The sequence below is a fragment of the Nelumbo nucifera genome, chromosome 6 (assembly GCF_055504915.1).
Source record: "Nelumbo nucifera cultivar China Antique chromosome 6, China Antique-T2T, whole genome shotgun sequence".
In the NCBI taxonomy this organism is placed as follows: Eukaryota; Viridiplantae; Streptophyta; class Magnoliopsida; order Proteales; family Nelumbonaceae; genus Nelumbo; species Nelumbo nucifera.
The window spans coordinates 5,340,991-5,397,656 of NC_142654.1; the positions used below are offsets into that span (position 1 = coordinate 5,340,991).

Sequence of the window (56,666 nt, forward strand, 5' to 3'; positions counted from 1 at the left end):
AGGTTGAAACGATTAAGCTTCAAGTTCTACAATTCAAGTGGGATTTCACAGAGAAAATATTGCTCGAGAGATCAAGGTAATTGAGTACCGGTGATGTCCCAAGTTCCTCTGAAATTTCACCGGCTAGTCTATTATTGGAGAGGTTCAGACGTTCAGTCGATTGAGCTTCTTCATTGGCCGGATTCCTAATGGAAGCTACTTGGGAGCTGGTTATTGTGAAGATCAAGTGTGGTGAGTTCAGTAAGATGCACCAGTCTTGCAGGTAGCGGGTTGTTCAGCTGGTTATCACCAGCATAAAACTCAACGAGATTATTCAACGATTCAACTTCTTCCGGGATGCTCCCTGTAAATTGGTTATTTGAAATAAGTAGGACCGAAAGATTAGAGGCGCTGGAGATTGTCTTAGGGATCCCACCAAAAAACGAGTTTTGCAGCCAGAGCAAAAACCCAAAAGCGTTCTATTTTTATTTCTATAGCTGGCGGGAGAATTATGCTTTGAATCTGGAGGGAGAGCAAGGACTTGATTATGATTCTTTATTGTGGTCTCCCCAAAGCGGTTATACAATAACTTATATAGAGGTAAAATAGGTATTTTGAAAAAAATTATCATCAGTTTAACGTTTTGGGTATGGGTCATTGACGGAAGGGATGTTTTTGTTAATTTTTTATTTTTTGAAAATAGGAGGATTTTGCTAAAGTTAAACTATATTAGAGATTTTTATTATTAACAGAAACTTCAGGAAAGGTTTTTATATTTTACCCAAAAATTAAAGAAAAAGTAAAAAATGAAAATCCTGATGGCTGATGCTGAAGCCCTCCCAAAAGTAAAAACTTGTGAGTGAGGATAAATTTTTACTTTTGTTTTACTTGCTTTTTTGAAGCAGCTCCCTCAATGCTGATGGCTGATGCTGAAGCCCTCCCAAAACGGGCTCAAAGTATTAAAGCACTATTTGCACTGCACCGATCAGATTAAAAATTTCAGAAAATGTTTTTTTTATTTGAAAATTCAAAAAAAATTCTTGAGAGCAGCAGAGTTGAGAATACGAAAAGCTGAGACTGGATATGCTCCTCACACCTGGCGTCTCACATGCATATCCTACCTTAAATTAGGAATATCTCCGGCACTTATTAATGAATATTCACGAGAAATATTTCCAATGCACTGTGGATGTGCCTGTGAGGCGTGCATCAGGCCATCACATACGGGACTCTGCCGTGCAGGTGGAATCTGCAGGCTAAAGCCCGTACAGCATCCCTTCCCCCCTACCGAGACCAGATTTGCTCCTGACATCTGACGCTTCACTAGCGCCTCACAGACACATCCTACCATGCATTGGAAACATCTTCCGTAATATTCACGGGAGATGTTCCCCATGCATGGTGGATGTGGATGTGAGGAGCAGATCCCGTCACCTCCTTACCCTACCTACCCGTTCACGCCTCACGGAACTGTCTAATGATACAAACGATTGAGATTTGAGATTCTTCGATTTGCTATTAATGGAACTTTCTTAGTTGGGATGTAGTCAGCTAAATGGACGGTTCTGATATTCCGGATCTTCGAAATATTTGAAGGGTGGGGAGCGCGTGTCTTCCTCCCATATTCGTGGCAGTTATATAACCAAGTGAAAGGAAATCGAAAGAGAGAGATTTTCAGGGCGTTCGTTCAGAGGTTCACTCTACACGTTCACTTTTCAGAGCTTCACCTGTGAACTGCAACCTACGAGACCAGAATAAGGCGACACTCTTCTTCAATTTTTCTCCTCTGCAGACGAACGATCCCATGGCCTTTCTTCCAAAAGCAGCGCGTCTTGCCCTAATTTCATCCCAAAGGGCCGCGTCGATCCACACAACGCTTCCGGCGTTGTCGTCGACGCCGGCAACCTCGTCCACGTCACCCGCACCTTATGCCCGCCCCCCACCACCTTCGCCGGCCGGTCTGTCCAAGGCCGCGGAGTACGTGATTTCGAAGGTGGACGATCTGATGAATTGGGCACGCCGTGGATCCATCTGGCCCATGACCTTCGGTCTTGCTTGCTGCGCCGTCGAGATGATGCACACCGGTGCGGCCCGTTACGACTTGGATCGCTTTGGTATAATCTTCAGACCTAGTCCGAGGCAGTCGGATTGCATGATCGTAGCTGGGACCTTGACCAATAAGATGGCTCCCGCTCTTCGCAAGTACGCCGCAATCTCCCTCTCCCTCTCTTCCTCTCTCTTCTTCTCGCCCTGTATTATTGCTCTCTACTTGCTGATTCTGTTATCCGTTCGTTCAATAGCGTTTGTTATTAATGGCGGATAGAGATTACAGTTTGGTTTGCATCACTGGGATATGGGATCTAATGATCTAATCTAGGGTTTTTTTTTTTCATATTATAGATGTCTAAAGGATTAAGTTGACAATATTCGATAACTCTAAGAGTGAATATAACTATGTAATGATTTTAAAATAACATGTGTTTCTAACGCAGATTGTCGTCTTACCATTTTCCCTCAACTTTTTTTTTTTGTGTAAAACTTAGGGTTTGAGTAAACTTTCTTTTAATGTTGTAAAGGTCTGGCTTTGGTTTTCTTTCTTGTTACTGTTATTTTGTTGTTTTTAATTTTTGTGCTGGTGGATTTTTTCCTCCTTTCCTTTTAGGAGTCGGGGTTGGGTGGGGAGAGGGGGCGAAGGAGGCGAGGGGAAGGGAACCATGATCAAATTCTACTACTCCAATGTAGGCATTATATATTTTCTTTAACGCTTATATATGCAGCTGGAGAAAATCTCAGGAAAACATTAGAGGGAGTTATTTGAAATTTTATTTACTTTTTGATCATTAACAATTATCAAAGGGGTTTATTAGTAGAGAAAAAAGCTGATGAAAACCCCACCTCCAAATAAAATTCAAATTTGGTACAATGTAAAGCTACATCTTACAATACTAGATCACCTAGAAAGCACTAAAGTTGAAAAGAAACACTAAACTCGTGTCTCAACCTGTGGGCCTGGTGGCCCAAAAATTTAGCTTCATTTTTCTAATACATTTATGAAACATGATTTCTTTTACACAATGAAATTGATGGAACTAACTTTATGGGTTAAATTCATTGGGAGGGAGAGGCATAAGTAATTAGTAACCCTCCATATTCTTCCTAGGTCATGAGAGAATGCTATAATATTCTCCATGACGCCAAATATCTATAAATTCAAAATGCATGAAGAAAGGTTTCTAAACAAATGCAGTAAAATTGCAAATGCAAGTGAGCAGGTGGATATATTCAGAAACAATAGTTGGATTTTTTAGAGGCATTGTAGAATTTAAAAATTCATAATGTTGATTATAGATAGGACATTTATCAAAAAAATGTTGATTATAGATAAGATTTTTATAGCAAATGAATGTGGTGGAGATGAGGAGATTGGGTAATCAAGGTTTTGTCCACAAATTGGATCTTGAGAAGGCCTATGACTTGGTGGATTGGAGTTTCTTATTAAAGGTGTTAAGGAAGTGTGGGTTTGGGGATAATGGTGCAAATGGATTAATGGTTGCCTCACTTCTTGTCATTACTCAAACTTAGTCAATGGGGCAGTTAAGGACTTCTTCCCAGCTTGTAGGAGCCTAAGACAAGGTGATCCACTTTCCCCCTTTCTATTTACACTTGTTGTTGATGTGCTTAGTAGAATTATATCAAACGTGGATAGGGATGTCAATAAATTGTTGGAGAATAGGAAGAAAGAGTGTTCTGGTGACCCACCTTTAGTTTGTAGATGAAATTATAACAATTTGTGAAGGCTGTGATTTGAGGAAGGTGAGGAATCTTAAGAATGTAATAAATTATTTGGAAGTGCCTCAAATCTGAACATTAATTTCGAGAAGAGTTGTGAGGTTGGAATTTACTTGGTTGATCAAGAATTGGAGTTTATTGCGTTGTGCTTAGAGTGTTCCATCTCGTCTTGGACCTTGACCTATCGCGTCTATTTTTTTTTTTTTTTTTTGATGAATCCAAAGGAGAGTCAGTTTTGGAATCTAGTTGTGGAAGAGTTTGAAAAAAAGGTTGGTGGCTTGGAAAAAGAACTATATTTCCTTTGAGGGCAGAGTGAATTTGATCAGGGCCACACTTGCCAATGTGCCAATTTACTTTTTGTCGGTCATTAGGATTCCTTCTAGGGAAGCTAAGAAGATAGAAAAGCTGATGAGGGACTTTTTGTGGGAGTCGGGGCAAAGGAAGAAGGATCATTTGATTAGGTGGAAGGTGGTTAGTTGAAGTAAGGAAGAAAGGGGTTTGGGGATAGGGAATATTGCTCATAAGAATGAAGCTCTTCTAGGGAAATGGTTGTGGAGATGGCCTTTAGAGAGGGAGAGGTTGTGGCATGAGGTGGTGGCTAGTATTCATGGATATTGTGAAAACAATTGGGGTGTTGGGGTATCTCAATGGGATACACTTGCAATACCTTGGAAGCAATACATGGTATCTCCCCAAAGCCCAAATTTCTCAAGTTTGTAAGGTAAATAATGATGTTCTCTTTTGGGAAGACACTTGAGTGGCCAATCAACCTCTCAAAGACCTATTTCCCTCTCTTTTATCTATTTTCCTTTATAAAAAAAGGAGCCCATTTCTAATTTTCTTTTCTCCTCTATTACTCTTTTGTCTTTAAACTAGGATTTTGGTTTCTGTAGATGGTTGAGGAATGATGAGTCTACTTGTGTTTTTGAGCTTTTACTTTCACTTGACTCTATTTCTCTGGATCCTCTCAAACCTAACAAAAGGATTTGAACCTTGACCCTAAAAGGTTCCTTTACTTGCGCTTCTTTTCTTCAAAGCCCTTTGCTTCATAATTTTGTTCCTTGGGTGTTCCCAATCAAAGAAGTTTGGTCTAGGCTCATTCCCCCTAAAATAGATGTATTTTGTTGGGAAGTTTACTATGGTAAGATTAATACTTTGGACAACCTGTAACAGAAGAGACTTTTTTGTGTTTATCCCCAAATTGGTCTACTCTTTGCAAAGCATAGAATAAGGACTATTACCATTTTTTATTTCTTTTTGAAGGGCTACACAACCGGGGGTAGCCCATCCCCCAACCCATAACCCCCCAATCCAGGTGCAAGCAGGATTTGATCTCAAGTCTCTGCTACAATCAGTAGGAAACCTTACTAACTAGCTAGTTGGCACCTTGCAAGGATTATTACCATTTATTTGATATCTTGTTACTTTGTTGTAGATTTTAGTTGGTTTTTGTTTTGTTTGGTTGTAGGTGGATATTTTTTTTGATGAATAATATTAAGTTTATTGATTTAGAAGCAACTTTAGAGTGAGTTCATACATCATCCCAACGAGAGGCACGAGCTGCAGCCCCTCCTTGAATCTTACAAGTAAACTAGGAAAGAAAAACAAGAATCACAACTGAGCCCAAAATTATTCTTCCCTATTTACCCCTTGCTTAGCTAACACATCTGACAAAGTATTTGATAATCTCCCCACCCACTGTACAGTGACCAACATATTCCTTGTCAGCCAACTAAATTTCTTCATTTCATTCTTGTATCGCCACATAGCCTCTTCAGAATTTTTCAACCAACCCACCACCACTTTGGAATCCCCCTCGATTATTAGGTGTTGTACCCCCAGCTGGTTTGCAAATTGCACCCCTTGTACAACAACTAAAAGTTCTGCCCTGATGGAGTTCCCAATTCCCAAGGGACCTGAGTAGAGCAACAAAATCTCTCCCTTCTCATTTCTCAAAGCACCCCCCACTCCGGATAATCCTAGATTACCCATGCTGCTTCCATCAAAGTTCAACTTTATTGAGCCTTCGGGTGGAGGAGACCAACTTGTAATTGATTTGTCCTTTAAAGATGAGCACCTTGCTACTGCTGACCAATTTCTCCAAAGGTCATTAAAGGAGAATTGATGGAAGATTTCCAAGGTCTTCAGCCAATGTATTGCCTTATTTAACACACAGTCTTTCAAATCTTGGCTGTTCCTTTCCTTGTCTTGAAAAATTCTGAGATTCCTTTCTTCCCAAAGAGTCCAAGTCAAAGCAGCACGGGCACATCTCCACATAATTCTCCCTATTTTTGTAGGCCAATAAAAGGTAGAATGGTTGAAGAGCATGTGAACTTTTGCTGGTAGACTCCAACTACCCCCAAACAACGAAAGTAGCCAAGCCCAAAGGTCTGCAGAAAAGGGACAAGATACTAGTAGATGGTAACAATCCTCACCGTGAGTTCTACAGAGGATACACCAATTAGGAGAAATACAGAGAAAAGGTCTTCTCTTTTGTAGATTGTCTAAAGTGTTTACTTTCCCATGGAATACTTCCCAACAAAAAGCCATAATTTTTGGGGGGACTGGCCTACACCAAATTTCTTTTGACGGAAAGGGTTGTAGAAAGTTGAGAGATGGACTTGAAGAAAGAAGCACAAGAGAAGGTTCCAATGGGTCTAGGAGTCCAAACTCTCTTATCTGACTTGGAGGGATCCAAACAAACCTGATTAAGACTACCAAGCAAAATAGAAAGAGACTCAATTTCAGCATCCCTAAGTCCTCTACGGAACCCAAAATCCCAAGTAGGATCTAAGGGTGTCCCCAAAGGTGAAACAAATTTTGAGACCACCTCTTTTTTGTACAAAGAAATAGAAAAAAGCGAAGGGAACAAGTCCTTTAACGGTGAGTCTCCTACCCAAATATCCTCCCAAAAAAGAAAAGAGTTGCCAGAACAAACTTCATACTTGATTAAATTGAAGAATTGAGGAAGGGTGTTGTGAATAGCCTTCCACGGTGCTGCTAGGTTAGCTTGCCTCGATACACCAGCATCCCATCCGTTCTCTGACCTCCCATGAATGCTTCCCACCACCTCATGCCACAATCTCTCTCTTTCCAAAGGCCATCTCCACAACCATTTCCCTAACAGAGCTTGATTCTTTCTAATTACCCTCTCAATTCCCAAGCCCCCCTCTTCTTTACTTCTGCACACAATTTCCCAATTAACCAAGTGATCATTTTTTTCTTGTCCCGGCTCCCATAAGAAGTCTCTCATCAACTTCTCTAGTTTCCTAGCTTCCCTAACTGGTATCCTAAAGACAGACAAATAATAGGTAGGTAAGTTATCCAAGGTAGCTCTTATTAGGGTAATTCTCCCTCCTAAAGAGATATAGTTCCTCTTCCATGAGGCTAATCTCTTCTCAAACTTTTCTATCACTGGGGTCCAAAATCTACTCTCCCTAGGATTTGCCCTAAAGGAAGCCCTAAATATGACATAGGCCAAGCAGAGGTGGAACACTCAAGACACTCCGCAATAGCCTCGACCTCCCCTACCTCCAAATTTATACCCGCTATGCAGCTCTTTTTCAGATTTATTCTCAAATTAGAGACACTTTCAAATCCCTTTATTCTCAAATTAGGTCATCTGCAAATTGAAGGTGGGTGACGGGGACTTGGTGTCTCCCTATTCTCCAACCCCTAATGGCATCTTCGCTGTCAACCTTAGTAATGATCCTACTAATCACATTAGCTACTAAGGTAAAAAGGAAGGGTGAAAGTGGATCCCCTTGCTTGACACCCCTGCAAGCTGGAAAAAAGTCTCTCACCGTACCATTTACCAGAATAGAGTAGTGACAAGTACTGATACACCCAAAGATCCAACTACACCACTTGTCCCCAAGTCCACAGTTTTGCATAACCTCCAATAGAAACTTCCAGTCCACCAAATCATAGGCCTTTTCAAGATCCAATTTACAAATGAATCCTCTCTTACTAGACCTTTTCATTTCCTCCACACACTCATTCGCAATTAAGATATGATCTGTTATTTGTCGCCCTTGAATGAAAGCCCCCTGGGTGTCACTAATGATTGTAGGGAGGACTATTTTGATCCTCAACGAGAGCACTTTAGCCAGAATTTTATAGATGCTTGTCACTAGACTAATAGGCCTATAATCTTTTGGGTGGTTGGCATCATTCTTCTTAGGTATCAAGGCCAAAAAGGTGGCATTAATTCCAGGGCTTATAGTGTGATTGTCTGCAAATTCCTTAAAGACTTCAGCTAGATCCTCTTTCAACACCTCCCAACAGTCTTGATAAAAACCCATTGTAAAGCCATCTGGACCCGGAGCCTTGGATCTATCCATTAGAAAGACAACTTTCTTAATCTCTTCTTCCTCGAAATCCCTTTCCAGCCACCTTGCCACTCCTTCATCAATTCTTGGCCAATCCACCCTTTCCATGACTGTCCTCTCTCTCAAAGGCCTTCTATAAATCGATTTGAAGTGGTCCACAAATTTTCTGGCTATGTCATCCTGGTTGGTAAACACCTCCTCTCCTATCTCTAGCTTGGTCACAAAATTCTTTCTTCGTCTCCCATTTGCCAAATCATGGAAGAATCTAGTGTTCCCATCGCCTTCCTTAATCCACTTGTGTCTAGATTTTTGTCTCCAATTGATTTCTTCCCACAATAACACCTCTTCCAAATCCTTTTTTAATTGTCTCCTTAACACTCTGTCCTCCTCAATTCTACCAAACTGATCTCTATTCCACTCTTTTATTTTGGCTCTCAACCTATTTAATTTCTTGTGAAACTTGATCCCCTTCCATCTTACCCCCCTCTCCTCCTCACCCCACCACTCCTTCACTTTTTTCACAAAATCTGGATGGGTAAGCCACATATTTTCAAATCTAAAAGGTTTGGGTCCTATAAGAAAAGACTCAGTACCTATTTGGATAGGACAGTGATCGGAGGTGACCCTGGGTAACGCCCTAGCAACCAAGTTTTCCAAACTATTCTCCCAGGCAAGGTTAAATAAGAATCTATCCAACTTCGAGCACAAAGGGGTTTCTTGAAAGTTGGACCAAGTGTAACTGGCTTGCGGCAGAGGTATTTCCTTCAGATCACAATCTTCAATAAAACCATTAAATTTCCTCATGCTTGTTGAGATTACCTGTTGGGGATTACTGGTTTCATCAAAGAATCTAATGATGTTAAAATCCCCGCCCAGGCACCAAGGACCATCCCATAGCCCCTTGATTGCATATAGTTCCTCCCACATCTCATTCCTCTCTCTATAGGAATTAGGGCCATAAACATTGGTTAAAACCCATACACACCCATTCTCTACATTCTTGCACTTAATGGAAATTGAGAATCTGCCTATGAATTCTTCCACTACTTCCTCCACATCCTCCCTCCACAGTGTTACAATCCCCCCCCCCCCGAGGCTCCCCAAGAAGGAAACGAGCTCCAACCTAAACCTCTAGCCCTCCAGAAACTCCTCACCCATCTCCCATCTAATTCCATCAATTTGGATTCTTGTAACAACACAATATCAGGTTTTTCCTTTCGGAGTAGGTCTTTGATCACCCTTCTCTTCCTTGCACTCCCTAACCCTCTTACATTCCAGCTAATAATTTTCATCGAGACAAAGTAGCAAAAGAACCCAAGAAGAGGCCATATTCTCCTTATTTTAGGCCCTTCCTCCTATCCCCTCTACCACTGAATTCTAAATCCCCCTCAATGTCTTAAATTAGCCTTTCCACTTCAGATCTTTTTTTCTTATTTGTTCCTCTCCCCCCCCCTTCCTAATACAACAATCATCCTCTTTCTTTTCTCCATCCTTCCCAGCCAATGTCTGAGGAAGAATTTTACCCTGCTCACACTTATTTTGGCTACATCATCTTTCTCTGAGTCCTTCCTTTTTATTTTGTTCCTCCATCATTGTACAGATCAACTCCCAAATTCTGTCTGCCTCCCCCTTACTACTTCCTTCCAACACCCTCTCTCCTCCTTCCACTATCACCCTCTCTCTTGCATCAGAACCTTCAGGATGGGAAGCTGGGATATCTGTTACAGGCAGAGCAAACAAGTCAGTACCTAAAACAGAATTGACACCCATACCTGATAGAACGGGGGTAGGACTAGAATCACTAGAAATGACTTGTTGATAGGCGGCAACTGGTTTTAAAGCCTTTCCCCTTTTTGGACAAGGTTGTGAAGTAGACATGGTGAAAGAATCACTTCCTGACGACCTACCCACTTGGAAGACCTTTCTCTGTGTTTCCGACACTGGAATACCCGCATCCATCCTCACAGCCGATTCTTGTCCCTCTCCACCACCATCCTGTAGTTCATTAGACTTGGGGTCAGCTCCCTCGAAGATAGACGCTTAATTTCGTCTATCAGCTCGTCCCTCCTCCCAATCACGTGCTTACTTAAAGTACCCCTCGGCCCATCTATCTTGTAATGGGCCTTGGGCTGAAGCCTATGGGAGCCCACCTTTACAGCCTTTATTTGAGATGCCTTCTCCGGCCCATCATCAAGTGGATCCACTCGATTGGGCCCTTCTTTTCGTCCCACGTGACCACTTAAGAGGTCACGCCCCCCTAATTTAATGGTCGAACCAGCAACCTTCCCTGTCTGAGGTTGCTTGTTCCGCCCTCTCCTTTTCGAACCTAGTGAATTTTTGTTTGTTTCCCCTACCACCACCTGCGCAAAGGATCTACCATTTGTCATAATTTTTTCTTGCTTTCTCTAGGTTTGACCTTCCAACTGCCCCAAAACTTTTTGGCTTCCCAGAATTTGTTGGCCCCTTTTAGTGAAACATCCCTTCCCATTTGAATTAACCACTCTCACAAGTCCACATAGTGCTTCTTCTTCCTCCTCCCCTCCTACCATACGAGCCTCCTTCCACAGCACTGCTTCAATGGAGGAAGCTAACCACACAGAGACAAAGCTCCCCTCTGTTCGTACCTCTACCTTTCATGGAATGTCTTCTGGCTTCACATCACTTAGCAGGATTGCTACTGAGTAAATGATCCGAACTCAGCCTGAACATTGATAGCTGATATTTCCAAATCATTCTCTAATGGATCTAGGATGGCTTTACAGTTATCGAAGGGGGTTACTATGAAGACACTCTTCAGCTTCAACCTGGTTGCCAATAAGTCAGCTACCCTCCAATCATTAACCTTTTCCTTGGCTTGTATCACAAGCTTATTATCCCACTCCTCTCTCTCTAGACCTCCCACCATTCTGCAATGGCCTTTTGTTTTTGCCATGACCACTGGCCCTTGTTCTACCCTGCTGTTGCTGAGATATACCTTCTCCTCCCTTATGGAGGCTTTTTTCTCATTTGCTACTCTTTGAGCTAAGAACTCTTTGAGCAACCAGTCAACTTCCCCCCAACCTTGGTTCTGTTTTCCTGCTGGTAGACACACCAGTTGCCTTTGTCCCTTACCAAAGAATTCAGCCAAAGCTATGAAGAACCCCTTTCTATTCCTCTTACAGTCAACAACATATCTTCTCCCTTCTAATGTACTAAAATCCTGCCAGTTTATCTGCTTACCTTTTGAACAGGCTCCAGCTATGAACTCTTTTAGCCACTCGATCACTTCTAATCCTTCCAGCAATATTGTCCCCTTTTTCGCTTCCCTTACCTTCAGGCTTACCTTCCCCTTAATTCTCATATCTTCAAACAGGAGATTTTTTGCTTCTATCTTCAAGGATCTCCTCCACTGACCTGCCTGCACGAACTCCATTCCAGTCAATTGACAGTTCTACCAAGAGATGGAGTCAGCACCTTAAGTTTGGAGTCAGCCACATTTTCTTGTTGTAAGCTATGTTCTCAACTCCATGGCATTGTAGGTGGATATTCAACATTAGATAGTACTTCTAGTTGGGATGATCAAGCTTTTGGCTAATGATTCCAACTGCAAGTGCTATCCAATGTTAAATAACCATCCTTCTTTTGCTATGCAAAACCAAAAACCGTATATTTTCCTCTCATAGTAGAATCAATAGATTTTTGGACTTGTCTCTAGGCATACAACACTAAAATTAAAAAAATGTAGATTTTGTTAGTGGTAAGTACTTTTATGTAGATATGCCTATCAGTTTTTTCCCCATATTGCCAAGATGTACTCCTTAATATGTATAGGTTTCTGGTTTCCATGTCTATGCAACATTGCTTAACCATTATTAAAGGCACTTCTTGCAATTGGTGGGCCCCATTTTCTTGACTGTCACATCCTACAGTCTCTCAAACCCTAGGTGTTGGTGTGCTTCATTTATTGCTTGAGCATGCTTAGTAGGGAAAATATGTTGCACTGAAGAATTGAGATTCTTTTAGATATCATATCTGAGGGGAGCCTTGCACAACAGTTGGGCTGCTCCATTGCGACCTGGGTGACCAAGGTTCAACCCTTGTAAACAGCCTCTCTGTATGTGCAGGGGTAAGGCTGTGTACATTTGTCCCTTCCGAAACCCCACATTGGTGGAAGCCTGGTGCACTGGACTGCCCTTTTTTAGATGTCATCTCTTGTTCTCCATCATTTTGGCTAGCACCTGTTACTACCACAATTCTTAAAAGATGTGGCACTCTTCAATGCCTTAAAATAGACACAGATTAATGAGAGTTTCTTCATTTCAATTTTGTGGCTTTGTGCAAATCAATGTAGCAGGTGTGATTGGGTATGGCTAACACAAAGCCATGTTTTGACACAGACCATGCTTTTGCTTTAGATGGGCTTAGATTTTTAGGTTGTGCTTGTGTTTTGGTTGGAAAACGAAATCTCTCCCTAGATTGGCACTTTTGTCTGCTTAAAACGTAGACATATGATAACATTTGTTTTTCTTTGTTTCAAAATTAGAGATTATGACCCTCATTGAAAAAAAGGTTTGTTGCTTAGGATATGTTAGCATAAGAGTTTACTTTGGGTATATCAACACCTATGCTTGCTTGACCTAGCCCAAGTTTTTGCTCCAGCTTTGGGTATGTTAGCATTAAGAGTTTACTTTAGGTTGTTTGTTGAGCTTAGGTTTCAAAAAAAACTAAACCTCTTGGAAAGCAAAAATTTCCCCTCACAGTTTGATGTGGGATAAGGTAATAAAATTCTGCTTTGTGAAATCTATGGATGGGGGAAACCCCACTTAAAGACCAATTTCTTGATCTCTTTGCACTATCTAACCTCAAGGGGGAAGCTATATCCATGTTGGGAACACCGTGTCCAAATGGTGTGATTGTGTGAAATGGAACTTGGGCTTCAGAAGGGGACTAAGGGAAAATGAGTGTGAGTCTTTAATCCTATTGTTGGACCCTCCAGGGAAAATTCATTTGCATCCTTCGCTGAAAGATTCTAGAATCTGGGTAGGCTCTCCAGACAGTCTCTTTTCTCGCTCTTCTTTCCTAAGAGTACTTGCTTCCCCCAACCCCCTAGGTGGGGATTTCCCTGTGAAAGAAATTTGGTGCAAGCCTATTCCCCCAAAGATTCAAGTCTTTTGTTGGGAAATATTCCTTGGTAAGGTAAACACTTGCAATATGCTGCAGAGAAGAAGGCCATACATTTTCCTTTCTCCTCATGTGTGGTAATGAAAGTGGTGAGACCTCATCTCATTTATTGATATCTTGTTCTTTTGTGCTTCGGATTTGGGAATTCTTTTTACTCTCTGTCTATAGGTGGGTTCCCCCTCAAGATGTGTGGCAACAATTTGTTGGGTAATATGGGAAGAGAGGAATAACAAGATTTTCTTGGAAAAAGGCAGAACAATAGAGGAAGGGATTGATAGCATCAAGGTGAAAGTAGCTCATTGGGTAAAACCCTTGGATAGCTTTTAAGTCTTCTCAGTCATAGACATTCTAAGAACCTGGTCTGAAGTAGCATAGTCATCAAGAGTAAGTGATAAAGTAAGGCTGGAGTGGAAACCAGCAAAAGGCAATAAAGTGAAACTGAGTTTTGATGGGAGCTCCTTTGGAAATCCAGGCATTTCAGGAGTAGTAGGACTAATAAGAAATTCTGAAAGGAGGATATTGGGTATGTTCTCAGGATCGATTGGCACTGGAAACTCACTGAAGGCTGAACTTTTGGCATTACTACAAGGGTTAAAGTTAGCCAAACAGTTAAGATGTAGACATGCAGAGGTGGAAGGGGACTCAAAAGTAGTAATTTTCTGGGCAGTAAACAGCAGCCATACCCCGTGGACGTTTAAACATGTGAATAGGGAAGTGGAAAAGATTGCATAGGAGGTTGGGGCTGAATTTAAATGGGACCAAAGAAGTGCAAATGGGCTAGTTGATGTTTTAGCAAAACAGGATTGAGACAACAACTATTTTGGGCTGCATTGTAATGAGGGATAGAAATCATAGAATAGAGTGATTAAAGGGATCAACAATCCCATCACCAAGTTGTATAAACTGTTTACAATCTGAAATTTAATAAAATACATGTTTACTAATAAAAAAAAACTAAACCTCTTCCTACATTAGGATGGTATTGTTTTTTTTTTTTGATAGATAATAGGAAAGTATTGTATTAATGAAAAGGAGGGCGAGGAGAAGGAAAAACCTAGTGTCCAAGTTGGAAGTGGATGGAATAGTCTTTGATACCCAAGAGAGGATAGCCAATTGTTTTGTTGACCACTTCAAATCCATTTTGAGGAGACCCCTAAGACCTAGGGTGGAGTTGGAAGGCATTACCTGGCAGAGACTTCCAGAAGAGAGTAGAAGTTGGCTGGAAAGGAATTTTGAGGAGGAAGAAATCAAAAAAGTCGTTTTTTCAATGGACAAGTCAAAAGCACCAGGACCAGATGGGTTTACAATGCTTTCTTCCAAGACTGTTGGGACGTAGTCAGAGAATTTTTAATTGAGGTCTTTAAGGAATTTGAGGATAATCCAGTGATGAGTTGTGGAATTAATGCTACTTTTTTAGCCTTAATTCCCAAGAAGAAAGAGGCCAAGCATCCAAAGGATTTTAGACCTATTAGTTTGGTGACTAGTGTTTACAAGATTGTGGCTAAGGTCTTATCTTTGAGGTTAAAAAAGGTGCTTCCTTGTCTTATCAGCCAAGCACAATGAGCTTTTGTTCAGGGGAAACAAATTATAGATCAGATTCTAATAGCAAATGAATATGTGGAGGAGATCGGGGTGTCAAGGTTTTGTTTGTAAACTTGATATTGAAAAGGCATATATGATTTGATGGATTGGGGATAAATGGTGCAAATGGATAAATGGTTGTCTGTCCAATTGCCATTATTCCATCATAGTTAACGGGACAGTTAATGATTTTTTCCTAGCTAGTAGGGGTCTGAGACAAGGTGATCCCATGTCACCGTTCCTTTTCACTTTAGTCGCCGATGCTTTTAGTAGACTCCTCTTAGAAGTAGATAGAGTCGGGTCTCTAAGAGGGTGTTAGAGATAGAGTTGCAGTAACCCATCTCCAATTTGCAGAAGACATAATAATCTTTTGTGAAGGTTGTAATTTGATGGAGGTAAGGAATCTGAAGGATTTAATAATTCACTTTGAGAGGGCCTCAAATTTAAAGGTAAATTTTGAGAAGAATTGTGTTGTGGGAGTTCACTTGAACAGAGAGGAGTTGGAGTCTATGGCAGCCTTGCTAGAATGCACTTGCTCTCAGTGGCCTCTATCCTACTTAGGACTTCCATTAGGTGCAAATCCAAAGGAAAGTAGGTTCTGGAACCCAGTGGTGGAAAGATTCGGAAAAAGATTGGCAGCTTGGAAGAGAAACTATATTTCCAAGGGGGGTAGAGTTACTTTGATTAAAGCAACTTTAGCCAACTTGCCTTTATACTTATGTCATTCTTTAGAATTCCTAAGAGAGAGGCAAAGAGGTTGGAAAAACTAATGAGGGATTTCTTATGGGAACCTGATGAAGAGAAAAAAGATCACTTGATTAGGTGGGAGGTGGTGTGTCGGAGTAAGGAAGGAGGAGGCCTAGGATTAGGGAACATGGTGGGCAAGAATGAGACTCTTTTAGGTAAGTGGCTTTGAAGGTGGCCCCTGGAGAGGGACAGGTTGTGGCATGAAGTAGTGAAAAGTATCCATGGCTGTTCCGAATCAGGTTGGGATGTGGGAGTATCTCAAAGGGCTTTGCTCACAATACCTTGGAAGGCTATCTCTGACATTCTCCTTAAGTTCCTCAGTTTTGTAAGGTATGATGCTTGCTTTGGGAACTCCATTCTTTTTTGGGAAGATACTTGGGTGAGCTCTCAACCCCTAAAAGACCATTTCCCTTCTCTCTATTCCATCTCCCTTTTTAAAAAGAAACCCATTTCTTGGTTCCATCCCCCCCCCTAACCCGGACACAAGGAGTCTGGTCCCTAACCCCGGTTGGCTCATTCACTTGTGCTTCTTCCTTTGAAGCCTTTTGCTCCAATCCCTCCTCTCAAGTCTTCCCCGTTAAAGAGGTTTGGTCAAGACCAATTCCCCCCAAAATAGCAGTGCTCTCTTTGTAAAGTGAAGGGTGAGGACTATAACCATTTGCTGATATCATGCTCCTTTGCTACCAATATTTGGAACTGGGTTGTTTCATTATTTGGGTGCAGGTGGAATTTGCCCTCTGAAGTAAAGTTGCTGCTCACTCCGGCTGCTTTTGGGAGATTGACAAAAAGAGGGAAGCTAATGTGGAAATGTATCAGAGCTTCTACGTTGTGGACTGTATGGGAGGAGAGAAATGCTAGAATATTTCAAGAGCATGAAAGAAGTCTCGCTGAAATCAAGGAATGTATATTGACAAGGACTATTTTATGGTTAAAATCTTCACACTTGATGGCAGATTACTCCTTCGATGTTTTGAGGAGAAATTGGGCTGCAGTGGCTGCTACAGTTTCTACCAAGACCAAATCACAAGCTGAATGGATTCCCCCACCGGATGGTGTGGTAAAATTTAATTTTGATGGAAGCTTCCAAGGCAATCCAGCGCCATCGGGAATTGGTGGGATTCTGAGAGACAAAGACAGCAATATGTTGTCTCTATTTTCAGGACCAGTGGGTGAAGGTGATAAAATAAGGGCAGAGCTACTAGCAGTGGTACAAGGTATACAGATGGCTAGTCAAAGTGGTGTGACAAATCTGCTAGTAGAAGGGGATTCCAAGGTGGTAGTAGGCTGGCTAATTAGGCCAAAAACAGCTTGTTGGGGCTATAGGGATCTGTTAAAGAAAGTTAAATGGATGACAAGGAATATGACTGTCAGGTTTCAGTGGGTTAGAAGATCAGCAAATGCAATGGCTGATTCTCTGGCCAAGCAGGGGGTGTCAAGGGGAGATCTATTTTGGGTTACTTTGTAATTGTCTCAGGCTTGGGCAGTTTTGTTGTATATGGTTCAGTCCTAGGGGGGTAACATCTCGTGCCTCCTCCTAGGCTGATTGTATTTTTGTTATTTGATTTAATAAAATTACTCTCATTTATCAAATAAAAATGAAAAGGAGGGCAAGGAATCCTCAATCATATACAAAAGGGCAGTGCCTTTAATATGCACAGATCATGTACAAAGAGAGCTCAAAAAAAACAAAAGAAAAGAACTTAAAAAATGGACTGCTATTGATCAGAGAAGGAACTGGCAGGCACGTCTACAAAAAGCTTCGAGCACCAAGCCCAACTCACAAGCAGCCTTTCCGCCTTTTCCACCTTTCCTAGAACCACCTCAACTTCAATGGATATAGACTCAAAAGTTCTCTGGTTGCGCTCTTTCCGTACCACCTAGAAAATTGCAAAAGGCAGGCACTAACACAAGAACTGGCCTTTGTTTGAGAAGCAATTTACCCTCCAGCCTAAGATTAGATTGGCCACAGATGCAGGGGAGACCCAAACCACTTGGAACAGCCTGAAGAAATGGCACCGGACTTGGTAGGTGTAGGGCCAGTGGATCAAGAGATGATGGATGGACTCAGAAGCTACTCCACAAGCTGCAAGTGGAATCCAGCTCCATTCCGCATCTCAATAGATATTCAGCAGACTGAGCTTTGTCCTTAACAGCCAGCCAAACAAAGAATTTGATCTTCGAAGGGACCTGAACTTTCCTAAGCTAAAACCATGGAACCTGACCACCTCTGTCAGCAGAAGCTTTGTAGCAACAACTAACTGAGAATTGATCCTCCATCCCGATCGTCCACTGCTTAGCATCCCTGGAGTTAGGATTGGATTGGATAGCACTCAAGCTGCTTAAAGCCCTCCTAAGAGATCCACTTCCCAGTTGTTTAAATTCCTACGTAATCTGGGAGCCCACACCACCTGCCAACTAATCAGTTCATAGAAATCCTTAACAGCAATGCCCCTATTCACAGATAGCAAGAAAAGAGGGTGGAACAATTCTGCCAGAGGAAGATCTGAACACCAAGTATCATTCCAAAAAGATATTCTACTCCCATCCCCCACCTTAAAGGAGACATGTTGCTGAAACAAAGGGAGCCAAGCCATAATTCTTTTCCAAACATTAATGTTGTAGGCCTGTTGTGGGGTAAGAGGTGCCCAGTCAATCAGAGAGATGCCATATTTGCTCGCAATGACCAATCAACACAACTGGTTCATTTCTTCCCCATATTTCCATAGCCATTTACAAAGAAGAGCATCATTCAGCAATTGCAACCTCCTGAAACCCAAACTTCCCAAAGCTTTTGAGGTGCAAACAGAGTCCCACAAAACCAGGTGCAACTTCTTTTCCTCATTAGGGCCATCCCATAGATCCTCAACTTCTCCTAAACACTAGCAACCGAAGCAAGCAAGGAGAAAGAGATAAAAATAGGTTGGCTGACTCAAGAGAACACTCTGAATTAGGACCACCTTCCCTCCTTTAGACAGTAACTTTTGTTTCCACCCAACCAGTTTCCTCTTGCAGCGCACGATAACTGGATCCCAAACAGCAGTAGACCTATAATTCGCACCAAGAGGTAGGCTCAGATAGGTTAAGGGCAACGAGCCTACCCAGCAATCTAAAGTAACAGCCAACTATGCAATTTGAGGGATCTCCCCTATCGGAATGATCTGACTTTTCCACAGATTTATCTTCAAACCTGACGTTGCTTCAAAACAAATCAGTAAACACCTGAGGAACAACAAATCTGAATGAGCAGCACTTGAGAAGATAAGAGTGTCATTCGCTAACTGCAACAATGTAATCGTCGGACCATTAGAGCCTGCTAAAAAACCCTCAATAAAGCCTTCCTCGGCAACCTTGTTCACCAGCCTTCCTAACGGCTCCACTACTAAAGTATAAAGGTAAGGAGATAATGGGTCACCCTGCCAAAGAACCCCTTTCTCCTTTGAAGAAACTTTTCGACGCCCCATTAGTGAGCACTAAAATCCAAGGAGCTGAGATATAGCCAGAAATCCACTTCCTCCACACAACCCCAAACCCCATTCTTGCATAGTCAACAAAATGCCATTGTACATGATTGTAAGTTTTCTCGAGGTCCAGTTTGCAAACCAAACCAGGTTCCCCTTGCCACATGTGAGAGTCAATGCATTCATTTGCAATAAGAGGACCATCCAAGATTTGCTTTCCATCAACAAAGGCTTCCTGAGAAGGAAGGACCAGCTTACCAATCACCTTTTTGAGCCAGTTGACCAGCACCTTAGAAATCACATTGTAGAAACTAGTTGTTAAGCTTAAAGGTCGAAAATCCCTGATGTCAAAGGCGCCCGAGACCTTTGGAATTAGGGAGATAAAAGTTGATCTAGCACGTCGAGAAAGCTTCCCATGAACCTAGAAATCTTTGATTGCCAACATCAGCTCCACCCTAATAATGTCCCAACACCTTTTGTAGAACCCCATTGGAAAACCGTCAGGCCAGGGGCCTTATCCCCTTCAAGATCTTTAACAGCTTGCCAGACCTCATTCTCCTCAAACTCCTTTTCTGGCGACGCCCTATCTGCCAGCCTCTCCTAAAAGGTTTAACTCTACTCCATCCAACGAAGGCCTAATCAAGCTTCCTTCTGATTCTTCTGAATAGAGATATTTATAGAAGTTTAAAATGCCATCAATTACCTCCTGGTCTTCTTCCAAAGATCTTTCCTCCACAGAGATTGTCTTAATTGTGTTTTGTCTTCTTCGACTATTGGCCATTTGGTGAAAGAAGCGTGTGTTTTTATTTATCTCCTTCCTTGAGCCACAGGACCTTGGATTTCTGCCACCAAGACACCTCCTCCATTTGACACAACCTGCCAAACTCATCCCTCGCCAAGTCTCTCTTCTTTCGCTCCTCTTAAAACAAAGTGCTAGAGGCTTCCTTCGCATCCAAATCTGAAATAGTGGCCAACATGGATTCCTTATGCTGGTTCAAGTAACCAAATTCTTCAGCATTCCACACCTTGGTCTTAGCTTTAAGAGCCCTAAGCTTTTGCTCAAAATGAAGGGATTCATCAAAGCCATCCCACCACTCTTTCACCCTGTCAACAAAGCCAGGAACTTCAAAGAACATCAGTTCTAAATGAAAAGGACCAAGCTTTCGACATGCCTCCCCAGATTGTAACAGCAGTGGGACGTGGTCAGAGGTGGGTCTAGGCAAAGCACACTGCACAATGACTGAGAAAGCTTTCTCCCAATCAGAGTTAACAAGAAAACAATCCAGCCTTGACAAAGAGGCATTTGATCGGAAGTTGCTCCAAGAGAAAATGGTACCCTGAAACTAGACCCAACTCAAGTTCAACCCCATCTATAATGAAAATATAGACAACATGGCTGATATTTTACCTTGGCCTCGTATCCAGACCACCATCCAAAACGTCAGTCCACTTATTTTCCTTTCTCAACCATTTCCTCTCTCTCCTCTTTCACATACATTTGCATTTGTATGTATACAATCTGTTTCCTGTGGTCTATGCCTAATGCATGTTGCTTTCTGCTATTCAAAGTAAAGCCCAGCTTGACCAAATCCAAAGATATACTAAATTTGCTTGGGTGACAATCATGGTTTGAATTTGGCTTGGCCTTACCACAGGTGGACCAGGCTTGTCCATGTTGGATAGGCTGGTTTTGGATTTGTCCTAAAACGCAATTCCATTCTGCCTAACTTGTGGATTGGGATTGGAATCATCAATATAGTAGTAATTTGCCAGTTCTCTTTTTGTGCAGTTTTGAAGGCTTTGTATTTAGTGGACCTTTTTTATATGCTTGTTATTAAGTTTATTGCTATGTATCCTTCACTCTATTTTCCTCTTTCTTATTTAAAGATTTTCTGTTGATAAATTCATTTATGGGGGACTTTTTTATGTCATATCCTTGTGGATATTTTGTGGAGATTTTTTGGTTTTCCTATGCTGATTTAATAGGGTTCAGTGTCTGCTGTGGCCAGAATTTGAATCTCAGTCTGCTGACTCTGGCCTCAGCTTTGCTTTTTTTCTTTTATGCTGGAGGCGTTGCCGTGTTGGGCAGATTATGTTGCTTTGAATTTCAACTTTGAAGAACTTGGAATTTAAGAGAAAAAACCATATAGCTTTTGATGTCTGTGAAAGAACGACCTTTTATTTATGTCACTTGCAATTGGAATGACCTAGGGTATAGGGAGAAAAAAGCATTTAATTTGTTTGTGATGATCAAAGCACTGTATGATTTCTTGGTTTTCACTATTTGAAAAAGCCTCCTTTTTCCAGCTCTGATATACTTGTGAGAAAACAAGTCGAAGGTATCATACTTGTCAAAAAAAAAAAACAAGTTGAAGTTATCATATAAGTTGGGGGGTGTTTGACAGCGTGGTTGGTCTGTTTTTGAAAATAAAAACAATTGCCACATCAGCAAAAACAAAAATATATATTGTATATCCAACCATGTGGAACACCTCCTAGTGTGCAAGAAATGATCAACCATTTCTTTTTTTGTTTAAATTGTTTGTGATAATCAAAGCACTATATGATTTCTTGGCTTTCACTATTTGAAGAAGCATCCTTTTCCAGCTCCGAAATACTTGGGGTCAGAAAACAAGTTGAAGGTATCATATTACTTGGGGGGTGCTAGACAACCTGGTTGGTTTTGTTTTTGAAAATAAAAACAACTGCCACATCAGCAAAAACAATTGTTTTCAAAAATAAAAATTATTTTGCTGATGGAAATTGTTTTTGTTTTCAAGAACAAATCCAAACCATGTTGAACACCCTCCCCCCCCCCCCCCTAGAGTGCAAGAAATGATTAAACCATTTTTTGTCTTTCTTTAAAATTAGGGTTTATGACCAAATGCCTGAGCCACGATGGGTCATCTCTATGGGAAGCTGTGCAAATGGTGGTGGTTACTACCACTACTCGTATTCTGTTGTTCGGGGTTGTGACAGAATTGTTCCAGTTGACATCTATGTCCCTGGCTGCCCCCCTACAGCTGAGGCTCTACTCTATGGACTTCTCCAGCTGCAGAAAAAGATTAATAGGCGAAAGGATTTCCTTATTTGGTGGACCAAGTGAGGGCTTGCTACTTGTTGTTGGCTTTTGATCTAGTGTGTCATTTGAACTTACGTTTCTGCAAAGGAATAATAAATTCAGTTCTGGAAGAACCATTAGCTGTGTACTGTTATCCTCTCTTATATTTAAATGCAGTTGAAGGGAGTTTGCTCACATTGCCGTGCATATAAGAGAATCAGAGAAACGATGTTTTTATATATTGTTGAATGACTTACTGTCCTTTTAGTTTTGCTTTTTTTTTTTTTTTTGCTTGTTGTGCTAGTTGATATTGTAAATTATATATTTTATTTATGTAATCACGTCTTATGTTTTGAGAAAAGGTTCAAAGTGCCGATACGTATCGTACTATATCGGTTTTTAGGCTCACTGAACGCTGAACACTGACAGTTGGGGTCTTTTAAGTTTTAACAGGTTTGAACATTATTACGCATCCTAATATATCTATCTATCTGTGAATTATCAAACTGAAAGAGGATTATGGATTGTTGGAAACTCTGTTTTATTCTTTGATAGATTTATTGGAAACTCTCGATGCACGATTTTTTCGTATCAAGATCGTTAACTTTGAACTGTTTGACGTGGAGCCTTTATGTGCATCTCTACTACACTACCCTACCCCTTTGGGTCAAAGATACCTCATACATGCCAAAAGGTACCAATATCATACTATACGGTTTTCTGAAGTAGTTTGTTATAAATGGCATGCCAAGCATCATACCAGTATTGAGTGCATGTCAATGATACCTAAGCAATATATATGTGGTGCTTTTGTTATTACATAATATATTTATGCAATAAAACAAATGATACTAATATAGTTTCCAATGGAGTCGATGTTATATCTATTTTCTCGCAAATGGTCTATTTGAGATGAATGCTATATGATAGTATTGGACAAACAATGAATGATACTAGAAACCAAGGTTCAAAGTATCATACGTATCGTTCCGGGACCTCTCCGATACATCCTTACAGTGGGTGCATCGGAGGTCTGACCAGTTCAGGGGGTAGAGGAGACTTAATTCGGCCCCCTTGAACCGGTTGCGAAAAAAAAAAAAAGGCATGAAAAACTGTATTAATTCGCCTGATACACTCATACCGGCATATCGGGCGTATTGATATTTTGAACCTTGCTAGAAACACATGATGTTTATAAGAATAGTCAATTATATTCATTAAACTAGATAGTACTGATGCCATTGATACTGGCATCATATTTTGGGCATTCTCAAGTGATTTTCTTTTGATGAATTACTTAGTACTGGGATAATGTAAATGCACATTACAATAAAATGGTTTGAGTGCAATAAAACTATGGTACTTACACCATAACCTCCTATCAATCATCCCAGAACCAATTTCATCTCTTTCAAGACTTCAAGTAATAAGACTCGACACCAAATGAAGATTTTTATTTATTATGCAAATAAATAAAATAATGTGAATGAACAAATTTAACTTTTTATGACATGCATCAAAAGTAAGGCAAGGATCTAGTATAAATTTTTAATAGTTTGACAAGTTCAATCCATTTTTTGTGTATGTTCCATGAAATCTCATGTATTGTTTCAAAGTGGTTTTCATAAGATGAAAAAAGTACAAATGGGTTTTGTGGCTAGGTCATGAAATGGTGGTCCTGTATTTGATGAAATTTTACAATTGGATTGTTGTTTTTATGTTATTTGAAGATACATATCTTCTTGTATCTTGATCATATAGAAATGGGTTTTGTAGGTTGAAGGAAGTTCTTGCTTATATAAATTTTCTTATTTGATTTTAGAGTTGATGTTAATACTTCTTTCATTTTCACCTGGTTTTAGCTAAGCCCAGCCCAACCTTAAAAATTAAGACTAAAGCCCGAGCTCGGCCCAAGCCCGAACTATTTAGGCCTGGAAATGTGACCGAACTATGATGAGCAACAACATTGACAATCAGACCCGGGAATGCGACCGGAAGTTGAGGCTTGAGGGGCACTGTTGTCATGTTTTGGATATTTGACAAATAACAACGAAGACAATCAGACCCGGGAATGTGACCGGGATTTGAGGCTTGAGGGGCACTGTGGTCATGTTTTGGATATTTGACAAATAATAAGGGGCAAAATGAACATTTTCACTTTTCCCTTACGTTATATGAATCAAGAGAAAAGACAATGTCCAAATTTTCAAAAAGTTAGAGGTACTTTAAGATATTAATGAGATGAGACGATAGGGGAATACTTATTAATACATCGCACGAAACGTGTACTTCAAGTATTTCATCCATTGTTTAATGTAATGTCTATCAAATTAAAATAGTCCGATATTATTATATTATTATATACTAACATTTGCATCATGACGGTAATTTATATGGTGTTCATATCATCGTTGCCTATTGTACTTGTAATATTATCATTTCGTTACGAAATGATACTAACACAATATCAAGTTGATTTTAAAAGAAAAGGTTTCCATAAATTCAAAATATCAATGATTTATGGTGAATGATACTTTAACATATGTAAAATACTGAAAAAGCCCATGCTATTGCACAATATTGATGCCTGCCTTATTGGAACAAAATATGGGTTTTGGGATTTTACAATTTGTACAGATATAGATAAGGTCCGACGTTAAGCTAAATTCGGTTCTTTCAACCCACATATTGTTGTTGGAAAAGCATATGAATTTATGTATTAGGTGTTGAATTTAATAATATTTGAACTTTTTATGAAAGATAATTGATAATTTACATGTTTTAATCAAATGATTCGAATTTTTTTATGTTCCTTCATGTGATTTTGCTTGTTTAATTTTTATATATAACAGGAATAATAGGAAATTAGATTGCACGTTTTGGACCAACATACCAATCCAACCCACACGACCCTCAAACGCAGGTAGGGTAAGCTTGCATTTACATGTGCAATGATGGTCTAGAAAACCCAATCAATCAATTGTATTGAAGAATAATGACTAATATAGATCGAGCATTATTAACCCAAAAGGCAAAGAGAGCAGAATTTTGTTTAATTGTTAGAATTAGTATTTTTTGAAGTTTTAGTGAGATTTATATGTTTAAGTTTTACCTGAACCATGTACAGAGAAACATGATGCTCGAGTTTGACAATGAAAATTATAAATAAAAAATTATGTACATAAAATATTATACATATAAAAAATAAAAATTATACACAAAAGATTGTAATATAAAAATTATTTCTTCTTATACATATAAATAATTAAAATATTAAATATAATATAAACTAAATTAGGCTTGTAAGTTTTATGAGCAAATCTTCATTGGGTATGAACTCAATTTAATCTATTTGAATCGAGATTTTTATGAACTTAGCCCAAATAATTCATGATAGACTTGATTATTGTACAACCTAATTTTCCCAATCATCTGCTAGCAACTCCCTTTCCCTCCCTACTAAACAAAAATGAATTCTATATTTTTATTTGCCTATGCTCCTGTTCGGGTCATGGCTAAGTTGGCCCTGTGAGACACGTGGCTGCCCAACTATCTCCCTACCATGTCATCCTAATTCAGCCACGTTGATATAGTTCGGCCACGTCATATGGATGAGCATAATTACGGATAAAGAGAAATAAGGAAGACGACTCTATTGGGGAATGAGACTCTATCCTGAATACCTTGGCAGCTAACTTCATCCCAACAACCCCAAAAGTCTAATTCGACTAAGACACGAATCTTCAGTTATAAAAAAGTATTCCATGCTCGAGGTAAGGGACCCAACTTCTGATACCAGTACTACTACTTAGCTTGGACCAGCATCCTTATAGCTCGGCCTGACCATCCATTACCTCTTACTAACTTGAGCGTCGGAGTATTTACCCGGGGATAACTCCTCGAGCCTCTGGCTTCTCCTTTTTTTATCACAGGTCTTGAAGCGCAACCTCATCCTTGTAGCTCAACCCCGCCTTGTCAGCAAGGACTATCTAGTTGCTCTCCTCAATTTATGCACCACCTTAGATTGAATAGCATCAGCTCCATTTGAAAGGAGTACAAATACAAATATTTAAAGTGGAAAACCTTATATTTTTTATGTATTTGTACTCCTTCCAAACTGAGCTATAAGTGCAAATATACATTCATAATAGGCCATGTTTGGAAGAAAATCTTTTGTCCAAGCTTTAAAATTCTTGCGCCAAATGGGCTAGACAATAACCTTATCCCAGTTGGGTTTAACTTTCAATCTTCACTTTAAATCGAAGTAAGAGGTTTAAGTTTTTTCTACAATTTATGTTGTGCATTTTATATGCTAACATCTCTCCTTTTTTTTTTTTTTCTCAATTGTGAACCAAAAAGGATTGACACATGATGGCTCGCTTGGCATGCTCAATTTTCTTTGTTGCCCTAATTATCTCCGTTATCTGATTGGATTAATTGCATGGTGTCTCCACCCACATGGATCTTTGAAAACATTCTTAGGAATGCCACGTTACTATGAAAGTAGTGTAAAATAGTAATTGCCCTTATCTTTTTAACCAAGAAGATAGAAATGGGCATGAATGGGCGAATGGGTGAATGCCATCTCATTTAACTTTTTTTTTATGTTTTTACTGTTATTACACCATCAGAAATCCTAAATCCACTGTAGAGGTAGGGATAGGTGCCGACTTGAAATTGATGCCAATTCATTGAGATCAGATCTACTCCTTACATAGGGCGCCTCACACGCACATCCTACCAAGCATTGGGAACATCTCTCGTAATTGTAAATTATTTTTCACGGGAGATGTTCTCAATGCACGGTGGATGTACATGTGAGGCGCCCAAATGTGAAGAGCAGATCCTGTTCCCAATTCACGGGCGAGTACAAGTGTTACAAATGATTTTCGGACATCTATAATTTAACCCGTTGGTTTCAAACGTGAGAAGAACCAAAGTGTGTGAAGGGACAGATGTCCTTTTTATAATAGTTCACGCCACCGTGTGGGGTACTGGGATTACATCAGATATAATTCAGATGAGATCCCTGACCTGAAGCCGCTGTCCCAATCCCCATACGATTACGACGACGGGCACGGGCAACCTGCATTTCCATGGGGTCGATCTTGCGTTTCCACTCTTGAAGTGATGGAGTATGACCATCTCAACTACCGTAAGTGGGCAGGGAAGAGAGGAGTCCGAATCTGCTCGCGCTCCTTACTCCGATCTCATAGCATGTTTCAACCGTACATCGGGATCATCTTCCGTATTTATTTGTTTTATTAATAGGAGATGTTCCCAATACAGGGTAGGATGTAACTGGTAGATCCCAAATCGGAAGAGAGAGGTCGAGTAGACGGATTCGCAATTATCCCTATAAAACAACAATTCTTTATTTCATTGGTCGTATATATATACGAGAAAAGAAATCCACCATCCCTTTGCACTTCCCCACTGTAAAACTCTCTCCCTTTCGTTTTTAGGGTTTCTCTCTCTCTCTCATCAATTACATCTGCAGGCTCTCCGATGGCAGAAGATCTTCAGTTCGCATCTCGGACGGACAACAAGCGGAAGTACGAAGAAACACCCCCTCCACCTTCATCGGCTCCTCGTCGTTCCACTGGATTCTCCGCTCCGATCGTTTCGCCGTCACCCGATTCAACTCATGCTCATCCTCCTTCCTACAACAGTGTGCCGCCACCCGTTGATGAGATCCAACTCGCCAAGCAGCGAGCCCAGGAGATCGCAGCTCGTCTCTTCAGCAGCGCTGAAGCGAAGCGTCCGCGCGTCGAAAATGGAGGAGGCACAGATGAAACGAATGATAAGGGATTTAGCTCCGGTCCGACAGGTAATACCTCATTTCCCTTCCCCTCCATAGTTTCTCTTTCTTGTTTTGTTTTATTTTTTATTAGGATTGAGTATTTCAACTTTTAAGTTGTGTCCTAGGGGTTTTTGAAAAGTTTAGGGTGATTCTGTTAAACTTTATGTATTGGTAAACGGGCGCCGCATATGATTGTCACATATTTTCCACTTATTCCTAGTTTTCTTTCTTTCCTTATATGTATAGTTCAATTTACTTTGTACTGTTTTCTGCCATGGTTATTTGATTCTTGAGACGGTTTTTATCGTTTTGGAGAAATAAATTCGATTTCCGTGTAGTGTTGCTTTTGGAAATCACGAGGAATGCTGTATTTGGATTTAATTGCCATAAATTTCATTGAATCTTCCATCATGAATGCAGATCTTGGACAGAAGCCTCCTGGTCATCAAATTGTGAATTCCCAAGTTGGCATGGCGCCTCCTTCAGTGATGCCTGTAACGTATGGTTTCCAAGGAACAAGTAAAAAGATTGACATTCCAAATGGGAGGGTTGGTGTTATCATTGGTAAGGGTGGAGAAACAATCAAATACCTTCAGCTTCAGTCAGGAGCAAAGATTCAAGTAACTAGGGATATGGATGCCGATCCTAATTCTCTCACTAGAATTGTAGAACTAATGGGTACTCCAGAGCAAATAAGCAAAGCAGAACAGTTAATCAGTGATGTTCTAGCCGAGGTAATTCAACCTAACTAAGTATAGACATGGTGGATAATGCATGCTTCCAGTTTAGACTTACCAAGTTGGAGTATTTCAATAAGAAGGATATGCAGTGAACAAGTGCCAGCTAAAAATTAGTTCTTTGTCGACTTATTGTCTAGTTTGAGAGTACGCAGTTCCTCACAGAAATATTAATATGAGTTACCTAATGTATGGAAAATGGAAGCTCCTTGTTATTAAGATTGTAATGAGTGTTTAGTTATTTTCTTTTATTCCATTAGTTTCATTTCTTTATTAAATTATGGATGCAGGCTGAAGCAGGGGGTTCTGGCATAGTATCCCGAAGATTTGCAGGGCAACCTGGAGCTGAGCAATTTATAATGAAAGTCCCGAATAACAAGGTTTGCAGTAAAGAAACAATATGCACTTTTATGTTCTTATTAATCGAGTCTGGATTATCTATAATATGCACCTATTCCTCAGGTTGGTTTAATCATTGGTAAAGGAGGTGAGACAATAAAGAATATGCAAGCTAGGACAGGAGCTCGTATTCAGGTGCATAAGTTACTCTTGATGATCGAACTTTTTTTTATCTATGGCTATGCGTTATTAATTTAGCTACCTTCAAGAAGATGAATGGCTGTATTGAGGCTTCATCTTTATTTGCTTGTTATGTTTTTCACAATTCTCCAATTTATATTTTCACTTAACATGCTTGATAGCGTAGTCTATCTATCAAGAAAACATGCTTGATAGTGTAATCCATAGATTTTTTTCTCCCATCTCTTTCCCATGATTCCAAATGATCTGTGTATTGAATTATGTTTATATTATGGTTTTGTTGGACCTCTTGTTACCTCTTCTCCAGCTGATACCATTGCATCTGCCTCCTGGTGATACTTCAACGGAAAGAACTGTACAAATAGACGGCACCAAGGAACAAATTGAATCTGCAAAACAATTGGTCAATGAAGTTGTCAGTGAGGTATGTGTGGGGCCCCAATTTTATTCTGAATTGCATGTAATCAATTTGTTAGTTGTTCTTGTTGCCTAGGTTTTATCTAATTATGCTTATAAAGGAACACTGTGGTCAGATATGAATGGTTGCAGCCAATGGCAAGTGCACTGTTATGCTTTAGATTACATTGCATGATTTTATTTTTCAACTCTATACATTAGATGCCGATGTTTTTTTATCAGCTGGATGTCTATGTTATTTTTTTTATTGATGATGCTTATGTTTTTTAATGTCAGTATAATTGCCTTTGCACTTAACGTTCTATGCATATGTACTTGCTTGATTGCGAATTTTAAATTCTATTCTGTAGTAGTGTGAACAAACATATGTTTTTTGCTTGTAGCAATATTTATGTTAGAGAAAGGGTCATGGAAGTTATACTGCAAATTTGTTGCCCAGATATTAGGGGAATGTTCCTGAGTTTTTTTGCCAGCAATGCCTAATATCTGACATTGATATTGTTAGTTTATTAGGATGGTGGAGTTTTAAAATTTTGGACCGCTACTTCCTCTTTTGTTCTGTTACGCAGGACAAAATGCAACTTTATGGTATATTTATTGACTTATTTATATGTGACAGTTACTGCATTTGTTCACATTGTAACATCTAAAAGTAAATTTGATAATACACTTGTCTATTCAACTTCTTTGGTCACGATTACCTTCTAAACCTTTTCTTATGCTATTATGTTATATTTACATTTTCTTAATATTAATTGCCTGCATATGCAGAACGATAAGGTTGCTATAGTGCAAATAATGCCCATGTTCCCAATGTTCCATACTGATAACCGGTGGTTGTAACTTCTCTATATGCTCTTTGTGCACATATTACTTCCCTACCTTGTAATTTATCAGATTAAGTTGTTTCCTCGACTCCTTGTCTGTAGACTATACAACTGAGAGGGTGTCATGGTGCATGGGTGCCTCCTAAACACATTTATACGTTGGTTGTAGGTACTGATTTTTTTTTTTTTGGTTCTGGTGGTTCTCATTATCTATTATCCCTGAAGGTTCAATGTGCCTTCTGATTTGGAAATCTGTAGTAATTGTTGCTTGGTTGGGGCTTCTGTGGAATTTTCTTTTATAGCGTGTATTTTATTACTCTTTCATGTTCCTTGATTTATTCTCATTCATCCCAAAATCTTGGCAATTCCCTTCTCCTACAATGGCATATCTTGGATTGAAGTTGTATTACTAGTACTATGTTATTATTTATTTATCAACATTTGCTTGATTTCTCTACCTGGCAGGGGATTTCCAATCTTCTGTTTATGGATTAGGTTCATAGATTTAAACATCGTGCTTTTGTAAGATGCGGGTGCTAATGTTTATCTGATTTAACATTTTCTTGTTTTGCAAGAATCTTTAGCTACCCAATAACATTTGTTTCTTGTATCTGATGCTTTATCCAGTAGTACCTTCTGGAACTGTTCTTGGTTTCTGTGGTCCTGCTGGCTTTTGGATATTTATATCCTAACATTCTTCTCTTATACCTTTATGATTTTCTATATCAAATGGGGTTTCTTTTGAGTTTATTGTGTTCTTTTATTTCTTTTATTCTGAGGATGCATGAGGATTGGGAATGTTCTAGGCACAATATTGGTGATACTTGTGTGCATACTACATGGTACCACTGGGGAAGAAATCACTTGGTAACTTGGTATCTTATAGGCAATGTTCACTTTGGATGAAAGAGCTGGGCTTATAGTGCTTATTTTTCTTTGAGATGACACCACCTAGTCCTATCTTGTTGAGTTCCATTTAGGGTCTTGCTAATCAGATCGTCTCTTCTGAGCCATATCCACCTTGTTCTCTTGTAGGTGTAATTATGATTAAATCTTGAGATGTTAACCTGCAATATGAATGATTGAATTGCTAGAATGCATTGTCTTCTTGCATCTGCAGTACCTTTTATAGACATCCTAACTGAAGTGGTTCATGGAGATGTATTGAGATTTGGTCGACAAGTGTTACTCTCATGTGTTGGACATGCCTGGTCTTGGAAGCTTTTGTGATGGAAAGTGATATGTATACTAAGCTGCAGTTGGTGCTTTTTGCTGGATTTATGGAATCTTCAATTCTGCGAAGCAGGTCCCACATTCATGTTGCCATTAAGGTTATTGAATTTTTTCAGACTGTAGTTTTAGTCAGGGTTTTCTGCTGGATTTATGGAATCTTCAATTATGCGAAGCAGGTCTCATGTTCTTGTCTCTATTGGGGTTATTAAATTTTCAAATGCCTTGTGATTTTCCTAGATGTATATGAATCAAGCCTAGTCATTCTTACATGGATCACTGGATGTTCAAGTGAACTGTTAATGGAATAATAGTATTAGGGTATCCAGAATAACTGTATTTCTTATGTGCATTATTTGACTTTGGGAATTATTGTAGGATTAGCTTCTCTTGGTACTACATTATTAATCCTAATTTTTGGAGTTGATAGGGCATGGCCTTGGTATGTGTTTGTTGCTTATAAGTGGTCTTCTGAGGGAGAAGCCCCTAGATTTGCTGTTGGCAATTATGGGAAATGAGACTTCGTTTTCAAGCTTAAGATGATTAGACATCAAGATTATTTACTTGTAGTGTATATGATTAGAATATTTATTGTCAAGGTCTTGTTCTTTCTCGTTAGTTAATTTTGGCATTGTAATAAAGTTGTGGAAGCACAATTTAATTTTTCTTTGTACTTTTAGGTGAATTTGTACGTTCAGCTATGCTGAATTTGAGGAAGGAAATTGGTAACCGAATCCTTTCTGAGCGATAAATTTGATCTTATGGTATATTTTATCTATATAATTCTCTATATCGAGAAACTTGTTTGTTGAATTTGGTTCTGTTTATATCTATCATTTGTAAGTTTTGTTCTGTTGATATCTATTATGTACATCCTTCCCATTTTTCAATACAAATTACTTTTCCTAAAAGTTTTATTCTTACTTCTAAAGACTTTTTAAGATATTTTAATCTGTTTTTTGAATCAAGGGAAACCCATGGCTTAATCTATTTCTTTATTAACACTGATTTTTGGATGTGGGTTGTGGCATTGTTGCTTTCTAGAAGGTTGGGGTGGGATTCTTGCTTTTGGGCGAGTTGTTAGCATTAAATTTTTGTTAATTAATTGCTTATAAAAATGCTTCTCATCCTATTGGTCCAAGCCTGGAAACAAATTTTCATTTATTTTCTTTGGGCTATTGTCTTAGTAGTTATTAATTAATTCTAATGCCTCATTATAACCTTTATTTTGTCTCACATGTTATCATGCTGAGAGATTTCTATTTTCTGCTTCTTATATTATCCATTTCTATTGGTGTTAATGCTAATCCATCATTTGTGTGGCTGGGAGTTGATCTATTTTCCTTGCATTCTGTTGAAACACCACATTATGATGGAAGTCATTTACTCCCATCTCAGTTTGTTTACCTTTTGCTCTGCATGGAACCAAATGCTTTGTTGGCTCCACATTGTCTTGATATCCAATGGTGGGTTTTGGCTTTGTAAAGAGACCCATCCTCTGTATTGGGTTTGAGGGATTTTCAGATGGTACAACCTGTCTGTTGTTTTACATTGAGTTTTTGGCCACATATTGCAATTTTTTTTCTTGGTGGCAAGCCTTTTCTTTGGCAGGCATTCTTCAGATGCAGCTCTTGGTTCAATTCTACTTGTTTGGGAGGTGTGCAGAATTTGGTTGATGATTTGTGACCCTTAGAATTTCCATTTTTTCTTCTAATCTAACACTATCTAACTCAGATCTTGTTATTGTGGCCTTAGAACTGTCATTTTTTCTTCTAATCTAACACTATCTAACTCATATCTTGTTAGTGCTATCTCTTCTCATCTTATTGGTACCACCTCAAGTTGGGCCTGTTTGACTATCCTCAGGTAGAGTATTCACCTTGTTTAGCCTTTCATTTTTTCCTGGAAGGTGGTTAATATTTGTCCCATCTTGTCTCTCTAGATAATCTTGTTATAAAGAAACATTAACTCGCTCACCAAAAGAAAAAAGAAACACCGACTCAGGACTTGTTTAATCTTCTTCTTTGTCTCAAGTAAGATCGGTTCAAAGACACTTGTTCAGTTGAAAACTTTTACCTTGTCAACTTTTCTCGTTATTTAGTTGATGTGTAAACATTTTGCCCCCACATGGTTATTTTTTTACTCTACAACTAAAATGTTACACTAAAAACTGAGGTCTGAAGTCTGTTTTCATATTCTATCATTCTATGTCTATTCTTGCTGCCTCTCTTACAGGATTAATTTTGTGCCAAAACTATGAACCTCCCTATTGTGTGTTTGCTTTATTTCATGTACTATATCTTTGCCTTTGTCATGTCATAGATGTCTGGTTTCAGGTTAACATCTCTGCTTGTGTAGTGGAATATGCTGTCTTACAAGTCAAGATCAAAGTCCTATGATTTTTCTGTTCTATTTCTTGTTCATTTTTATCTATAACTGAAGAATTAGGAACGGTTTTGGGATCTCATATTCAATTGATCAGGTTTTATGTTATACAAGGAGAGAAGCCATAGGCGCTGCTTTGGATGTTGTGGAAGTTACTGATTTAATCATAAACAACCAATCTTAAGTTTATCTGTATCTTATAATACTTCTCTAGGCTAGTGTTATTCTTTTCTGCCATGTGCCTTTTTTTTGTTCGTGTTTTGCTCTTGTTGATAATAATGCATGTAACTTAATGCTAAGGGCAAGGAATTTGAAAAACTTGTTACCTCTTAGCAAGAGATAGCATTGTGTCTCTGCTTTTTTATGTCAAGCACTTTTGTAGCTTTTGCCACTATTCCTTTCGTACCCATTCACTTCATGTAGAGAGAGGATGGGCATCTGCTGGCGTAACCCGAATAGTTCACCACCAGTGCGGTATGTAGGCGTCTTTACCCTCTTAATGCGAATATGCATATGCCTTATATCAATCTTCATTCTAGTTGGCTTTTCGCTAGCTTCATGTTTCTTTATGCTGATTATTAAGGTTTGAATCTGGCTGGTGGTAGTTGCTTTACATATTTCATGTGTTAGTGTTCTCTCTCTGTTGCTTGTATGTGCAAAAAGGTTCTCTTGGTTCATATGCATAAACAATTCTGTGCAGAATCGTGTTAGAAATCCAACAATGGCTGGAGGATATCCTCAGCAAGGCTATCGGCCTCCACGTCCTCCGACGAATTGGGGTCCACCTGGAGCACCACCTATGCAGCAACCTGGCTATGGCTACATGCAGCCTGGAACTTATCCGGGGGCACCACCTCAGTATAACATGTCTCAGCCACCTTATGCTGGCTATCCACCACAGCAAACATCTGGAGGTTATTCTTCTGGATGGGACCAAACACCTGTCCCACCAAGTCAGCAAACCACCCAAGGTGGTGGGTACGACTACTACAACCAACAACCTCCATCACAGCAGCAACAACAAACTCAAGGAGGGCCTTCAAATCCTGCTGATAACTCTAGTTACACTTATGGTCAACCACCAACTTCTGGTTATAATCAGCAAGGTTCTTATGGAGAATCAAATTATGCTCAGCCACCTGCTGGGCAACAAGGCTATCCGCAGGATGGTTATGGTGGTGGTTACCATGCACCAGCACCTCAACCAGGGTATGGGCAGCCGCAATCAAATCCACAGCCAGGATATGACCAGCCACAAAGCTATTCATCAGGACCAACCTATGGAAGTGTGGGTACCACAGCACAAGATGGAACTGCAGCATCTTATGGAGCACAAGGGGGTCCTACCCAAGTTCCTGCAGGACAAGTCCCTCCACCTGTACCACCTCCAGCTGCACCCCAGCAAGGATATACTGGTCAACAGCCAAATAACACACCCCCAAGCTATCCCTCACAGCAGCCGGGTTATGGAATGCCCCCAACTTCACAGCCAGGTTATGGAAACCAACCACAGACTGGCTATGGGCAGTCTACACCGCTTACCCAGCCAAGCTATGTACCACCTCAGTCTCAGAAGGCACCTCCTAGTCAACCGTATGGACAGGCCCAGCAGCAGCCTCCAACCACCCAGGGAGCATATGTTCAGCCAGTAGCTGGTCAACCCAGTTATTCGCATTCCCAGCCACCTCCAACACAATCAGGCTATGCTCAACCAGATCATCGTGCTCCACCATCTGGCTTTGGGTCAGCTGGTCCTCAGGCAGGCTATGGCCAGCAGCCTTATGGTGTACCACCAGCATCTGCTCAGCCTGGTTATGGGCAGCAGCAGCAGCAGCCGCCGGCGGCATACAGTGATTCCTATGGTGGTGGTTATTCACAGCCTTCTGCTTATTCTACTGACAGTGCTGCTGGAGGGAGTGTTCATGGGACTTACGATGCAGCTCCAGGTTCTCAGGCTGTTCCGCCTGTTCAGCAGAGTGGTGTTGCAAAAGCCTCCCCTCAAAGTTGATATTTTGTGGTTAGAATTACCTTGCTGATTTATTATTGGATGTGTTCTGAATACAAGTCTTAGGTTAGGTTTAGGGATATTTCAGCAGGTGGTGGGCAAAGTCGGTTAGTTGGCTTATTTTGTTGGGATTGTTGAGTTGTTTTTTATGATTGAACCTGATTTTTAGCTGCTGTATTACAAGTCATGTTTGGCAGGGCTTAAAACAAGTGTTAGCGTTTATTGCATTTTACAAGCCAAAAGCAAACGCAAAAAGTGTTTAGTGGAATAGCAGTAGGGAGCCCATTAGAAAAATTCAAGAAGAGCTTGTATTCCATCCTGGTTTTGCCCATTTAAATTTTTCTTAATACCCAGGAAGCCCATCTTTTTCACTTTTCATTTCCATCTTTTTTTTTTTACTAAAATTGGTTAAATCATTAATATGACATTCTAAAATGAAGACGATGAATAATGTTTTCGTTGGCATTTTGAAATTTTCTTAGATCTCAAATGCAGAAGACATCATGTGCTTCAGATAAACTGACAGGGTACTAAAATGTGTCATTTAGGTCCCGAAGAGAGAACCATGGTTGGTTCTTGATCCCGAATTTGCATTGTGACACATAGTCACATACATCTAACATCTGTCATCTGGTGGTGGGTCCCATGTTCAAAATATTGCAATGCATTAGCGAATATCGTATGATACTTGTTGTCTTTTCAGCGTTACTAATAATCCGTCGATCGTAGCCATTTCCTTCGATACGTACCGGTTTATGTTGTTAACTTGTTATTGAATAAAGAAAGTCTAAGATCAATCTCGATTCTCGACTTTATATAGTAATAAAAGATGAGTAATGTTGATAGTTAATTGAGTCATTAACTTATATTAAACTAATGAATACTGATGGTGAAAAGAACTTTTTATTAGGGGTGTCCAATCGGTGGTATCGATTTTTTTATTTTTCTAAATCGAAATTGAATCGGTATTACTAGTTAACTGATCATTATAAATATAATATAAGTATATATTTGTTATATATAATGAATATATATTTATATATGAAATATGTGACATATTAAAAATATATATAGCGGTCGGTTCAGTTAACCGTTAGTTTTTTTGTAGGTTAACCGAAAATTGAACTGATCCTTCAATTTTTCAAAAATCCTGAACCGAAACAAAACCGATTGATTCAATTAACCGCATTTTATAGTTCAGTTTTTCGATTTTTTATTTTTCATGGACACCCCTACTTTTTAGCAAGCTTTTGATACCTTAAACCGGCATATATCAACCATTATCAACTTCCCATTCAATTCCATTACTCTATTGACTTACTGCTGTAAAATGTGTTACCATTAACAAATCTCTTGTCACCAACACACTACAGACCACACCACAACTTAGACTCGGTGACAAGAATCTTATTTTCCAACCATTTGTTCTAGCCAACATCGCCTCAGCCTTATATAAACCCATTTATTTTATAGTTGCTGCTAACAAGATGTCTATATGGCGTACCGCATGTCCAATGACTTCAAAACTTTGTGGTCTTTAGTAGATCCCAAGGCATGCATGGTTTTATATGGGTTTTTTCTTTATAAAAGGGCTTCTCCAAAACTTAAGAAGCCCAAAGCCCAAAATTTATGGTTTCTTCTAAACGGGCCTTTTTTTTTTTACTTTTGTTTTTACCAAATGCCAATTCAGGGTTTTTTGGGTGCTTTTGGCTTTTAATAATAAGCAAATAAGTGCTTAATATAAGCACTTGCAAACACAGTAATGGCCAGTGGGTAACAAATTTGATGCCATCCAACTTCTCTTCCATAACCTTTTTGACAAAGTTTGGCCTTAAAAATCTTGTAGAGTTACACTTCTTCCTTGGCAGTACTACACTGCAAGTCTCTCATAATGTAAATACATGTTGGATGTTTTGAAATGTACATTTGTGAATGGGTCCAGACTAATTTCAACTCCGATTGCTATCAATAGCATGCTCTCCAAACTCTCTAGGCAACTACTAGTAGATCCAACTGAATATAAAAACATTTTTGGCACAAAATACGCTTGATCATGGCCCTTCCTTTTTACCATCTCACTTCTACACTTCAGCCTTCAGTGTGCCAATTAAGCTTGTTGCAGAGATGATTGGTGGCCTAAGTTGGTTTTGCTATTTTTATTGGCCACAACTTTGTCTCTTGGAATGCATGCAAATAGTGCACAATCACACATTCAAGTAATGAGTCTGAGTTCAAATCCCTAAGCCAACTCCGCAAGAGAAAACGCTTGGTCTCTCCTCTAAGAACTAGGCTCCCCTTCTCAATGAGCACTGATTATTTGGTCTGATAACACCAATGTCACTTACCTAGCAGCAAGCCTTGTGTGACACATTCACAGAAACCACATTGAAATGGCCTCCACTTCATTAGGGATAGTGTCCTATGGAAATTACTTGAAGTTCAGCACAGATCAATTAGCTGAGTTTTCACAAAAAGGCTCGAGGATCAAGTCTTAAGTGAGGTTGCTGAATAGATTTTTATTTTTTACATGCCCTTCATGTGAAATCCAATTGGACTTGAAGCATAGACAAGCACGTGCCTGTCCATACTTTGTGCTGAAACTTAATTAATTATAATGGGATGAGGATGAGGAGGACTGAACACTAGACCACTAGGGGCCATTTGATAACAATTGAATGGCTGAACTGAAAAGCTTATCAATTAGTATTTTCTTATTAATTATTAACATTATTTAATTTTTTGAATTTAGCTTTATTATGAATATTTTATTGAAAAAATTTCCAATCAGTATCCTGTACTTTGGCTCGAGTAACAATTAGGCCCCTGAACTTCAAAATGCGACAATTCAGTACCTAAACTTTCCACATGCTACAATCTGGTACATGTTGTTAACAGACCATCAACCAACATTATCACGTGATACCATATGTGGATTAAATAATTAAAAATGCTAAAATTACCCTTATTGATAATTATTAGACCATTTTACCCTTTCTCTTTAAGCAAATAAAAGAAGGGTAATCTTCGGTCTTGGGTTGGAAGACCGAAGGAGGACCTCTGATCTCCATTGCTGAGTGCGCGGATGGCTCCCTATTATCTTAACAGCTTACACTATAAACCATAAGTCTTCGACATCGATCTCAACCACGCTTATATTGTTGGGTATCTCCCACCTGAGCTTGGCCTCTCAACGAATCTGACTCTTTTCCACCTCAACTCCAACAATTTCTACGGCATCATCCCAGATACCTTTCGGCGTCTCAAGTTGCTCTATGAGCTTGACCTCAACAACAACCGCTTCGTCGGTCGGTTCCCCAACGTCGTCAAATGAGCGAAACTCAACTCGAAGAAACGTGCTGACATATAGTACTTGGAGAAAGATTGAAAGAATGTGGATAATGTATTGGAATGGATCGTCCATCATTCAAAGTTCAAAGTCCAAACCTCAAACTAGGCGATTATGCAGTTTATACCAGGTCATGTTTTCAACATCATTCACCAAATATTTTCTACGTTTAGTCAGGAGTTGCTCCAAGATAGAGTCATAGTTCTGACATAGGAGCCAGAACCCAAACCTTGTTGTGTATCTTCTCTTGGTTCCCTAGTTTAGGTACATAGGAACGAACTCGGTGGAGTGAGTGTTGGCTACTTTCAAGAGGTAGAGAAGGGGGCTGTGGCTTTGCTCTAGAAATGGAATGTTCTCGGTCGTGAGGCAGAGGAGAGAGCTAAGAAGGGTAAGGAAAAAGACAAGGAGGGTGGAGTCGGCAAGATTCAAATAATAGTTAAAGATTGTGATGCGGCTTCTGTTCAAGTTGATCTTATTCTAAAAAAAATAAAAAAAAAAACCCTGGTTGCCTCCTCCGGCGCTGTTGTCTTCTCCGACAATGGTTGAGTTAAAAACAGGGGGTACTAGCAGTAGATGTGATTTCTTCCAACGGTTTCTTCCAAAATACACAGAGAAGCTGATGATGATCAAAATTGACCACAAGGGCAAGGATGGAAAGTTGTTGGAGTAGGGTGTCACCTCGTCTCAGAGTGTTAAATCGGTTCAACACCTTGACTATAAGAGAGACCTGCAACCATAAGAGATGTCAAAGGCCTCGGGTGATCTCAGGGGCGTGAACTCTGATAGTTAAGTCAGTAATTGCCAAGGGAAAATAAAGTGAGTTAGAGAGATTGTGAGGAAAATTGGAGAGCTATATGTGATGAGCTGAAGAGCTCGTAGGGGGAGCTGGAGAGCTCCATGTGCCGAGGTGTCCGGCGTGCCTTATTCATAATAATGTACTACCATGTTCAGTTGTGTCCAAATGAATGGGGGATTCACCTATTTATAGAAGAGGGGCTTCATCCAAGAACCGACACGTCTCTCACACGTGGTCGGAGCTCAGTCCACTTGTCGTGCCCTTAGTTGGCATGTGGTGTACATGTGGTAGGTAGTGGGCTTACATGGAATGCGTTGGCATTGATATTCTAATAAGTTCAGCCACGTGTTGCTTGTGCCTGTTATGAGTTGGTGTCAAATTAGCTCGTCAAGACCAGGTTAGTTTGTAGCTTGTCAGGACTAGGTCAATTTGCCAAGACAAGTTAGTTCGTCAATTGACAACTTTGCCCCCCCCATCATGTTGCCACTTGGCGGTTTCTAACTGGTGGTTAGTTTTGTTCATATCAATTCTCACTTGCAGAGAAAGGATGTTAGAGTTGGGGTCAATTTCATCATTTCAAAAAATAATTTATACATCAGTCAAAATTGCAAGTGGCTAGTTATATCTTTTTGCCTTCTAATTGATGATGAGTTAACGCCAGGTACTGGGTTGTCGCAAATTGAAAGTTCGGGTGCTAGATTGTCGTATTTTAAAGTTTAGGTACTAGATTATCACTAGGCCTAAAAGTAAAGGGTACTTATCGGGAATTTTCCCTATTTTATTTTATTAATACTTATGACTTAATTAATAATGTTAATGTTTTATTACTAAATTATTAAATTATCTGTACTTGATTATTATTTTTATCAATTATTCCTTTTAATATATCTATTAACTAATTTTAATTAAATCATTTTATTAACTTGTTATAAAATAATTAATAATTATATGTCATTAATGAGATACTAATTCTTAAAAATACTAGGGGTAGGTGTTTTCTCTTTAAACAAGTTTCCCCTCTTTTTCCACTTGTTTCTCACCAAAATGGTGGCATCCCACAAACTAATCAAACATGAAAAAGGAAGAATATTTGAAAATATTCCATATTTTTTGCTTCCCATCCAACAAATCAAACGAAACCTTAATTAACATGCGTTGACTTTTCTTTTTATTGCCCCATCTAAGAAAGTTTTGTTTGAGTCTAGAGGATCTATGATCACCTCCAACATTTGAGTATAATCACGGCGCTCGTGGGGTGGCAGAGAGCTAGCTGGATGCTGAAGCTACTTCTATTTATTAAAGAAATAGCACTACAGAGTTATGTTGTAGTGAAAAAATAATGAAGAACTTAAGTGCAAAACAGTGAGCAAAGATGTGTGCGATGGGTTTTGCTTAATCAATTTTACAACAATGCCCATCTGGAGGTCCGTCGACCACATCTTCAGTCTTCTTCAAGCTAATAGAAAAACAATAAAAAGAAATACCAAATATAATCATAGTTAGATATAGTTTACGCATGCATAAGAAAAAAGTGTCTACAGATGATGTAAAAGAATTGCAAGTAGAGAGAAAATTAAAATTTAAAAGTTCAAATGGGGATGAAATATGTCCTCTAATACCTCATCAAATCAATTAATCTCTGCAATGGCTACGTGGACATTGTTGCATCACATTTCGGGTGTATTGGACCTGCAAAAGTTATACTAGTATGTATGCTTGAGAATAAGAAACTTGATTCTCTCTGTGTGCTTTTTACTCACATACATGTGGAGTCCTGCAAAGCCCGTTCCAACAGTCTTTACATCTTTGTGTTGGGAATATCTCCGTATTTATGTGATTTATTTCATAAGAAATATTTCTAATACAAGGCTGTAAGAGGTTGCTCGCACGACTTGCCCTGGCAGAAGCCGAACTCATACATGTGGCCACCAAATTCCTTCAATACATTTGAACATGCACTTAAAAAAAGGAATTTGATTAAAAACAAATACAATTGGTGTGAAGAAAAATTGAATTTAAATGTAAAATGACAACGAAAATATTCTAACCATTGATCGCATTTTAGGGGAAATTTCAGCCCAAATGGATCCCATATGTTCCTCTTGTTAGCATCTATTCCTGAGCAAAATTTCAGCCCCAAAAATCTCATATATCAAATTAAAATAATCTTTTCTTAAATGACCAATTTATATATATATATATAAAAAAAAATTAAACTGAGTGATGTTCATTTTGACTATGAGATTGAACTCCTAGGCCAGTACAATAGTACTAACCCGACCTTTTATGAACTTTAAATTAAAAATATTCAAATTTAGCAAGAGGGGTGTTATACTAATTAAACAAACAAAACTCAAATTGATGGTTTTAAATAGGGCTGACGACATATGGATAGTAAGATTCACCACATGGCCAATCAAAGGGTCCTCCATCTAATGAATAATCTAAGTTAGACCACAAGATTCCTTCATGTGGCTGAGATAGAATAGATCGTATAGGAAATGTCCCTAATTAAGAAACCTTCATGATAATAAATATTAGTAAAACTAATGATTGTAACAATTTACATATCAGGAGAAGAACAATAATTAAGCTCAATGATGGGAGATTGCCACATAAAAGTGATTTTTGACACATTAAGCTCAAAAGTATAAATTTTCTTTTGGTTCCAATACACTTAATTAAACTAGATAAAATTTCAAAAAATAAAAAATACAACTAACTAGATTGAAACTTGAGCAGAAAACGTGAGAAAAGATTTTATTTATTTTAATGCATCATGGGTCAATCTTAAATCAATAGGTAGAGATGCCCATGAATAAACAGTTTAGGGTAAACAGCCAATTAATACTAGTATCTTTAAATTATTTATAAATTTCAAATCAAATACAATAGTTTTGGTTTACTTTTGCTTCATATTTGACTTTATTTTGTTTGATGGTGAGAAAGGTACAATTATGTGGTCCTCATTTTATATAAAAGATAATGGAAGCATAAGAAAAAGGTTGTTTGTTTGGGAGAAGTAAGGTAGGAGTCAAAATGATGTGGTTCCTGCTTTTGTATGAGAGGGTATAATGTTGGAGGAAGGTGGTGGGAATTTTGCATTAGTTTTTAAAGCAAAATGTTGGAGAGGGTATAAATTCGTACCGTCTAATAAGTGCAAATTTTGTTATTAGGCATAGAAGTGCAAATCTCAAGATCGTATTATCGTTTTACACCTAGGGGTGTTTGATACAGTGGCATTGCATTGCCATTTTGTTTTGGGTTATATATAAATTTGTGAAAAATATGTATTGCCACATCATAAACTAGAAAAATGAATATCAAATTTAGTGTTATTGTTAGAAATAAATCTGATCAATTCAAAAGGTTTTCAAAACATTTCAAATAGAAAAATGTCTTCCACAGATTTGTATTGATCAACTCAAGATGCAACGTCTGCCACTGTGCCAAACATCTACCTAAACAGAAGTAAACATGTAAGCTACTGAAAGCAAGTAAGCCCCTTACAAGATTGCCCCCCCATAACGTCCTACAGCACATCTCCACCATGTAATGTGAACATCTCCTGATGATGATACCAGAAATGATGATGTCATCATTGAGAGATGTTCGAATACACGGTGGGAATATGCTGTGAGATGTTGTGGGGGGCAATCTTGTGAGGGGCTGATTTGAATTCTAAGCTACTACACATTTGGTAACGGTACTAATTTGTGCCAAACACCTACCTAATCAGAAAGTAAACATGTAAGTTATGAAATCACACCAGTGCCTCGCATGTGCATCTTAGCATGCATTGAGAACATCTCCTATATTTATCCTTAGAAGATGTTTAGTTCTGTTTCGGTGTTATTAGCCTGTCTTATACATCTTGTTTCTATAAGTTCCAGCACCAAAACAGAATGGGTGGAAAACGATTTTTTTTTTCAACTATAAAAAGGGTTGAAAACTTGAAATAAGGCTAAGACATTTCACCCCAAAAAAAATTTGGGTCCAATTTTGGGTCTATTTTGAATCCAAATTTGAACTCACGTGCATCCTTACATGCAAATAGATTGCTCGTTTTTGACTTCCAATTGCGAATTATTTGTTGATTAATGAAAGTTACCAACCAACTAACCGTCCGACCATCACATTTATAGGATGAATGCAACTTGTTGCACAATCCAGATATTTGTCTTTTATCAAACCTGTAGCCAACTCGCTTCAATATTAATGAGCTGTTTGTCCCTCGACCGGCAAGGATCTGCCCTACATCTTTAATTACAACATATTTACTGCTTCCCAAAAGATTAACCATGACTCGTGAGTGCAAATCATGGTTTTGAAATATGGATTGGACCTGAAAAATCAGGAATCTGTCAGGTGATTGGTTTTGTTTTAGTTATTTTTTCTGGAATTGTTGATTTAGTTAGTAAATCGCTGATTTGGGCGGTCGAACCATTCAACGGTTTGGCCGGTTTTTATTTTTTTTGTCAGAATAGGCCATCTATTCATTAACAATCAGACCATTCAACTCGGGAACTGGATCCTTGACTGGTTCGTTGTCTGAATCGATTTTAAAAACCTTGGTGCAAACCATTTTGCAATAGATGCTGATTGGAGAACTTCTTTCAGTAATCCAGTAATTTACATTTACATCAAATTTTTTAAAATTGAATTGAACAACAAAGCAGTCAGAGGTCCGATTCCCAGGTCTAACGGTCCAACAGTTCGAACTGAACTGACAGCCTGTTTTTCCTTTCCTTGATTCATATTTTTATGTTTCGCAACATGCACTTACTATCAAGACTTTAACGACATTACAAATGTGGCAAAACAGAATCCATTTAGCAGGCCCCATATGCCATGATATCGGATCTAGGAGTTGGTCATTCCAATCCACCAATGCCATTGAAATATTTATAGCTAATTATCATCAGATTATATCATCTAAACCCTATTCATGGCATTCTATATAAACCTCATTAATTAATTAAGATACCTAAGACACTTATAAAGAGCACTAGTAGTTTTGGGTTTTCTTTTTATCTTTGGTGGTGGACATTTAGTCTGAAGGCAGTCTTCATATTATATTAGTATATTTGATAGAAAGGCATACTACCTCTCTCTCTCTCCTGTATATATATATATATATATGCAATACTTTACAGGGTTGAACCTCGAGGATCATAAGGGTCTTAATCTAATCACTTCATGCTTCAAATTCAACGATTCGGGGTTATACCATTTATATGAAAGTCATCACCGCATTTCGTCCATAATAATCTTAATTCAAAACGATTCAATCTTCATGCCCAACGAAGACCATGGTTTAATGCTTGTCTCTTCCAATGTTCTTTTTCCCTTCAATTAGTTTCTTGATGCAGCAAATTAATGGCAAATCTTATATGGCCCTTCATGAACTTGAGCTGCAGGCAGAGGCTAGCATCTAAAGAACAACTTGGTACGTTGGGGTGAGGCTCTGCAAATAATACAATCCTAGCTATGATAGGTGGAGATTCCCTTTTTTTATTAATTCTCTTTTCTTTACTGATTTTTTATCCGTAATTTAATCCCAATAGATGATGAATCGATTATTGGTGGAATAATACATATGCTGGGAATGTGGTTATACATTAATCTAAGTCCATGTGCATCATGAGGATTGCATTAACGCATTATTTTCATGGATCGATGCCCGTGTGAATACATGACACAATCACACATGCATACATCTATAAATAAATCCATGTTGCCCATATCAGAACACATCATCATCATCATCAGTATTATTTAAGGCTGCAATTTGGGCCAGGTTGGGCCGAACCCAACCCGAAAAGGTCGGGTTAGGGTTAGGGTTGAAATTTATGAATTTGACTTTACTTTGGGTTAGGTTAGGGTTGATCCCTCAGGTAACCAGACCCAACCTGAACTCGACTCTGTAGTACATATCATATATAAATATATTATATATATATATAATATCATACATTGATTTGTTTAAATGTATGATAGTCGTATAGCCTCCAACACATACTATCATTTATTTCTTTTAAGATAATCACTTCATTTAATCCTAATTGGAAATACTAAAACCTTAATAATATATTTTATGCTTTTTTTGAATATTTTATTCTTTATTTCCTCTATGTTGCTTGCCACCCATAGCTTGTTGCCTATAAAAGATTTATTATAAGTCATAACTCATAATAAACTATAGTCATTTCAAACACCTTTTTTTTTTTCTAAATCTTGTACTTAGAGAACCAATAAAAATATCAACAAACAAATACTAATAAAATATATGTAGTGAAAATAGAGTTAAGATCTTAGGTTAAGAAGTTCTACAAGATTTTAAGGGATGGGAAGAAGGTTGGGTTGGGCCCAACCCGAAACTTTGGGTTGGAGGTATTTAGTTAGGGTTAGTGTTAGAGTTGGGTAGGTGGGTTGAAAGTCTGGTTGGGTTAGGGTTAGGGTTAGGGTTGGGGGTTTAGAACTTAAGGTTGGACTAACCCAACCTAATTCCCATTTGGGTTGGACTAACCCAAACCCAACCTAACCCAACCATCAACGAATTTGACTTAACTTATTACGAATGCTATATCCTTAAAAAGTCTTGGAACACCTGTAGCCTGGACTTGCTACGAAACTGGGACCAGCATATCTTCCCACAACTTCTCTTTTGTCTTCAATGATTTGGTAAATGGGAGAGTTTTGGTATTCCGCAACTTGTTACTTCTTGTCATGTCTCTTTGATCTCTTCAAACATTACCATCGCAAATTCTTCAAGCATGTTGGTAACTTCCAACTGTGTTCTGAGGAATTTTTAGACTTTGGTTATTCTAAGAATTTAATGAACCAGAGTTTTGAAAGCGGGGACCTTTAGGAGGAAAACTCAACGCTCAACCACCAATCCACCATTAAAGAAAACAGACAACTGTAAAACTTATACTCTAATAAGTCGAAGAGGATGTATAGGAAAACTGTTGGCCTTGAAATAGAAGAGGGGATTAACACCAAATTATACTATGTATACCAGCAGCTTTTTTTTTGATGTAGAAATAGTGGAGATGGAGAGAGAATGAAACAAACAGTTAAATGAGAAGACATACATAGATAAAAATTATCTTCAAGTAAAATGAGAAGACTTTGGGTCTAAAATTTCCTATATATACCCCACTACTTCGACCCCGTATTCATTCAGAGCACTTCTCTTCACTGCACTCATTCTTCATAGATAAACAATTTTCTTTGCAGAAAGCCAGTTATGGCCATAGAAATTGAGCAACCACCTGTTGAGCTATCAACAGTTTCAGTTTCCGAAACTCATGGAGAAAATTCTCCATACTTTGCAGGATGGAAGGCATATAATGAAGACCCATATGATGAACTGAAGAACCCATCAGGAGTCATACAGATGGGTTTGGCAGAAAACCAAGTAAGTATATAATTAAAGAGAAGATGTATATTACAGTATTAGCAGTTTAATAATCAGACTCAGCGTATACGATCATTCTGTTTCTTTCTTGAATAGGTTTCCTTTGATTTACTGGAAGAATACTTGGAACAGCACCCAGAAGCGAGTACCTGGGGTAATGGAGTTTCTAGCTTTACAGAGAACGCTTTGTTCCAGGATTACCATGGACTCGATGATTTCAGAAAGGTAACCCCTTCATGCTTGTCTGATCCTTAATTTTCAAGTACAAGATCAGGTGGAGTAAGAAAATAGAATGCTAATTCTGGGTACCACTGTTACATAGGCAATGGCAGGTTTCATGGAACAGATAAGAGGAGGAAGAGCAAAATTTGACCCCGAGAGAATAGTCCTCACAGCAGGCGCAACAGCAGCCAATGAACTACTGGCTTTCGTTCTAGCAAATCCTGGGGATGCCTTACTAATTCCAACTCCATACTATCCAGGGTAAGAACGAAAGGGACCTCCGATCCTCAATTTTTCTTTATTGAGTTATTTGAATCTGTTTCTATATCTCTGAACTAATATTTTCGGTGAAAATTATATTGTCTATCAGATTCGGTAGAGATCTCAGGTGGAGAACTGGCGTCAAGATTGTTCCCGTTCATTGCAACAGCTCAAATAATTACAGGATCACTCCCGAGGCTCTAGAAGAAGCATACGGTAGAGCGGAAGCCATGAACATTAAGGTCCGAGGACTTCTGATAACAAATCCATCGAACCCATTAGGTGTGACAGTAGAACGGTCAGTGCTGGAAGAGATTCTTGACTTCGCCATACGCAAAAACATCCACCTTGTATCAGATGAAATCTACTCGGGCTCTGTCTTCTCCTCGTCCGAATTCACGAGCATTACAGAAATCATCGAGGCTCGGAAATTCAAAAACTCAGAGGGAGTTCACATTGTTTATAGTCTATCCAAAGATCTTGGCCTTCCCGGTTTCAGAGTTGGGGCAATATATTCATACAACGATCGGGTTGTGACAACTGCAAGGAGGATGTCTAGCTTCTGCTTGGTCTCCTCCCAAACTCAACGTCTCCTGGCTTCCATGTTGTCGGACACCCAGTTCACTCAGAACTACATACAGACTAATAGAGAGAGGCTGAAGAAGAGATATGAATTGATCGTTGAAGGGTTGAGAAAGGCCGGAATCGAGTGCCTGAAAGGGAATGGCGGGTTGTTTTGCTGGATGAATTTGAGCCCATTGTTGGAGACACCCACAAGAGAAGGTGAATTGGCTCTGTGGAATTCAATCTTGCATGAAGTGAAACTGAATATATCTCCAGGCTCTTCGTTCCACTGTTCGGAGCCAGGTTGGTTTAGGGTGTGTTTCGCTAACATGAGCAAGCAGACACTAGGAGTTGCACTGAAGAGAATAAATGGTTTCATGGAGAAAAGGGAGATAGAAGGAAAATAGGAAACCTTCTCTCTCTCTCTCTCTGTACTGTAGTTCTTTTCTCTTTCTTCCTCCCTTTGTTTTCTACTGCAATTTGGGATTACGTAGCTTAGAAAGAAGAAAGGCCCATTTGGTAAACTGTATTAGCCTCCGCATACTGTATATCAGTTGAAATCTATAATATATACAGTTGCTTTCATGTCTTTTGGCCTATAAAATTTCCTAGAAATTCGATCCCTTTGGATGATTGGTTTAATGCTAAAAGTTCCTGAGACTCTTCCTTATATAAACTTATGTATTTGACCGAGCCATTATTCGAATTCAAGCAAACAATGGATTAATGAAAGTCGTCAGTTCCTAACTAAAGCCAAATGTTGGCAACTTTTTGTGAAAATGAATTTTAATTTTATCATGGTTGACTTAGTTTCAGCCCGACCCAGTTACAGTAATGAGTTACTTTCAACCTCTATTTTAGTCAAGGATTATATTACTCACAATTCAGGCTTATGGAATATCCCTCCGAGTTTCGACATCCCTTGCAAAGAAATAAAATAGTTTGGACTTTTAAGGGATTTAAATGCAATCAACAGTGGATTTTCCCCCAAAAAGAGAGAGAAGGAATTCAAATCAACAGTAGTTAAAGCTTAAAAGGACATCCCCTCATAACAAGATGAAAATCTTCCTCTGGTTGACTAGTGAATTGATTATGTCATGTAACGTAAGCTTGACTTAGCCTTATTAAGAAGTGTTAGTTAGAAGAGAATAGATGTGCTAATTGCATTATGCCTTTTTGAAGCTCATAAATGATGCAGTACTTTATGTGGACAGATGTTTTCATCAATCATCACTGTTAGAAGGGCAGCTCATCCTTGTGCCGATATGGGTCAGCCACATTCCATTAGGGTTATCTCAACTTATTGCAGGTCCAGACCCAGAACTGAGATGGTTAAAAAGTACCCTTTATTCTAGCCTAGATGATGGACCGTAATCAAGCTAAGGAGCAATGAAACATCACAGAAAAGCTTCAGTACTGGTTAGTTTTAATCATTCCCCATCTTGGTTTCTAAGAATGTTTATTATTTGACTTAAGTACAATTGGAACTTCTAACCAAATCCTCCATTAAAATAAGCTTTTGGAGCCGAAATTTGAGGGATCTCTTGCATGCCTGGTTTTAATTAAGAGGTGTTGATTTCTTTACTATTAAACTACACCCCAACTCAATAATAGTCAAACCATCATCTAGATGAAGTTAAACTCAAGACAAACAGTCTACTTCAACTGATTTTATCATTTACTCGCAACCCTTTCGTGTGCAATAGGTACATGCACATATCACCATAACAAAGGCACAAGGTGCCAATTCAAATGACGGTGCCGCCACATCGGCCGGGCGTCATTTTTTAGCTCTTAATCCGGCCGTGCTAGAGATGGGATTCTGAAGTTTCATGCTTAATTAAGACAAGGTGGAAACTATATATGGGTGTATGTTAAACTGTTGAAGTGGTGTATTGAATTCTAACCCAACATCAATAAGCATTACCTCAGGCTAGCGCACCCTAGCTCATTGAATTCAGAGGTAATAAGAAGCAATTTGACAATAAAATAATATTATGGTGGAATGACAAAAGTACAACAAGAGGATGCATGTATAAAATGCTTTGGCTTTGAAGCTTTATGAGTTTGGATTCATTTGATGGTGGGCATTGTCTGGTTCTTGATATATATATAATCTCTTCTTGATTAATGCAGTTGATGACAAACTCCTAACAATTAAATTTGTTGTCCTTATTAGTCAAAGTCAATTTCCTTTGTGTGATATAGATCTAACTACGCGCTTTGATGAGTCCAACTCCATGTATTGTATTTGCATCTTAAGCCAACTACTTTCACTGATCACAGCGCGCGCTACGCATCACTGCTAGCTCTTTGACACGTTGATGAACTTGACTTTATGCCTATATCAGCTTTCAATCACCTCACGGAATCCATTTCCAGCTAGCTATTTCACTGAACGTATGAAGCTTCTTTCATCAAACACAGGGATATTCAAGAAATATATAAAAAATAAAAAACAGTAAAACTTCTGTTGATAACAAATACCAGACAAAGAAGAAAACAAAACACCATTGTTAGTCATGGGCTTCACATCCTATTTAGAGTTTGGTTAGGAACAAGACCAGACTGTTATTTCTTAGTAGAGACTAACAATGGTGTTCTGTTTTCTTCTTTGTCTGGTATTTGTTATCAACAGAAGTTTTACTGTTTTTTATTTTTTATATATTTCTTGAATATCCCTGTGTTTGATGAAAGGTACTCACCCTTTCTGTTATACAAATTTTCTTAAAAGCTGGAAGAATTAATGCAATTTGGTTGGGGCTCAATCAGAATGGGAATGGCCAAACAACAACAGGCACATGGGCACACACACCAACTCACCCACCACCGGAAGAAGATAAAAAGGAAAAAGACATGTTGGATAGGGTCAGACATTGGGTTACGATTAGGGTTCAAAAATGTCAACCCAATTGAAAACAGCCTTAACAAGGTTGACTTAAGGATTTCTGTGTAGGGTAACCCAGCAAAAATGAGCCAAACCAGATACTTTATACATTTACATATACATACATATATAACATTTAATCACTAGCATGCATAACTTATATATCTAATGTTTCAGTTTAATAGTATTTTCTCATTCATAACATCAGGAATAGAAGCTTACTAAAAAATAGTTTTTGTTTTAAAGGTCCTGTTCCATGTGTTTCAGTTGGACCATTTCATTAGTTTCTTTTTTTTTTATACATAAAATTAAGTTACCATCCAGGGAGTCTGGACTCGGTAGGCAAGTCTCATAAAACTTTTGGAACGAGTCTTCTGATCTTGAAGTGTGAAACTAAGGAGGTGTTAGCTAGTATAAATGCTTTTGTTTTTCAAAACAAAAACAACTGCTACATCCATAAAATATTGGGTGTGTCAAGTGAAGTTTTTCACATGACTCCATTAAGAGAATTGTGTGTATCTATATATAGATATGCTATACACTCATGCATGCATACATATATGTATGAATGTAAACCCTCAATTTGATTAAGGGTAGAGAGTAGGGCTATAATTAGTTTGGATTGGATTGAATCTACCCATAATTGAATTTGTTTTGGGACGCATGAACAAACATTATCATTAGACTCAGATCTGACTTGGAGTCTTTGATGTTACATACAGATCCATGTCAATGTCAATGCCCCATTCTCCATACCTATAATCCACCTTATATTGGCTTTTTCCTCAAGTCATGTACAAATGTCATCCTCTTGAAATTTCCAAATTTATTACTCTTAAGAACTGCCAATAGAAAAAGCTTGTTTCTTGGATACAATTAATACTGCCAATACTGTGCCAAAAGCTGAATAAGTGGAGCCCTTTTCGGCCTCAAAATGTTGTTTGTACTTTGGATTTCATGATAATTGCTTTTTGTCTAAATGATTTTACTAACAGACCATGTATTTGCATATAAATGTCAACTTTGAAAAAGATGTATGGAAGGTAAATTCATCAAAATGTAGGGGCATATGCATGAAAGGCCTTACACAGGAACATTAACGTGGTTTTTGAAGCAATGAGGCGCCCATTGTATGAGGAGTAGGAAGAGTTAGCATTGGCCGCCAAACTAAAGGAAACCCACTTTAGAACTTTTAGCTACAGGTCCCAATCCCATACCCCACTGTGTATTGGCATAAGACACTAGTTCCATCTCAAGCTAATCCATATTAATTGATTAAAAGTTTAAAAAGTTAAATGGGCCTCATATTATGGGCGCATGTAGGGAATTCTGAAAACTAACCTAAATGGGCCCCCTAGATGTTGAGACTTGAAATTCAAATCATGTCTGATATGCCTTTACTATGTAGAAACTGCTGCTTCTGTCAAAGTATGCAGGAATCTGCCATGTCACAAATTAGTTGGAGCTCAGTGTGTGTGGGTGTGTTCCTTTCCTCACCCAATACCCATAGAACAAATTTCAGCCTCAAATACCTTACCCTGTCTTCAAATTTGGTCCTCTTTATTGAAAATTTTGAAGAGATAATATCAATCCAGAAAAGCTCCAATGTAACTTGTCTTGTTGCTGATGTGGATTGTGAGAGTCAAGCGCATGGCCCACCAAGAGGTTGTCATCTGGTGGATGGTCTAGATTGGCGGGCCCAGGATCGGAGTTTGGATCTCTTGCACCTACATTCAGTATGAATGTAATATTGGGGCATCTGTCACAGGCTAAATAGAAATGCAGGAGATCCAGACTCCCAAAGCCAAGCCTCCAAATTCCTTTATTTGGCTGAGTTAGGTGGGGCAACGGGCAAACAAGGCTTAGTGCCGACAGCACTGGGCCGGTTAATGGGCTTATTCAAGTTCTTGATATATTGGTCTATATATCTGTGATACTTTGTCGCTTAAGTCACGTTCCAATGTTGATCTAATGCATTTATGTCAACACTCTCCTATTGTGCCTGTATGTATATAATCAATAATCAACCCAAGTTTTCAATTGAATTTGGATATGGATACAAAGTCACAGTACATTTCTGCATCCCAAAAAAGAGAACCATTTAAATTTAAAGTAGATTCTGTGGATGCATTCCTAGATCAAACTGATACATCTTTGAATCAGTATCCTGTACCAGAATACAATGGAATGCATGTATACATTTGTTTGCTTTCATATATGATCTATGGCAGGAAAATATATACCAATGATATGAACATCTAGTATGGATTGGGGGAGGGGACCTTGTACTGAGCCCGATCCAGAAAATTTCCACACCGATGTTGCCTTACAATTTTGACGTATACTGGGTTTGAAGATTGGGTTACAATTGGGTTGATTTAAAACCTATGCCATGTCACAGTTCTTAGGGGCTTATTGGCTCCATTGCTTGGTTTAATGGTAAAATCTTAAGTGTTGAGGCTAAGTTTTTTTCTTGGTTCATGGGCTACATACCCATAACCCCCCTAACCCTAGTAGCTGCATGATTTGATCCTATTATTGGCTACAGCAGCCAGAGAAACTCATCAATTGGTCTAGAGTTGAGTTTGTGAATGGGCATTTTGTGCACCCAAAGAGAAAAAAGTTAGGGACATATCTAATCACCCCTCCGGCCTCCCTTCCGAGACCCAGATAGTTGGGACTAACATCGGGTATTGCCCTTGCATGCCACCAATAGATCTTATCCACATCTCCTCTAGGCAAGGTTTAAAGTATCAGGTGTATCGTATCGTATTTTTTACAAATGATATGGTCTAAAACGTCTGTTTCCAGGAGTTTTGAACCCCCATTTTTTAATAATAAATAACAGCCTATAATCTTTCCAAAAAACTAAAATTTGAAAAAAAATAAGTCTTTGGGCCATTTCTAAGTACCGATACGATACAGCCGAAACTCGTATCGTATTGAAACTTTGAACCTTGCCTCTAAGAAACAGGTTATGGAGAGATGCCTCTGGATAGTTGCAACAAATAAGTCCAGATCTGCTCCTCACATCAACCTCTCACAAGACATCTCAACCACATATGAGGAACATCTCATGTATTCATGTGTTGTTTTCATGGGGAAATGTTCCCAATACACGATGAATATGTTCTGTGAGGTTGGTGTGAGATGCGCTTTGTGAGGAGCAAATCCCGATTCACAACAAACTAATAAACTTAACCAGGATGGTTTGCTGGGTATGTCTGGTTTCCACTTGTTGTATCATTTCCTCCACTGGTTTCTTTTCTGGTACCCATTAATAGGATGTCATTGCAATCACCATTGTTAGTTTGCCTCCTACTTTTTGCTGTTGAAATGAAGTCATTGTTTGGTTTTTTCCCCTAAATTTGCAAACTGATGAATTTAAATTCCATGGTGTCTCGCTAACATCTAATTATTATCCCCATTCATCAACATCATTATCATTGGCCAATATGGATTATGATAGCTCCCCACCATCCATATTTGTTAAACTTGTGTTTTTTTAGGAAAAAATAATATGTTTTTAAATATCACCTTTTCAAGTTATGAATTTTCTCTTGTTAATACTATATCAACCAGAAAATTTGAAAAATAATTAATTGATCATTAAAATTTCTAAAATATGCATGTATATTTTAATTCTTCTACCATTTTCAATATTTCTTAAGCATATTTTTATCTTACTCTTGGTTAATTGAGTCTTTGATCCAGTGTCATTGATATATTTACAAGATTTATTTGAGTTTCCCTAACATGATTGTGCATATTCTATTGGTGCATTTTCATCCTCAAAGCATATCCCAATATGTTTCTTAAATTTACTTTTTCAATACACTTTAAATCCTGCTTTTAGTTCATTCATCATACTGCCTATGACCCAATAGTTGAGCTGGATTTCCTGCCCACTACTCTCTACCCACATCCTATCCGTCCTGATTTGACACATCGCCATTTTGTATTGTGAGATGTGCAGCTGCACTATACTATGGATAGGGTGCAACCGTGCAGGTAGAGAAAGTGAGTGGGAAATCTGGGTTCTAGTTGAGTTGGTCACTCGGTATCCCTCCAAATATAAATGGCACAAGATCAACCTGTATAACTCCAGGCTCTCTCATGGCTAGGTCAGTGGACTTCCCATACACCATGCTCTTTCCCCATCGACCCATCGACCCATCCCTAATCCTTCTTCTGATGGGCCCCTTAATCCCCTTCCTCTGATGTCTAATACATAATATTATCAAAAAAAAAAAAAAAGAAATGGCATCATATATATACCCACTGAACAAGACACCAAGGGTTAGGAATTTAATGGAAACAACTAAAATTGAAATTGCATCTATCCAGGAGACAGCCCATAGATTGTATCCAGATGCTACATGTAGGAATGTGGTTAGAAGACAGTCGCTTGTTATCAATTGTAAAATTCAGTGTAGGTAGATTGTCACAGTGTCACTTTTCATCATTTGTCTTAATGTGGTAGTGTAGTTGGATGGTCACTTATCATCAATTGTCTTAACTTTTTTCTGATAGACCCCATTCTGATACTAACACTGGACTACTGCCGTTCTGCGATATGACTAGAACTCAATTGTCCCGATAGGAACAGCCAATTCCAACTCAAATCAAATGAAGTGAATTTGAAAAGTATTTGCTTTTACTATGTTCTTGATCACACGAGTGATTTTTACGTGTACTGAGTACTAGTAGCAGAGAGGCATGTGCCAGATTTAAGGAACTAGCCTATGTTTTGTTTTCTAGTCTAAGTCTAAAGAATATATACAGAATATATGAAGAAGACAAATAAATTTAGAAAAGGTTAAGTGGGCTTTAGGCCCACATCAATTACTTCTCATAAATAGTCACTGTAGAAATGAATTATACTTGAAAGTATATATGGACAAATATTTCATGTCAACTTACTGAAGTAGTAGTAGAAGCGTATAATAATACACTCAATCGATCGAGTGAGAAATATTCATGCAGAATAAAGAGGTTTTGGGCTCTTGATAGTATCTAACAATGTCTGAACTCACCAACAAGGGACACCATATTATAATTTTTTATTTTTTTATTTTCCAAAACTCTCACATACGATGACGTATTATTCTTTTTGT

The 56,666-nt window shown here is 38.8% G+C and overlaps 3 protein-coding genes across 3 annotated transcripts; all 3 read left to right on the forward strand.

Moving 5' to 3' along the window:
- Window positions 1–1,567: 1,567 nt before the first annotated feature.
- Window positions 1,568–22,467, forward strand: LOC104604412 (NADH-ubiquinone oxidoreductase 20 kDa subunit). The gene is made up of 2 exons (XM_010268723.3): window positions 1,568–2,181; window positions 21,917–22,467. The coding sequence occupies exons 1-2, from the start codon at window positions 1,784–1,786 to the stop codon at window positions 22,149–22,151; spliced, it is 633 nt and encodes a 210-aa protein (XP_010267025.1). The 5' UTR covers window positions 1,568–1,783; the 3' UTR covers window positions 22,152–22,467.
- A 5,032-nt stretch (window positions 22,468–27,499) lies between these two features.
- On the forward strand, window positions 27,500–36,259 carry LOC104604413 (uncharacterized). Its single transcript, XM_010268724.3, has 6 exons — window positions 27,500–27,936; window positions 28,330–28,643; window positions 28,937–29,026; window positions 29,109–29,180; window positions 29,494–29,610; window positions 34,746–36,259. The coding sequence occupies exons 1-6, from the start codon at window positions 27,615–27,617 to the stop codon at window positions 36,051–36,053; spliced, it is 2,223 nt and encodes a 740-aa protein (XP_010267026.1). The 5' UTR covers window positions 27,500–27,614; the 3' UTR covers window positions 36,054–36,259.
- An 11,132-nt stretch (window positions 36,260–47,391) lies between these two features.
- Window positions 47,392–49,317, forward strand: LOC104604621 (1-aminocyclopropane-1-carboxylate synthase 7). Its single transcript, XM_010269060.2, has 4 exons — window positions 47,392–47,615; window positions 47,712–47,840; window positions 47,938–48,098; window positions 48,208–49,317. Exons 1-4 carry the CDS (start codon window positions 47,445–47,447, stop codon window positions 49,067–49,069), a joined length of 1,323 nt encoding a protein of 440 aa, XP_010267362.1. The 5' UTR covers window positions 47,392–47,444; the 3' UTR covers window positions 49,070–49,317.
- Window positions 49,318–56,666: the final 7,349 nt, after the last annotated feature.

Excerpts from the sequence above, each read along its gene's own strand:
- LOC104604412 (XM_010268723.3), top strand. The coding sequence starts at position 1,784 with ATGGCCTTTCTTCCAAAAGCAGCGCGTCTTGCCCTAATTTCATCCCAA. Across the intron at positions 2,182-21,916 it reads ATGGCTCCCGCTCTTCGCAA|GGTTTATGACCAAATGCCTG; the intron begins GTACGCCGCAAT and ends CTTTAAAATTAG.
- LOC104604621 (XM_010269060.2), top strand. The coding sequence starts at position 47,445 with ATGGCCATAGAAATTGAGCAACCACCTGTTGAGCTATCAACAGTTTCA. Across the intron at positions 47,616-47,711 it reads TGGGTTTGGCAGAAAACCAA|GTTTCCTTTGATTTACTGGA; the intron begins GTAAGTATATAA and ends TTTCTTGAATAG. Across the intron at positions 47,841-47,937 it reads GACTCGATGATTTCAGAAAG|GCAATGGCAGGTTTCATGGA; the intron begins GTAACCCCTTCA and ends ACTGTTACATAG.
- LOC104604413 (XM_010268724.3), top strand. The coding sequence starts at position 27,615 with ATGGCAGAAGATCTTCAGTTCGCATCTCGGACGGACAACAAGCGGAAG. Across the intron at positions 28,644-28,936 it reads TCAGTGATGTTCTAGCCGAG|GCTGAAGCAGGGGGTTCTGG; the intron begins GTAATTCAACCT and ends TTATGGATGCAG. Across the intron at positions 29,027-29,108 it reads TGAAAGTCCCGAATAACAAG|GTTGGTTTAATCATTGGTAA; the intron begins GTTTGCAGTAAA and ends CCTATTCCTCAG.